Source organism: Anopheles marshallii, chromosome 2, assembly GCF_943734725.1.
Source record: "Anopheles marshallii chromosome 2, idAnoMarsDA_429_01, whole genome shotgun sequence".
Lineage (NCBI taxonomy): Eukaryota > Metazoa > Arthropoda > Insecta > Diptera > Culicidae > Anopheles > Anopheles marshallii.
In genome coordinates, this window is record NC_071326.1 from 15,330,202 (window position 1) to 15,402,290 (window position 72,089).

The window sequence follows — 72,089 nt, forward strand, 5'->3', positions numbered from 1 at the left end:
ATTTCTGCACTGTAGAGCTCCAGTGGTAAAGTTCAATCGTTGCAGAACACTAGGGTCATTCACAAATTGGTTGCGTATATACAATAATTAACGATGTTCGGAAAGTTCATGTGACCATTTTAAATTGATTTCGAAGACTGATTGCGCCAGTACCTGTTTGGGGTATTTTTCAGCAAGAAGCATTATCGCCTCACTTCCATTGCAGTGCACCGATGTGCCTCATGGATTAACACAAACAAACTTGCTTATCGGTATTTCTGCCGACACCCAGAGAGCCCCACATCGCGATGCGTGTCGAGTTTTCCCGGAACCATATGGTGCGTTATAAGCCGGGCTGGATTACGGCCAGATTGATTGATAAATGAGTGTGTGAGCAATAAAATGAAAATTGAGTTACCGGTTCCGATCGGTAAACTTTGCCTGTCTGGGAAGGTTGCGGATATACTCGTAGCATACAGCAGGTTTGACAGTTTGTCGAACCAAAAAATATCTAACCTTTGCCGTACCATGCGAATGCAGATAAGTTTTGCAGCCAGTGTGTCTGTGTTTGTTTGGGGTCGAAATTCAATCTAACGCTGGACAGTTAATTGGTTTTATCGATAACGTTGTGTTGTTATTTTTTCCCCTCTCGGTTGCTTTGTCTTCTAGGCCACAACAACAGGGAACACCCTGATTGTGGTGGATTCATTTACGGTAGGGCAATTTGTTTTACGACTTCCCGACAAGATCGGCACATAAGGAAAAATGGAACAACGTTGTGAGCCAACGGTTACGAAGTTACTAACCTATCGGATCCAAACCAGATCTGAGTCTGCAAACAAAAAGGACACCGTCCATCGAGATCATGGAGAAAAATAAATAAAGTTCCATCCCATTCAAAAACTATCCACAATTGCACGGTGAGTTGGTAGCTGCTTTTTATCCTTCTCAATTGTTTCGCTTGTTCGAAATGTGAATTTTGTGGTAAAATTTTCATTTACAATGGTGCTTTAACTCCAGAATGGGTAACAACATTGACACGGTATGGAAGGGAATTTTCGGGGCAGTGAACTGACGCTTCGTCCTGAACTTTATGCATACGCTGGCTGCATACGGTGAAGCGAAAATGGGGAAATTGTTTTGCTTCGTTGAATGTGACAGTATTCCTGTGCAAATTGGGTTTATTTTATTCCGGCAGTTGGCGGTGAGTTGGTGCATGAACGTAAAGGTTATGTTGGCCACAAATGGAATGGAATTATGGCATTTGTTGGACACAAATGTGAAATACGGATGAGTAAGTTAAGGGCAAAACGTGTTTCTATACTCACATACATTGTAAGCTGCTAATTCGGAGCTTAATGGTATTTAAAAACATCGCTACCTAAGGGTATCTGAATGAATCCTTTGAAGTTAATTTAATAAATTCCATGTCTCAACCGTTTCTCGGTTCAAACGTTTGATTGAAATTGCAATCGCTGGAGATGCCTATGATCATAACGCATTTTAGTTTAGATCATTTTCCCTGTTATTGCATTCATGGCCACAGTGGCGGATCTAACGGTGGGCGGGATAGGCGGCCACGCAGTATAAGAGGCCTCGTAGAAAAGCTGCCAGAAATCAGAAATCATTGACCTGTGGCCTTTTGGAGGCTTGAATAACCATCTTATGGCTGTGCTTTAGAAATATTAACTAAATAGAAATTTATTTCAATTTTCCTGAACTTCTTACAAGTATAAATTATGTTAATGGTTAAAAAGCAAACTTAGTCCACAGAAACGTTAAGAGCTAATTTTCATAGTTATTAATATTCATTCTATTTCATTGGTTCCGCAATAGTGGGGCCATTTAGCTTACCATGCTACGACATAATAAAATATATATGACCTAGAAGCCATGCTATTCGCTTTCATGCTGAGGAAAGAAAAAAACAAATCATCCGTCCCAAAACCGGGCAAACTTAATATATATATTTATCGCAAAGTTTATGCAAATCTGCGAACAAACGGTAAAAATCGTTACAACCAGACCCGCCATAACATTTCTTTTCTCGCCAATGAGACAAACCTGTTTTAACACTTTGCAGAATTATGTTGACATAGAGAGAAAGAAAGTAAAAAAAAACTCATATTATCATATTAAATATATTAAACCATACCATATTTGCCGGGAAAATATGGTGAAAATGAAGTATGATGGATTTTTGTTTCCTTTGATCAGAAATCATCATTTATTACATAATTAAATAAAAAAACGCCTCTCGAATAAAAATCGACAAGTTAGGAGTCATCTGCCGGAGTCCCACACGATCAGGAAGTATACATGGTAATTTTAGAAGTTCTGGTCTAAGATAACCTCTCACATAATCTTCATCTTACTTCAGATGGTTCTGATTTTTTTTTATCGTTTATTTATACTGGCTCTGAGTTTCTATTCTAAAATGAGACCTGTGGTAAACGAAAATTACATATTCCGTGTAGATGTGATAAATTGGTCATCCATCTTGTTATTTCTAACAATGTATGAACTAATTCCAACTAACGGATAGGAAAATAATTGAACCATCCTCTACACAGAGACATCAAGAGCATTGTGAACTTTTCCTTGATTTTTCCCTAACTCGGATGCGTCAATAGCTGTGGTGACCTGAGTAATCAATTATTGTACAGGCTGAAACACTCACCGTGTTCAAAGACTAAAGAAATTTATCAAATCATTATTGAGTTATTTTTACTATAGCTCCGTCTTTCTCTGTTCCATGCAGGGGTTGTCATCTTCATCATCATCCAATATTAACATACACTACCATACGAAAGCTAGGTTGGACAGATGGATCCGCTTTCGCGCCTATACAGTGTACTGTACTAACACTCCACTCAAAGCAATGATTCAGTCGATGTTCAAATCAGTACGATTTCACAATGTCTATGTCCTAAATAAAAAAAAACTAATTGCTTTTGATGTAAGTTTAAGCGACTTTGTCATTGTATGTGTTTCCATCTTCATTAAACCGTGCACGGTGGACAAATTAATTAATAAACATTAAAGTACAAGAAAGCTTTAATGATCCTGGAACTCGTCTATGATGAATATAACACATCCTGGTGGTGTCTCCGAACATTTCGACGTACCATGTCCTAGTTCTGAGTAGTGGATGAATACATAGTGTATTTTGGACACGTTCGGCAAAAATTTGATTATTACGCATCCGGCATGCTATCTGTAATTAGGAGAACCCAACTCCAGCGTTATGTATCACTTATCACTTGCCATGAGTTATGTTCACCGAATGCAAATGTATCAAATTAGGGCAGCTTTTGGCAATAGCCTTAAAAAGCGACCAACAGGATAACTTTGTTTACGTGCAGCAAACAAATGTACCTAAATGTACCAAATGTACCTGGCCAGGTATACTGGCCAACATTCACACACACACGCACTTGGGTGAACTCCATTAGCGATAACGGACTAATGTCCGCGTCACCTCAGCGTGTCCGTTGCTTGATTGTAAGTTGTTTGTCTGCTGTTCCCCGCAGCTGATTTGTGTTGCGTGTGTGTGAACAAGCGACTGCGACTGGCATAACACTATTAAATGTGCCCCAGCGGATCGGAATCGTTCATTTGCTTCCATTAGTGAGCGACACAGATATTAAGCCCAATACAAACATACAGAAACGAACGCTCGATGCCTAGCGTGGAAATTTGGCCATCCATTCCGGCTGAACATACGCTGCCCGTTGGTCCTGGAATCCCCAATACCTCGTACGCCGAGAGTGAACGTTAATTAGTGAGAAAGTAAGCAAACAGTGAGTGTGCGCGACTGTTTCGAATCAATTTGGTGACCCAGAAAGAAAAACAAAAACAACAATCATCTGTGTGCAACAGCAGCACCAACAAAAACTCCCCAAAAACCACCGACCCACTGGCAAGATGGTGACGTGCTTGGCCAGGGGGTGGATTTTTACCTGGTTGTCGTTTCGATCGGGCAATGTTTCGGTTCAGCACGTTCGCCGAGTTCCAAGCCGGATGAAGGTGGTACCGTGAGGGTGTACCGGAAAGTGTCCACGGTTTGACCACGGGCGCGGTCGCAAAGTGCTTTCTCTGCCCAGCGACAATGGCCATTTGCGATGCTGGGTGGAGTGCGGCGGGCAATTGTGCCGGGTGGTCGGCAGGTTTGAGTGGCGGCCAAGTACAATGAAACCGGCTACATCTTGGCAAACACACAGCTAGCTCCCAGGGGAGACGCAAATTCGAGGCAAATGGTGCACAAAGTGTGAATGTTAATTTCGCTTTCGTGCGGTGAGAGGGAAATCTTGACCGACGTATTCGTGCGGCCAGCGAGAGTGAAGGAACCCTAGAATCTGGAGGACAGCGGAGCGAGCGGGGGAGGTAATGTTGTCTGGGGGGAGAGGTGGCACGGCAAGTAAACGCTAAATGCAAACACAAACTGAGAGCAGAAAGGAGCAAAAAAAAAACGAAAGAAAAACGAAACGCTCCCAAGGTCTGGACAATTGAGTTTCCAATTGTTGTGGTTTTTATTGGATTGGATGGTTGGCGGCTTTCCTGGCGGGACCGCTGGGCATCAGGCTGGAAAGCTGCGCACCGGTACAAAAACCAATGCTCCAAAACTGACGGCTAATAGACGTTCGCCGATCGGCCAGACCAAATGGAGACGATAATGAAGATGACGGTGATGATCAACAGCCCTACAGGAAGCTGCATGAGATTCGGCCGAGTGATCATAACCTGATCATAAATGAAAAGAATGGAAAGAAAGTTTGCACTTGAGTTGGCAGTTTCAAGGCTACGTTTGTTGGTGGAAAGATACCAACCCCCTGTCGATCGGATGACAGCGATACAAATGAGCATCGGACGAGCACTGCCATAAACGACACAAAGTGATCGTACACACCTGTCGCGCCGGTGCCACAGTACAACGCCAAACTTTTTGGAGCGTAATTATGAACGAAACCTTCCCAAAACTGTGCGTCTCATGACAATGAGAAAGTGATTCAAATTATCTTCTTGGTTTCACGTCTTGTCGGAGTCTAGTTGCTCCCTTCTTTCACCGAAACATTGCGATGAACGGCTTGTAAGGAAATGTAACAAAGGTAAGGATTTCTCGTTGAATGATCACGTACGCGTGATAAGCGGTTTGAGGATCGTTTCGAAACACACAAGAGTTTCCCGATGGCGGCATGTCGTGCTATTAGGCGGGGTTTTGTTTTTTTGTTGCAGGGAACGGTCACCGACATGCCGTCTTAGGTTGTACCGATCTTGTACAGTAGATATAGGGGATGCTCTGTGAGAGTCTGCTTCGTCGGTATTGTGCTTCACAGTTGTCCTAATATCCGTAACGTCTCTACGCACTGCTATTGTTATTACGCTTTTACCATTCAACGCACATTTGCGCCAACACCAGAACGAGCCTGATTGATGATCGACGATCTCGTGGTAATATAATGTTGGGTGAAAAGAGAGAGTGTTGCAGTTGATGGACATTTCCTGCCAAGGTAATTTTCTCTCCGCATGAACAGAATGCATTCTTGCTGTTAAGAATGATCTGAAAACTTGTTGTTATCGCCTGTCTGATGCTTCAACGGTGAGTTGATCTAAAGGTTGATTAACTATTGCTTTACAGTTTTTGTTAATTCCATTTCTAATCAATTCCATTCACGTACTGCTTTTTTACATTTTGGTTTATCGTTTTTCATATTTCTTCAAACACTTTATAATCTTAGGAGCAAAAAAAATTTGCTGGGTAAGCGACGAACCGCATTATTAAAATGAAAACAGATGATAATAGTTAAAATCAGGTTCACACAAACAAATCGAGGATTTAAGGGAACCCTAACGATATAGCAGGTATTAAAATTATTTATTTAAAAATAATCTTGTTGGCGAGATTTTTACTAACTAAACTATAATAAATCTCGAAAAGTAGACATTAGCATCAACTATTTTTCATTCTCTGTAGAACGGCCCGATCGCACGTCTTGGAAACACTTGTTCCAGTCCACTGATTTGATCGTTTGAAACCAGTTTCATTGCACTAACGTATGAAAAGAGAAACTTTCAGAACCCATCGGCATCAGGCATTGATTGCGCTTCCGCACAGATGATGCACAGAACGCAACATGTTACAGCTACTTCTTGGATGTTTTAACACCATCGCCCACGGTAGAAGTTTCAGCCAGCGTTTTAATATGTAAATTCCATTCCGTAGAATGCGGGCAAGGTAGCTCAATCCAATTTGACAGAATTAACCGGAGGCTCATAAAAATAAACTCGTAAACCCGCACACCGGTGATGCTCTGCGTGCGTGTTTCGCTTTGGTCCGTCCCGACGAAGAGGAAGTCTTTCCAGCGCGCGATGCAATGTTTATGCTGGTGCCAGCTGACCAAAGGTCGTACGGACGGCACCTGCTGGCCATCCGGGACGATGTGAAAGCTGTACGACAACGTGTGTTTTTTTTGGGATGTTGTTGTTTCGTATTAGTCGACGCTTAGTTTGAGTAAGTTATTATCAACGTTGTTGTTGCCTGTTGTCCGGTTTGTTGTTTCTTTTACTTTCAAATGTTTTACCACTCATTATGATGATGCGGTTAATGCATTACCGAACCGGCACAGCTTTTCGTCGGCTAAGCACACAAACCGATCGTTCATTTCACTCTCCGCCAGTGCACCCGCACTTGAGGTAGAAGCTCATTAGTGAGATTAACATTCCTCAGCTTCTGAGTTTCGTTGGCCGGGATTCTCTCGGTTTTACGGTGCTGTTGACGTCAACGGCGTGACTGCAAACAGCTGCAAATGCCCGGAGGAACCGGAAACCTCCACACGGCAGTGTCATCGTCTGCAGCGTTGCAGACCCAACGCGCGACATCGTGGGTCTCTCTGGTGCTCCTGATCTGTTCGACGAAAGAATGAAGCAATGCGTGTTGTGCCGAGCGAACCGCCACACTCGTAACAATGACGCCCGATGACGACATTTGCCTACACGGGCATCACCATCGCCATGCCGTGGAGCTTTTCTTTGGCCGTTGTTTTGGTTTCGGAGGCTGCTTTCTCTCCTGTTCGACTCGCACACAACACCACCACGATTGGTGCACGCGTGATCGTGAAACTCCGGTCGCTCCGGGGGAACGGTGCCAGCGCGCGATCGGTTTGCGGCTCGCGATCGCCCCAGCGTAGCGACCGGATTTATTTGGCTGGAGAAATCGGTCGAAGTAAGACGTCTTGCACACAACATACATACAGGACGGCGTTCAGCGCACCCAGGTGGAAGCCGATCACGTGCGTGACTTCGCTAAACGGTGCTTTTTTGTTTTGTTTTCCCTCACTTTCGCGCTGTCTCGGCTGTTCTTATTCTCCCGTGTCACCCTCAGGAAAGGGCGGCACTGTGAAGGGGTGTGTGTGTGTATGTGTGTTCCTAGGGGGTTGTTTTATTGTTGAGGTGAATATTTATTCTCTTGTCGTACCAAAGAAAAAACGGAAGTGAAAGGTGCTAACCGTGCGATGTGCGAGTGTTGGTGATTTTTTGTTGTTGTGCCTTGTGTGTCACATGGAATCAGGTCGATGATTTGCACATGCACGTGGTGCGAATGTGTTTGTGAGTGTGTATGTGTGTGTGTGTATGGTTATCATCGATTGCTAAAGAATTCGAGCGAGAAAAGTGGAAAGTAAAACATGGTAGAATCGAGAAAGTGTTAAATTTTTCTGCGTTTGGTGTGAAAGTGCAACAGCGTGCGGTTAATGTAACGGCAATCGAATTGGATGTCCAACGAAAAAATAAACCCCGGATCCAATCTAGCACTTCGATCACTACATTGCGCCCAGCAGCATGATAAGCCTCGGTCGATTCTATTGCAGCTGATTTGCAGTGGTGTTCTCGCTACCGATCCCATCTTAGCCCCAGCCCCATCGCATTGAGATTGCATTACGTGCCAACTCAATTCCTTTCTAGCCATAAAAGGAGGGTGAAAATCGAACCGGAACCAATCGGAGCGTTACATTACCGAGCGACATCGGTGCAAAACGTTATCGACGACAACGACCCCTGAAGCTAAAGCGTCGCTGTTTACTACTGTCGGACGGGTAGAGTACTTTTTCTCTCACTCTCCCCATATCTCTCTCTCTCTCTCTACCACATTCCTTCCATAGCAGCAACATTTCTCACAATAATCTTGGATGTTCCATTGGCAAGACAAGTTTAAGCTATGAAACATGCCCGACTGCGCGACTATGCGAGGTATCACAATGGACTAAGGGAAGATCAAAGTGTGTACAGAATACAGGGATACGCCTGAAAATCATCCATACAGACAGTAATGTATTGTACTGAAAATTTATTTGAAATGCTCATGACATATAACCCGCAGTGCACAATGAAATATGTTGATGTTTGCAAGTGAATATGTGCAATTCTCTGCACAACTTGCCGGTAAATATCAATCCGATGTAGCGACGGTACCGTTTAAGATGCATTGTCGTACGCCAGTGGATGGCAAAGTTTCTGAAAAGGAAGTGTATTACCTCTTATGATAGATGAAACTATTCAATATTCTACTCTATAAATGATTAAGACAACTTAATGATTAAAGCCCCAGCAGTTTGAATATTTTTAACGGTATTGTCAAACTAAATTCGACTCGTTCGGACCGGTTTGAACGTTAAATTCTTTCTGTGAACCAGTTTGTTCACACCAGTTTTGTTTCTTCGACATTTTAACGCGATGGTCCTGTCTGAGCTAGACGATATGGAACATTTGGTGATGTGTTTTGTGTAGGAAGTATTTCTGTTCTGCCTTAGAAACGTTATTGGAACGATCAAAAATCAATATTCTGTACTATATTTCAATTTCACTACCAGATACATTAGTCTAGTCGTCTGTTTTTAGAATTTTCCTGCCTTATCTTGTGGAAGGATATTGCATGTACACCAGACGGATGTATTCTCTAGCCTGCAGTGCACGTTGTAATTCAATGTACACCAATCAGTCGGCAAAATAGCACATAATTGTATACACCAATAGCAGAAACATGCATAGAATACCAAAGATGCTATTGACCACGGGCTGACTTTATCCATCGTTGACTCAATTAACTGCGCAAGTTACCCCCGTAGCCTGCAGCTTACAAATCTCCCGGCACGGAAAAGATGAGCAAAAACCGAATTGTAGTGAAACCTGTTTACGAAGGAAAGTTGTTACACCCGGGTATGAGGGTATGGAAACCTTTATCGGCATTTCTTTCCTTACCTTAGATCGGCTTTCCTTTTCGATAACACGACAAGCTTACCAAGTGATGTTCCCAGTTAACGAAGTAAAAGCATCCTGATCGAATGTGGCATACATTCTTGTTGGTGCTAGCGGGAACCGTCAAGACAGCTGGGTGTATGCCAGAATATGATGAATACATTTCTTTAATGTTTCATGCAGGCGTGGGAACTGGGCTACTCCTTACGCAGATGGCAAAAACGAAAGATTGAAGTTTGGTCTAGAGAGCAATGTCTGCCGAGGGAACAGCAGTCATCGGTAGGGTTAAACGAATGACTATTCTCAGAAAAATGTGCTCCGGTTTGCCAGAGCACGGTATCAAACGGTAACAGAATTGTTACGCGACACGAAACAGGGAGTTTGATTGGTGAAGTTATTCTTGACGACTGAAATCGTGAAGGTTCTGCAGCGAGGAGATAATGAAAGATGTGTCACGCTTTCTATTAAAGGTGGCCAAGCGTACCAAACTTGGTATTATTTCATATTTTATTCCAGATTTTCTTTTTAACGCAATGTTAGCTTGCACAACTCCAAGCTAAATGCTACGAAACAAGCAATTCACCTAAACAATACGTATAATCTTTATGGAGAAATTATTAGTATCAGAACAGTTTATTAGTATCAGAAATTCAATATATTTTCCATTAAAAAAGGAACATGTTTTACTGCTAGTAAAGCAAAATCAGGCCGTAACAAAACATTCTTTTCTTTTGCTTCACTTCAGCTAAAAAAACATCTCATTTCTTCCCAATAATCAGTGCTTAAGCGCACATTCCACTGCCGCTAACTTTTCGAAACAATTTATTCAACCCCATCGATCCTATCGACTTTCTTCGCTGTTGGTAACGGTTGCTGTCCTCTCCTTTTGTTGCTCAAATTAACCACGGATCGGCCTTTCGCGTTCGTCTTTGAAGTAACCAAACCCGTGAAGCACAAGATGCTCCTGCGATAGAATCGATGAAATTCATTCCGGATGCCGTCAGATTTGATTTCGTGCGGCAGGCAAAGCTACTACCAGGGTATACTTTGAAGTAGTTCAAATTTCACATCCACAAGACCATTTTCCTGGAAGAAGTTCGAGGTTCGCGGCGAAGGTTCTTATGGCTTTGGAAGATTATTTTCGAGGTTGGGCGAACACAATACGTGTCGTGCGTGTGATTTACAGCCAACCACCGTTCGCCGGTGAGATGCAGCTTGATACTTTCTTTCGCAGACATTCCGCAAAACCGATTCCTCGGCCAAAGGCAAACAAACCACCGGACAGGAAAGGGGAAAGGATGTGAAGCAGGCACATGGAAAAATGCAGGACAAGAAACAGTTTTGCCCGTGATCGCATACCGGTCGGTGGCACAGATCGATAGGCAGGGACCTCAGGGAAACGGTGGCACCAAAAATCTCTCCAGACCCAGTGCACCGCCTGGCTCCGACCTCATAAAATAGCCCAAAATATTACACGCATCACCCAGAGGGGGATGGTCCCGAAAAAAAGGTGCCCCGATGCCAGTGACCCGCTATGTACCGGTGCAGTCAGCCCGGTCCGGCTGTTGGGTCGGAGTCGGAGAGGACGGAACCAAAAAAAAAAAACCAGCGCAGAAGGCAGCGGAGCATAAAGCGCTGATAAGTAGTAGCGAGCGGCCCGGGCAAAATCCACCACTGCGATACGAAAACAGAAGGAAATAGAAGGAAACAAACAACTGACGCGATATGCCAGCCAAAGGAACAACACAAAACTCGTCCAAACTCGTTGGTCTTCGCGTTGTGTGCGTGCTGGTCGGCCGGTGGCGTGCTGAATAAAGATCGGAAAATCGGACGCACGATCGCGATGGGGCTAAGCTAAAAATCTAATTTACGATATCGCCTGACCGGGCGAATAATAATTCGCACTTCTACCGGGCGCTGTTGTTGATGATGCCGAGGGCTCGGAAGTGCGTTCCCGCACTGTGTCTGTTTTCGGAACATAAACATCCGCTAAACGTGAATGCGAGTGAATGCTGTGTGCGCTGTCTCCGGGGGCCGATGTTCACTGCCTGGCAGTTGGGTGGTACGTCCGGCGTGATCCGGTACGGAAGCAACGGAACAGATGAGCAGGCAAACAGGCCAGGACTTGCAAAATGGATTGAAAAGAATATTTAGCTTATGTTTGGAAAGGCTAACCACCAGCCTGAGGACAGACCAGCACGTGTGCTATAGGTCATTTGTTTTACGCTTATTCACCAAGCAATTCCACCCGTTCGGCAATTAGTACTTCTTATGACCACCACCCCCCGGAAGGGATCAATGTTTGAAAACAGATGTCAATAAAGCGTGTGTTTCCGGCACCTTACCGTAGATCGTATCCACACCCACGTATAAGGTGGGTGGAACTAATGCTAAATAACTTCACCCTCGATGGTCTACTTCCTTCGTGGAACTGGAGCGTATTTTATGGCGGTATGATAGTAATTAAACTTTTACTATCTGTGTTTTCCCGTGTAATGTGGAATCGGCCATAAAATGGAGACCTGGCGAAAGGTTGTGTGTGTGTGTGTGACCGTCTAGTGTTGGTTTTAACCTATCCGGCAGCAAGGGGCAAAGCCAACCCGTACGAACCAACGAAAAGCCAACGGAAATCGGTTTGTTTGATGTTAAACGCCCTGTCCTATTAGCTTTCGGGGCAATGTTTTACAAGCATAACGATCGTTTGCCAATGTGATAAAGGCTTCCGTAATGAAAACTGTACCATTTTGTATGGGAAATGCAGAATGATAGTTTTTGCGCTGGGTGTGCAAGTAAGTTCCGTCGAAAAATGTCTGAAAATATTGTGACAAATTCTTACATAGATTTTGTTAAATAGTTTGCCCATCGGAAAAATCAAGCCAGTCAAGCTAATAAATATTACATATGAGATGGCACCAACGTAGTAAAAAAAGAAACTTTTTTGTATACCCAATATTACCTTTTTGATAAAAACTTTTATTGAATTTGAGAGACGGTGGGCTCATTCGTCTGCATCAACTTTATAGAATCAATATTTGCTTGGAAAGTATGCTTGACCGTTGGTTATTCCGAATTTTCCAAGAAACAGTTAGGGTAATTATGAATTATTCGATCAAGAGTTCTAGTGAAATGGAAACAAAACAAACCTTTACAATAAACATTTATTAAAAATTCCAACATTATTTCTAAAACGATCTGCATAATGCAAACATACTAGTGTAAATAGCAATATAAAATATGAATCAATTAATAGAAAATTAGTACAAGAAAACGAGATCGGCGAATATATTTCTCGTATTTTTCTATATAATATAGTTCAATTCAAGTTAAATCTTTATTTTTGATGTCGTATTTACATACCGCTCTGTGAATACAAACTATTACCACTGCCGATGGTGATGATGTTCGCAAGTTTCCTGATAAGTTTGCCAAAATATTATATACTATCTGGTTCTTGGTTTTTTATCCATCCCCATCTCTGGTGTATTTGATGATATAGCTGAAGAAGCACATAAAATAAACATTTGCCCTAAATGTTCGTTGAAAGCGATCCTTACAGCAGGGGCTAGAACAGTTTCAGCACGGCACAGCAGATGAGGCAATGGAAGTTACATTTTCTAGTCACGTAATGTAACCTGTCCGACCTAAGAAGAGGGCGGACATTAAACTGAAATAAAATATGTCGAGCAAAATGCAAAGAAGCGTTAGCAATAGAATGATTTATTCCGTCAAACATTGGCGCCAAACGGTGGACCAAGGGGAAGTTGCAGTAAGGTGGAAGGCAAAGAAAAAAACTGTCGGACTAAACCATCCATTTTCATACTTCCGTTTAAACATGATTCGTCCCCGAGGGAGATCGAGAAAAAAAAATGACGGAAACAGCCGTTCAGTGGAAGGTCAGGAGAGTTACTTTCCAACCGTGAGTCAGTACGAAGCGGGACGGTGAGAGAGAGTGAGACCCGGCGCGAGGGATGCTGACTTCGCATTCGAAAGTGAATACCATTCCGTGCAACTTTTGTTGGCCAAACAAATTTCTCCCATCCAGAAGTACAAGATTACGTCCCGAAAACTGAAGCCCACGAAGACCGCTCCACCCGCACACCGTCCCGTCCCGCTGCTGCACGCAAACAATCCACGAACCGGAAAACCGGTTCCTGAATGTCACACACACACCCGTTCCCCATCCCCGTTTCCACTCGCTGAGGGGGAGTTATGTTTCCTGGCCGCTGTGGCTGTGGCTGTGTGTTTCCACACCTTGCCAAGATGGCGTGGCATGTCTCGCAAGTTGGCTTTCACTTTTACGTCTTATTTTTACCCATTTTTTTTTCATTTTCGCCCACCTTGAACGGTCCACCACCAACGCATCCCCCACATCGTCGCTGGATTAAGAGTCAGCGAACTGGTGGGATGTTGAACTGCAGTAGTCATGCTAATTGAATTTCCGGGCCCGAAAAGGCGTCGAGTTTCTACCGTATGACCTAGTTTGTTATGGAGATACCCAGCAGCATCCTGGACGCGCGTCACCGTGCGTTTCCAGCGATCTCACGGTGGGCATATTTCATTACGGGAATAATACGCCGTACTGTTCCAGGATATCCGGGGAAAATTTGTTTGTTCGTTTTTTTTCGGACTGTCAACTGCAACGTTCAATTTCATCATGAAAAGAACTGCCGAACCAGTTTATCTTTGATAGTGCACTGTTCGATTCTATGGCGCAGCATGGTGTTGAATCGCTTTTGGATATCATGCGATGGTTCTGCTGCAATTCTGCCACACAAAGAACATCAAAAAATCAATCCAATCACAAGCACTGCAGTGATTGAAAAAACACGCCATGAGACATTCATCCATTCATATTTTGCACGAAATAGTAAATGGCGCACGGCTTTAATTAACTCCCAGTATTTACATCAAAAAACGAGACTATAGAAGTAACAGTATGGGGTCGTTCTCTCCTGTACCAAATAGGAAATTTTTAGTTTTTATAAACGACCAGTACGATCCAGTTTTCCAAGGGTGCATTGGGCGTTTTCATTGTAGGTTTTATATCAGTAGAAGGTAGACAAGATAGCTTTCATTTAACAATTTCAGATGTAGCAATAGCAATGCATCTAATTTCTTTAACAATTCAAGGTTCAGTGAAATTTGCAGTTCAAACAAATTCCAAAAAATATGTATACAAACACAAATATAAGTAAAAGTACACATGCAAACACATTCATCCATTCTGCTTGATCTGCCATTTGTGGTCATGCTTGACTTTTAAATACCGGTAGCTGGCTAGTGAAGTTATACGTACCGGGAAATGAGTTCCGGATGGGATTTCATATCGATTCTGTTGTCATAACTTATAACTCGGTGTATGCACAATCCCATAATTAAGTTAATACTCCAACATTCAGTATGAATTCTACCGTTCAGCGTTGTTAAGGTAATATTTTTTCTGAATAAATCAATTACTGTTACTGTTTTAAATTGTAATTTATCAATCATTGTGTTTCAGACTTTAAAAATTGGTTTAAATTCTTTAAAAAGCCTATAATTGGAAGTTACCTCTTTGGGCATCACTTGTTATTCCTCTAATTTCTAGAATAAGTGTTTCCTCCTATGTTTGTTTCGATTTAAGTTGAAACTCCCACATTCAGAGGCTTACTACCTTTATTCAGGCTTCGACTATCTGGAGTCTTATCACTGGTTGTCATTGTGTTAAAAGTGATAATTGACCATGTTATTCGTCGTCAAAAAAGGACTTCTTCAGATAGTTTATAAATAAATTATAATTGCTTAGCTGTATCCTTTTCAAAACAATCAACTGCCATGCTAAAAAAGGTTATCACTCTTTTCCTAACGTGTTATTGTTACAAAATTCAAAAGTATTGCCCTTATCAAGTTGGTAATTAAAGCCAACCTTTGCTCTTCCACCAGTACTGCTGCTTAAAACTTGGTCAAAGCGATCGATGGATGATGTGCACATCTTCAAGCAAAACCACTCCGACAGCCGGAAGTGTGGATGAATCAGATTTGCATATCTACAGCCCGCTGCCTCTGCCGCTTGTTAAGCTGGTTGGTTTTCCCTAATGCGCTGATCTGTACATTGCCTTCCCCTAGTGCACAGGGTACTCTGTCATGTTTCGCTTTCTATTAGCTCAATTAACCTAAGCTACGCGGTGTTTAATTGAAGCCACCTTTCGATTTTCTCAGCTGGTCGTACAGGGCGACATTGCTGGTGAAGCACTTCCATCGAGTACGGCGCCTTGTCTTTCGGATGCATGCGTTGATGGCTCATCCATCTCGTCACACACGCTGTCACGTGACGCAAGGGAAACCCCTCCCCCTGACAATGACGAGGGAAAAGTGTACCCGTGTACCATTCCGTCAGTTCGAAACCGAGCACCTAATCGAGATGGCCTAGTAAGGCCGTTGAGTCGGCAGGTTTGCTGGGGGAAGTAGCGCTGAGTAGCGTAACAGTTTCACCGGCTTTTTTCACCCACTTTTGCCGGCACTTTGCCTCTACCGTACGCACCACCCCTGTATAACTTTCCCAAAGTGCGGGATCCCATTAGTTCGGTTCGGTTCCTTTCGATTGCTTCCACTGTCGAAAACATTGACGATTGGACCAATTCGACACGAAATGGTAGACGAGCGTAAATTACCATAACAAAAAACAAAAACGAGTAAGTGAAAAATTGTTCGTACAAATGGCCAAGATGCGTACATGGCTGTACGATGTGTTTTATTGATGTGATTAATAAAAATGGTGAAAGATAGACTTCGGTCTGCACCCCCAGCTGCTACGTGCCGGATGCTGGAGTCAATGCTGTATGCAGCATGATCCGATTACAAGCCAAAGGCATCGCGTTCGAACACTTCACTATGTGCGCCGATAGTAAACCAATACGCACGTGCTCGTTTAAAACCGATGCAGTTGGTGCAAGTGAGCTTTAGAAAGTGGCAGAAAAAAGGAGCAACGAGCGACACACGACACCGCCAGGCAAGGTGTGGCCGAGATGCAAAAATAGAGATCCTGCAAAGAGCTGGCGCTTCGTAGGGCATGCTCTGCCTGCTTTGAAGAGCTTTTCGATGCTAGACGATGATGGCCATTGACAGACCTTGAGTTGACACAGTTTCTGCGTGGCTTTTCTCTAATTTCCTACTTTATTTTTGCACCGAACAGCATCTTATCGGTTCCGTTTTGAGTGGCAAAGCACAGCACTGTTTGGAAGTAGGTTGTAAAGAAAAGCTGATGATAATTGTGTAGATTGTGTATGGGTGTGTATAATATGAAACATTTGTTTTGATTTTTCGTTTTGGTTATATGTGTGCGTACTGTTTCGCTGATACCCACTACTATTGAGTATAGTACACGCTCACTAATTCGCTAATGGTTTACCGCGGACTAGCGAATGCCATTTCATACTGCTTTCTATATAGCTTATGTCAATTCTGAGGGACTGAAGTTACTAAGAACTCTATTCTTCAAATATGATTTAAATACATTTTAATAAAGAGCAGTAAAACACTGGAAAAAGCATCGAAATGGCGTACGAAAATCTTATGGAGCTTTTCCACATTAAAAGGCATTTAATCATTCAATTTAGAGCTAATCGTTCAATTTTCAACCCTCTTGATGATCGTTACATTATTTTTCTGCGAAATGTCCCACGAATAAATATCGTCTTCTCAGTAGTTGACAAATGGTGTTCCAATAGCGGTCGCAGCTGTGCATGATAAGTCTATTTTGTCCATTTGAATTGTTTGCCTAAGCGGTTAATCATTACGAACTGTGGGCAACGTGGGCAGTAATTTTAATAAGATATTTAACCGAACCATTTCAATCCGTTTAGGTTTACTTGCACTTGCAGTAATAGTAATAAGACATCTGCTCAGGGAAAAAATATTGGATGAAGTTGCTTTAATTTATTGTTATAGAGTGTTGGAGCAAACAATGCACTTAACAGTTTTTACAATGTACTTTAGCCTGTGAATTGACTTGATCGATAGACTAAAAACTTTTCTTCAAAGTCATATTTACTGAATACTTCGACCTAGGCAAACTTATATTTTAACTTTTATCCCACTCAGACCGAGACAAATCCCCAATCTGGATCATTCCCCCGTAGACTGACTACTACGTTGACATGGCCAAGTAGATCTTCACGCCAATAAGAGGAAGACTAAAGTTGCGAGAAAACATCATTGCAAAGATGTTCAGATTTCATCAAAAATTAAGCTGCAGATTGTCGAGAAGGCATACCATCACTGCCATCAGTAGCAAATGTGTACACTGAATTGCACTGAATTGGAAACAATGTTGATTGATTTGTCACCATAATATGTATTTAAACCGTTGGTCTGCTTTCACAGGAAACGCTACGTCTTGACATTGTTATTCATATCTTCATGTAGGTCTCTTTACGTCACACTTAACTGCACCGCTCACAGTGCCAGTGCTGAAAACATGGTTACCGATAACAGGAAGCCAAACGAGAACAGAAATTACACCCCAGCAACGCAATGCTACAAACTCGCCCGTCAACCAAAAATCAAGATGTAAATGAAGCAGTGATGGGGGCAGATGGGGCAGATTTATCAAACCGGGCCAATTGGTGCGCATAAACGGTTGCCTCGTTTATCGTTCAATTTCGGTGATTGATCGTACCGGATTGTGTGCGATTCGGAATCGGGAGCAGTCGTTGCCGATTTGTAGCCAGATTCGATTGCCGGTTTTCCTAGTATCAGAGGCACGCATCCGTCCGGAGTCGAAATTGTGCCACCGAAGTGTTGCACGGGTCATCAATCGTAACGTCCGGTTCTTTCCAGCGAGCTTACCGTCCGCCCATGCGCACCTTCCCGTTTCCCGGTCGGCGTGGGGTAAAGATTTCCGCTCTGATAATCATGCCGGGAGCAACGGGTGGCACTGGAACGAGGTAGCAAATCATACCATCCTCTCCGTACAACGGTTCTGCAACGGACAACCCGGTGCTTGAACAGATGATTTGTGTCTTCCAAATTAAGGGGTCTTTTTCCGGGGATTTAGGGGTTGAGTTTTTCATTTCGTAAAAGAACCGTTGTAGTAGGGCTATTTCGTTTTTTTATTGTGTGCGAAACACATGGCAATACAGCTATTCAAGTGTCGTGTGCGTTTTTGCTAGCGGTGAGAGAATATGAAACCAAATGGATAACGAAAAAAAAACACAGAGGCTTAAGAGGTCGGGTCAGTGAACGTGCGGTGAGCAATACAATCTCCGTCATCCCATTCCACGGTACGAATCTTCTCAGACGGACGGCGACTATTGGAGAAATGCAAACGAAAGCTATCCCAATGCTGCACTGCGCGACCAAGGGGGTGAAAATGCATTCTCCAGGTGTGTGCAATGTTGGCTGATTTCCATTTTCCATTTCGATGCAATTCGCCACCCACCATCCGTAGCACGGTCGATTATGTATGCCTGACAGTGGTGGTGTGTCTAATGTTTGCCAGCATTTCTTCCACACCCCCGTAAAGTGTTGATGCACTCGTGAAGACGCGTTGCATTTTAACATTTTTTTCTAACACAAACTGTAGACGAAAGCAATGAAAGATGTGCAATAGCACTAGTGTATGCATTGTGTTTGGCCACATGAAAGGGAATTTAAGCAAACACACGTTACAACTGTTAAGTAGGCTGGCGGCTGGTGAGTTTTGTCTGATGGATCACAACCAGAGAGAAGAGGCGTGAAATTTAACAGAGGATTTCAGATTTTTGTACAGTGCAGTGAATAACTTTGGTGCTATTCTTTCTCAGTTGAAGACAGTGGAGCAATTATTGCTTATTTGGTTGTTTTGTGCTTCGAACTAATCCGTGTTTCCGTGTGCAGGACTGTCTACCCAGACTACGGGTAAATAAAGTTAAAGAAAGCCAGAAATGGCAGCAATAGACCTCTTGAGGTTGTGGTACCAATAGAGAAGAAGTTTGTTATTCATCTATTAATAAGTAATTGTTATTGATTTCACAATGATCAACGAAATGGAAAAACCATGATTTTAATTGAATCACCATTCTATCATTGAGGTTATCCACGCACTGTTGATTATTGGTAACAGTACATTTAATTCCATAACACCCAGAACATACGGGGAATACGGCGGAGAGCCGTCATCTGGAAAAATAAAATAAATATAAAGCTACCAATGAAACAAGTCCATTTCTTCGCAGTTTCGTAGGATTAAAATTTGTTCCGCCTAAGTCTAATTTCCATTATCACATCGTTTATACGTCGTATCAAGAATCACGTCCGAATTAATATTTCTAGGTGTATTGGAACACTAAGCCTAACAGTTTACCAAAATTACTTATTATTACAACCTGTTTTAGGGGATAATATAAATTAGACAGATCAAAGATTGAAATTTGCAAACCAAATTCCATAAACTGTCGACCTTCTAACAAACACATATCTCGCATTTCGAGAATCGCGTAGTTCTGTTATAATCTTTATTAATAAAATTATGCATGAGTATTTTTTGTTGACACTGTGTTGACGCTTATTTAATGTTGGTAAAATACTAAATAACCATACAAAAATTGATATTTTTGGTAACTACAGGTATAGCATTTAGTTAGATCTTTCTCTCTTCTTGGCATACCTCTCGACGACCTTTTAGGTCAGACCTGATATATCTGAGTTACAAGACTTAATTTTAGCATATAGCAGGATGGTCAGTCCTTGCTACGGGGGATTGATACGGATCGGAATTTTGGCTGTCATCAATTTGGTTCACTATAAATTATTAAAAAATTGTACAATTACTTACACGATTTCAGCATATTTATCAAAGAAACGCTTCAAGGAAAACCTAAAATTCCCACCATTAAGTACAGTCATTAGACAATAATCAATATTTGACGACTTTCGTTTCCAAGCTAACGAATGTGCAATTTGGCTTTCTCCGTCCGGATCAAACCAATTTTGAGTTTGTTTTTGTTGCAGCTTTCTACTAAAGCTTCTTTTTCAACCCTTTTAAACACGTTGCTGATGCGTATGGCTACGTTAATTGAACGCAAGATTCCCGAAACGGTACGAGGCTAAGTAGACAGCAAAACAAAATTCATATCGCACATTGTAAGCCGATGCTTGTTAACAGCATGTGTGAAGAATACATTGCAAATTAAATTGGGTTTCAGACGTTCTTAAATGGAATTTATTTCATACGAAAAGCATCAAGCGAATTGGGGTTCGTTTTCATTAAAAACCATTTACCGGGATGAATTTCAGTATAAAACAGGCGCAATTTCCAATTACAAACTAGTGAAAAATAATCGTTCGGCTGCAAAACGGTTGATTTATGAAGATTGGAAGAAATTTAATCAATTCCCACGTTCGATACGGAACTCATTATCGTTAGTCAACACAATTTCCGTACCTATCAGCCCCGGTGTTCATTTTTTGTTGGCGAACAAGAGAACAACATACTCGACAACTGGCAGCCATGGGGTTTGTTATTACTTCCCCAACTTCGATGTAAACAAAAATAGTCGCTATGCTTGTAAGGTTTCGTGCTACAGTATATACAGGTTCAATTTAAAACCCTCAATCTATTGTTTGTTCCGTTTTCCATTCGGGTGCTGCAGCATCCACCGCAGCATTAAACATCGTGTCCTGGCGCCTACGCATTATTCCAACAAGCTTTAATTAATTGTCTATTTTTTATTTTGTTGTTGCAGATTCTCCGGTCGCAATCATACAAACCGAGCGACCGAACCGAGTTAAGAACGCGAGCACCAACCTATTTTAGTTATTAAATTCGTTGCCCATGGTGCGTCTAGCGGAAGGAAGTAATAAAACCGAAAGGAAGCAACTGTTGGTCGTCATCGTTACAGAGTATTCAAACCACGAGTGAGTCATTTGCGTACTACAAAAAAAAACTGATCTGAAATTACGTTGCCGCCGTAAAAGGATACCTCGAACGTACAAAAGAAAGCGTGTGCTAGCTTCATTATGGTAACCATTAGGCGTTTGTCCCGGCCGATGGCACTCGGTACGATATTGGTTCTAGTGGTCACTATCTGTCCAACGCATGCAGCAGAAACCAATAATAATCACACCACCAGCTCGCATCCAAATGAGCTGGAAGAATTCGAGAGCGCCTTGACCGACTATGTGGGCGATTGGTTTAGTCGAAATTCAAAGGATTTAGTGGAAACTGCGTTCACTACGGGTCGACCCTTCGGGACAAGCAACTCGTCCACGTCGCTCACCAACTTCGACCGTGCTGTTATCAAGGGAGTAGCTCGGTTTCTAGGTACAGCCGCGGACGTTGCCCAGAGCCGTGCGTCTTCGAAAGCACCCGAGTCGGGACGATTGTTTTTCTTCAAAGGTACGCAGTCGTCTAGCTTCAAGCTCCATCTCGTTCCAAGCTCATTACAGTTGCTGAACAAAAATTTGTTTCATTGCAGGCATGAAGAAACTGCTCTGGCCAGTCATGATTGGGCTGCAGATAGTAAAAACCGTGCTGATCATGATGTTCCTACCAAGCATCATCGGTTCACTGGGCAAAATAGTGGGCAAAGGTAATAGGGCTCGCTCGATGTCCTGTCGTTAAATACTAATCAGCATCATTCCGATTTCCAGGACTTTCGTCGGTTTCTGGTTTGTCCCATCCGGTGCAGACAGTGGACGACTTAGACTTTAAGGATACTACGTCCTACAATGCGGATCACGACTTCGGCATGAATGATGGCTATCTGCCTCCGGACGGTAAGTTGGGAATGATGGATCAAACGAAGGCACAATTAACGAAAAAATGTAGCATAGAACAAAGCCCATTTCGATCGTTCTAGTACAAGGCATGATTCTGTACATCATACATTTCGCTAGAAGGATACAATATTTATTGTGAAAGTAAGATAAATGTTTGTAGTGCATACATGATTCAATGCGGCTAGGTTATTTCTAAAAATAAGGATACACATAGCAACTACATTGTTTTACATTACATCAGTAATTGTAATTATTAAGAGAAAAGGTTGCATTGCTCCTACAAGTTACTGTGAAGATGTATTTATTTTTTTTTTTTCAAAAATCTTGCAAGGATTTCAGTTGATTGGAATAGTAAACATAATAATTGAATAATTAAATACGTGTGTATTACGACTTTGGATGCACAATTTTCCCGTTCCATTATGTTTTCGAACCCTGAATTCGAAAGTCACTAATGGAAAATTAATTCAACTCTTAATTCTAAGTTTTAAGAATCCTCAAAGTTTTATATTAATCTCTGACTAAATGTTTAAAATAAGTGGAGTAATAATAAGAAACTGAAAATCTTACAGTTGATAGAATGAATATGAAAATATATATTCAACATTTGAAGTGTTTTAAATCTCCCACTCGGGTGAGTTACATTCTTGTATTTTATTTATTTATTTTTGCTTTACAGATGCCCACCCATCGGGGACAAGCTACAACTCGATCGTTTACGATCCAGCCTCAATGGGCGCTCACAGTAATGCGGCCAACGCACTATCCCGGCTCGGTTACGGCGGCGGACGTGTAACGTACGTCGGACCATCCATGGCCCAGGCGGTGAACCGACGGAAGCAACAATCGGCCAAGAACGATTTCAAAATATTCCACGATATCCCGAGCAGCAGTCTGCTGTTGACGAATTATGATCCGTTCTACAGCCCGCTGTTGTCCCGGTTGGACGCCATCTTTGCCCAAATGGGACTATCCAACAAGGAGGAACAATGCCGACAACGGCTCGTCTGCCTAATGTACGCTAATCCGGCCAAATATGCACCGTACAGTAATCTCATATCGGCGCAACTGAGCAGGTAAGTGTATTGATGAATGATATGGCAAGTACTGTGCGGGTAGAACACACACTAACGGGTACTGCTGTCGTTTCCCAGGGAGTTGGATGAGCTTCGCAAACCGACCAACGATAATCCGGACATTCTGCGGTTCTTCAAGTACATGCGAGCGGCCAAGGATGGGCAGGACGGTGTGGACTGCGATGCACACTATAAGGACTGCATCGGCTACAAGGATCTATCGAACCCGGCCATGGTTACTACGTTCAACGATATCAACAAGCTCGTACATGCCCGCAAACTGTAGGAAATCAGCTTTGGAAACGGATAGAAAGATTTCAAACCTCAAACGCCATCCCCGCCCGAACGGCAATGGAGAGTTCTTTATTCTCCAATATTTGCCTCTACCACTTTCGATAGGAGAACAAAGGTGCAGGAGCACAAACATCGACTAGCAGGCCAACTATTCCATGCTGATCAAGAAAGTAGATGGTGATGGGTAAATTACGTGACTGAATCTCCCCTGATTCACTCACTACGCTATGAAGTAATTGCAGCTTTCTTCTCTCACAGACTGCAACTGCTCACTGTGCAGTTACTAGCGGAAAGTAGTTGGCTTTAACAATTTTTCTTTTCCTACTGAATTCCTTACTTTCCTTCGATCAATGCGTGAACATATTTATGAAGCTATTTATTTATTTATTTATTTATTTATTTATTTAAATTATATATTAAAGCTGCTATTTGATGCGGTTTGTTTGGAAAATTGAAGCACGGATAGAAACATGTATGTTTGCGCTAGAATTAAAGCGTTGTGTACAGGTTGTGTATGTAGTTAGTAGACGAGTGGCCACTCGCCAGTGTCCCGAGCGGATACTGACATGTGGGAAATGAAATGCGCACCGTGGCATTATAATTAGGAAGGATGAACTAAACAATGGACCTTGGGTAAACAGAAACGGGATGTTTTAGCCATCCTTGGTGACAGCAATTCCACCGAACGGACCGAAGCTGATGGCTGAAGGACCAGGTTTGGTAAAAAAAATCAACGTAGAATAACATATCGAACGACAGGGTTTGTGGCTTTTTTGGTAGCGGACCACACTCGAGGTTGGATGTAAAATATAGTAGTTGTTCAAACACCGTGACAAAGACAAACGGATGCTAGAATATAGGACGGGATCGAGTGTAGGTGTGCTGTTAGGATGTAGAGGGTTGCGCGAAAAATGTGCGCAAGCAGGTCGAGAACAATAAAGAGTCTCACGAGAGAAGATGCTGCTACATTCATTTCCCGCGTGACATAATGAGAAAAATGTGAGCTGGTCGTTTGCACGGTTGTGTCCAACTTCCGAACATAAATTATGTGTATTTGTATTCGGTTTTTTTTTCGCTTCCATTCTCAGGTCCGTGCCCATATTGTACTCGCTGAAGGAGATATGAAAGAATGAACAGATAACTGATTGAAAAGCACTGTCAAACTGAACAATACATCGTGGGTGCATTACATATTTCTTATTATTTCACAATGCACACATGGAATTGAATGGGGTTATAAAGGTTATAAAATTATTCCAGGTCACATTTTCAATAACGTAAAAATGTTTGCATCACAGAACCATGGTAGCTGCTATTGTGCATCTGTCTGAATGTAGTTAATTAAAATTGGCACAAAATCTGTTCTAATATGTTACCACTCCTGTTTTGAAGTTGTTATGACGATGTTAAATAATTACGAGGGGAACACTGCAAAAGCTCCAATTTAGAATGTTAGACAGTACCATTGAAGCTGTGGCTAAAACTTTTGCTCATGGTGAAGCGGTATCGAAATGACAAACTTGCTCTATAATGTTAGATTTCCAGTTTGGTTAACAAAAGCGTGATAAATGCATAATTTACAGCAATCTGCAGATACTTGTTTTGTCTACTAATAATAATACTAATACTTAATTTCAATATCAATTAAAATGGAACGGCTTCCATACCATCTTAATATGTTCTCACATTACATCACAATTTATTATAATTACTTACTCAATGTTACAAGTGGGTCGTTTATAGTCGACGTTATTTACTTATAACAATTTACCGTGCGTCGAACAAAATCATTCTATTCGTTGAAGTCGTTCTATATCCATTGCATTCCGTTTAATGATATGTCAGTTAAGTAGTAACCAAACAGCTAGTTTTCCAGTTTTATTACCAGGAATTCTGAAGCACGCTTCTATTTTCTAACGAACATGAACGGGTTGATTTCGATAATGAAGCTTCACAAAAGCAGTGTTGGAGGAATAAGTAATTGCTGTCAACGTGATATGGCAAAGATTACAAATGACTTCCGAGTTAAAAATACATCTCATTAATGTTAAGATATCCATGGTATTTAGTTACTACTAGTACACTGATAAAAGATAGATAGATAGACTCTTTTCTACTAATCGTCGCAATAGTTCGAAGAAAAGAAGTTGTACGCACAATTGCATACTTTCGGGCGTTTATCTTGCAATGCTTCGTAGGTGAGTACACGAACATGAATCATGTTGTAGGGGCACGTCGTGTTAAACTTTGCGCCGTTATGACACAATCAATCCTAAGAAGCCTCCTGACAGCCCGTACCCACGTGGTGGGTATGGTCGGACTTACCCACCTTTTGCAATACATACCCGGATCCAACCGGCAGCAGGGTTATCGACCGTACTGCTGCACAGTTCTCAGCCTCAATGGTTGCGATTTGCTCCGGGAAAAACCCCGAACACTTCGCCTCAATGTTCACCCACTGACCCAGTGCCCTCCTGTCTGCTTCACTTCACGGTCCAACCGTATGGAAAATGATTCACACGTTTCAGTCATCCAGTCAGAGGACGGTCTAGTCCGTGTGGTCTCGTCTCGTGTGTACTGGTTGGATTTGCCGGCATTGCATAATCGACAGATGCTTGATGTGTGTACGGTGGGAGGACGACCGTACGCGATGGTGCGTTTAAGTTTGTTTGTGTTTTATGTTGATTTTCGTACTTTCCGATTGCTTGCCATTCCGTGTCTCTATCCCGGGAAGCTAGCAGCGAACGCTGAACCAAGTCTCACCGCTGGCATTGGTTGTGGTTGTTGGTCCGGGATGCTGCAGTACGCTGGTATGGCTCGCGCGACATTATGCAATCGCGTACCATGGCTTCGGTTTAAGCAAAACGGGTTCCAACGCCAGCTGAAAGCGTATCAACACCAACGCCCCACCGTGTTCGGTGAAAGCCAATGCCAGTGTTAGGAAGTGAGCACAAAAATTCAACCTCTGGTTGATGTTGTCGTTTGGTCCACCGTTCCTACAATGAGCAGCAGATCAAAAGTGAACCTCCTAGAACGGTTCTTTCGACAGCCGATGGGTTTGCCTTTCAGTGGCAAATTTATTATTCATGAACTGACGAATGGGTGGGTAGAATTTGTTATCAACTTGTCGAATTTATTTACCCGCGACCGATCCGACCGAGATTGATTGCGTACGTGCGGATGCAGGGAGCGTTTTTACTGGACTGCTGATTGAAAAAACGTGCGCTGGAAAAACCAACCAATTGCAACATTGCTGCTTGGCGGTTTTCTTGTCCAAATATTGACAATGTATCATTTCGCTGATGTACATCAAATCAAATCGGTGCGGTATGATACGGTTGTTTTGCATTCGTTTGTTTCAATAAATATGACCAAAAATTGAATGGAACCATAATGAAACCCTTGATTACGTAGTCAGAATTACAACATACTTTCAGCACCCAACGGCCAAACCCACGAAACGATGCTTAGAATGTTAATCAGATCGAGTTCCCTGGAAGGCGCAAACTTTCACCCAACGATAAGTCCTGTCCGAGACAATGAAGGCCCCAAATCCGCACGAATACCAGCGCCAAGGTTCACCATACGGACAAAGTTGGGTGCTGCAATGAGTCAACTTTGAACGTGCCACTATTTACCCATCTCCCTTCTACCGGACCAATCAGTGACCTACATGTCGCGCCACTGTTGGCAGCATCCCGGTTGGTGCTCCAGCAAAGAACCTTGGCCACACCACCTACCAAACCATCGTATGGGACTCCCTCCAGGACCGTGCACACAACCGCCCATCCAACGCGTTCATTGACGGCAGTAAACCCCGACACAGCCAATGCTTGCCGTATAAAACCGAATGAAGTGAACTTTCGACCATTCAGTTTCACTTTCGCTCTCGTTCGCAAAGTCTGTCCACTGTTGCTCTAGTGTGGCGGTACCGGTAACCCATTCACAACGCGGGGTGAGTATTTAATTTGTAAAATCGGCTGTAAACTCAGCTACACCTGAGCCTGCCTCGGGATGATGTATTGTTCGTTGAATTGTGGGGATTACCTTTCGACCAAGAACGGTGAATAATGTGTAGCAAAAAGAGCAGTGAGGAGGCTCCACAGTGTATTTTCCACGTTTTGGGATTTCGTGCATAACAAAAAGGACATTTTCATGTGTACGCGAGTGCGTTTGCGTGTGTATTTGAGTTATCTCGTCCCGTGGAACCCTAGTGAGGATTGGAACCGGTGTCTTTTTGGTCTGTAACTGATCCTTTTCATCGTGAAACTTAATGAAATGAAAATAATATAAAAGAAACAGCTGTGAGCAAGGGGCCACGAACCGAGCGAAGCAATCCCATGAGAGGCGAACCCTGGGTGAAATGAAAAGCATGAACATTAAGGAGCAACAGCCCAGAGTACAAAAAAAAACAACAACAACGAAACTTTGTAATAACACACAACGCTGGGGTGGAAAATGTGTAGAAATGCCGAAAGCAGAGCAAAAAACCAGCAAAAAAGCACGCCAAAATATGAAAAAAGAAACACACGCATCGGTGATGAAACGAACGATGTAACAAAACAGAAGCACCGACCACCATTCCCGTGCACTAGTGAAAGATTGATAGCACAAACGTGACCTTTCCGGGTGGTGCACAACCCGTACTGTGGGTCGTTTTCAGCGCCCGTTTTCGGTTGTCATTTTTGAACGCACGGAACCATCTTTCGCCCCACACACATACACACCTAACGGGCTCGTAGAGGCAACCCGGGCGCTTCATAATGAACCGTGCGGATTTGCTCCTTTTTTGCGCCACGGGATAATTAATTTCAACCATCGGTGGCGAACGATCCCTCTTTCTTTAGCGGCCAGACAAGCGCTTTCGGGTGGCGTGTGACCCGGTTTCCAATATCGGGAAAATAGAAACACTCATGGTGTGGGTGACTCTGAACCAACGGACCCCCGTAACCGGGGGCCGCTGGTAATTTATGTACTTTAATTTTATCGGTACACGATTGAAGCGATGTTTACACTGCTGAAAGCTTTAAGAGGAAAACGATTGGAAGCTTTAGTGATTGCTGTGATAAACTAACATTCGCCAGCGCTTTGTTTAAAGAAACAAACACAGACGAAGCTGTTGCTGCAATCTGGCGAATGGTTTATATTGATTTCGGTAACTTCCCTTTCGTAGGTTGTACCGAGTAAATGTATTTGGCCTAGAAAATGGTACCCAGAAAAGCCACCCACTAAAATAATGCTGACCTTCCCGTCAACTAGGGGTGAGCGGGTACAACAACAGAACATAGGAAAACAATGATAGATTGCAGTCGATGATCATCAAAATTCCGCTCAGCTTTGGGACATGACCGACAAACAGTGGCCCATTTTTGTTGTTGATCGGAAGGGTGAGTTAAGGGGGTAGTGAAACGGGCCTAATAAATAGGACAAATCGTTTCACAGTTGTCGTGTGACCGCACGCTTCTCACGTAATCGCATCGGCCCGTCGTACGGCATCACACGTACCCGAAGGTCAGCCGGCGTTACAGGATGGTCTGAAGAAGCCAGTGTTAGGGCGTTGGTGCCAATTGTTAGTGTTTGGTTTGGCACATGAAAGCAGTTTCGAATGGTGGTGCTTCAAGTGGATGTGAAACTGTTGATTGAATTGTTTAATTTGGCGTAAATCTGTTCCAAGTCATGATAACAAACCATTCGTGTTCGTGTATCATAATTCGTTTGACGTCTAAGTTATCATAAACTTTGATTGCAGTAATTTGTTAGTTAAGGTTAGTTAATATTAACAGTACTTTACTAGTGATACTATGTATGGTTTTGCAATTCAATTGAAGTTGTACTTTGTTGTATTAAGTTAAATACATTGATAGAGCATAGATTTACGTACCAAGTTTCTTATGAATTATGCACACTCACTTCCAGGGTTTTTGAGGTCAGGTGGTAAAGTTGGACTCATGTTTGAGTTTATTATTGGTGTGGCGTACGTGGAAATAAATTTTAAATCCTTCTCCTTTTCGGCAACTCTGGAAACTTTCTCGTCTGGCACACTGAAACCTTGTGAATTGAACTGAAAAGTGAATTGAGCAATACTTTAACAGAACGGATGTCAAACAGCCAAAGTTACTGTTACAGGGAAGTATTTCTGATCTATCTCTACACGTATCGGAAGTGAGTCCACCACTACCACTTAAACTGCACACCTCTGAAATTGATTGCAAATTTACAAAGTTTTAAACATTAAGTGGCAATGTTGAAGCGACATATTTATAGCTTCTATTCAAATTGAACCTGAGCTCCAGCTTCCGCTCTATGGAACTGTGAAAGAATCTAATAGAATCTACAAAAGGCAAAGGATATCAAATCTACCTTCAGACATTTTAGCTCAACTAGCTAAAAATTCAAAACTGGGTTTAGGTTGAACACGAAAACTCTTAAAATTAGACATTTGGAGCCATTTCCCATTTTTTAACAAGTTTAACTGGAATAATTAAAGGTTGAAGTGAGATCGTTTCAATCTTAAACAGGCTGCCGATTTGAAGTTGAAATCGATTAGGTATGAAGCATTCCGACTGGACGGATGTGTTAGTCGAGAAAGCTTAAATAAATTGCGTGTAGTAGAAGATCCTGAAAGGACTAATAATTCCACGTATACTGTAACACAATACAGTTCAATTTGAAAAAAAAAAAAACATAAAAAATTTAAGCGAGCTTCATCATTTGAAACTTTAAAACCTTCATCGGCCTCATACCCATCGTTAAGGCTTGATAACTAAATTAATTAATTTCATACAATTATCGCTTCGATAATGCGATGCATTATTAATTGTAGCAAAATGTTACATTTGTTTTCAATTAAAACCCACTCCAACGCATCAAACCTCAAACCACGTAATGGGACCGAACGATATGTTTACCGCTCTATCAAAGTTTACCGCCGTACCGTACATCCCGGCACATACCGATTCTTGCAGTTGTGGAATTATATTCAAACCGGTTTGAAGCTTTCCCATCTCCCATTTCCCATGCTTGCCCGATACCATCCAAATGTCCGCCGATGGTGCGGAATGCAGCGGACCGGCGCAGGAGATGATTGCAACCGGCTCGTTTACGACCGCACACGTGTATTTTGCACCGCTGTGTTTCTGTTTGCATGTGATTGCGCACCGTCCAATGCAGCCTGTAGCCAATCGAAACTCAATGAAACTTAATGAAATTAGCCAGCTCACTGAGGCCGATTTTCCACCGATTCACTCGCGGAAATAGCGCGCCTGGCTTCGAGCGTGGGGGGGTTTGCGTTCCCACCTTCCCACTTTCCAGCCGAGCATCGAGGGGGGGCGTGGGTTGGGATCGTGCTTTGAAGGTGGCCCAGAGTTCCTTTCTCCATCGCAAGTCTGCTGCATCTTTGCGACTCTCTTTGCGACGTACCACGCTCTCGGTCTCTCCCGCGCCATCTGGGACCGAGCTCGACCGGGGTGGGGGTTTTGGCGCACCCATTCGTGGGGTCTTAGTGCGTCGGTTCAGACACGGCTCCGTCGAGGTCGTCACCAGTTTGTGCGCGTGCGTGAACGTGATGGAGCGCAGGATAAAGCAGCACGAACCGGCACACTGGATGGGCTGATGTGTGTGTGTGTTTGTGTGAGATTAGATGCTCCCGGGAAGTGCAGCGATTTGCATCCTTCGTGTTTGCGGGCGCTTTGAAGTACAGCTTGTGCAGACTTTGGTGACCTGCGCTTCCAAAACCGCAAAACCGATGACAATTCGAAAGTGAGCAAGTGAAAGTGCAGCCAACTTTCGGGCCTGTACGTGCCACGTGAGTGTGAGTGTTTGCAGTTTTTTTTTTCGGGGTAGCGGGGTGGTTTGACGTGGTGTGAACCTTGAGCAGTGCGCCACGTGCCCACCGAACAGATAGCTGTCAGTAGTTCGCAACCCCCAAACCCTTTAAGGTGGCCCACGGAAAGGATGTGCTTGTGAGTCATACGAGTTCTACCGTTCTGTTTGAAACCCACACAGACATACCTCCGTGGCGGGCGAATGTGGGCAAGTGAAAGTGAATCGTGCTAGATTGGCTGATTGGTGAGCGGTCGCCGAAGGAATGCTATCGGTACGTGGGCCCGTTTTCCATTTCATTCCGTTACTCAATCAACTTGAATGCTGAAGTGTTTGACCGGTAGAAAAATAGCGCAGAAACGTTTTGGGACAGTATTGAAACAGGGTTACTAGCATGATGTAGAGCTTTTGTCACGAGTGGTTATGCTATTCCCTAAAACACAAGTGCCCGAGTTTCGGCAAACATAATCAACTTCATGGGCTATATTACACATACTTGTAACTGACCAGATCGTTCCCAATCCCAGGTTCAACATTGCTTTACAATTTCCGAGCGGAAAAGTTTGCACGAGGCACGTCTTTTTTGATCGACTGACATAATGTTGAAGTAGTTTTCCGGTGGGAAATAAGGAATAACGAGCAAAACGTTCATTACCTCATATGGGATCAAAATTGTGTGTATCGAAGCAACAACAAAAAAAACCGGTTCGATGCAGGTTATGTCATAAACTGTTGAGAATAAGTATGTAGGTACATGTAGGGACTTTTTCGTATCACCAGCTAGGAAAATTCGATTGATTGGTAGCTAAATTGATTTCAAAGTTGACTTCACTTTTAAGCAAGTTCTACAAGAAGCAAGATGTTACCATGTCTACGCAATTTTTTTAGAATCACCAAGTTTCATTTTTACTCTTCTCGTAGATCATTCTACCATAACTGATATCTTACGGTTGAGCTCAAATGTATAAAAAATTTAAAAAAAACGAGGTTCGATTGCGAACTGAAACCCATTTCGTGTACGGGTTTTCAGTAATGTTGCCAACATGAAATGTAAGTTTGTTTGTTTGAAAGCACAAATTTTCGAAATTCTCTGTACCTCAAATATGAGATTTGGAACAGCACATCGATACCGGTGCACCGTTTTACCGCTCGGAATCTGCTCTTCTATGACCCCGAGGAGGAAAAAGCGTTTGCAACGATATTTCGTACTTGTCGACCATTTCTAGCAAGCAGTGGAAATTCCAGTGAACGGAAAACATGAGCCAATGCGAAGCAAATATCTGCGTGTTCGATTTCGGACAGCACATACACGCACTTGGTCCCAGTAAAATGAACACATCGTGGAGGGCTGTCGGTTGCAGCTGATGTTGTTGGTTTTTTTTATTTCGCTTGTCTCCATAAACACGATAACATTTCTTATTTCGGAACATAATTATGAGCCGCACATTGCACAACGCACTCAAACTTCCACCACAATCCCCAATCCGCTCCAGGTACGCTAAATGTGTCCACCGGCTTAGTTGCTGAATCCACTCGTTTTTGTTTCCCCAGTTTGCCACCCTCTCGGCTCGGGCAAAGACACGACCAGCCGGAGAGAAATTCGAATTCCACGCACTGCGCTTTCTCGGCCCGCTGCTCCATCGCAGCGCGGCAGCAAACACCTGGACGGGGGGCGGGGGGCCTTACGGAACGGAATACGCCCGATTACACCGATTCCGTTCGTTGCGCGAGGAACTCTGCACGTTTTTCCCTGCCCGTTCCGCTTTTCGCGCTTATCGATCGCGTGTGGATTTGGGTTGCGATCGAGTGCAAGTTTTCCACTGCGCTCAGTGGGTTACCTCGATCGGTCGATCGGCCGATCGATCGCAAGGGTATCGGGCGCCTCGGCTGCCAAATGGCTTGCAGGTTGCTGCGTGTTAACAAGTGGTTCATCTTTGCCAGCTCTCACGTGTGCTGTTCGCTATCGTCACGCCTGATGACGTGCGTGGTTGATGGGTTTATCGGAGCATTAAGCTAGGCTAGGGGCCCTACCATCGAACCTTGTTCGATTGTTGCACTAATCACTAACCGACAGTCTCGGAAAGCGAGTGAACAATTGGGGGAGCGAACAAACAGGCGCAAAGTGGACCACCATTCGTTGGGAAGGGACCGTGGGCTTGCCATGGGAAAGTAGGAGACAGTTGATTCGTACGACCCACGCACGACCGATCCATTCGATACTTACTCCGCTTTGCTGTTTGTATGTCCTTTCCAGAAATGCATGTCCTCGTGAAGCATTCACATCGGGGCGGAACGTGGTTGGGACCGGTCGGTGTCTTGGCGGTTCTGCTGCTGGCATTCTGTGTCTCTCCAGGTCTACCGGAGGGCATCAAACTACCGGACCAAACATCCAGAACAAACGACGGTGGTCCATCAGTGCCTGTCCTACAGCAACCAGCGGTCGGAGAGGAACGAAGGCAGGGTAAGAACCTGCTGGACTTTATCGGTCTTGGAACCGGCGGCAATGTGGATCCGTACCTCGCACGCACAAACACCCAATGTTTGAATGGCGAGCTGGCCGAATGCTTCAAATCCCAGGCGCTCAATACATTCGGCGAGTTCTTTGATAAGGATCAATACCAGTAAGTGTTTTATTATCAGATTACCCACTTATACATTATTCTAAACTTCAATCCACAACTCTGCTCTTTACCATGTCACACAGACTTACCAGCGATGCACGCATTATACGACTACCGGAAACACAGCTTCGTTCTCTGGCACAGGAAGGCTACGAGTTTGTAGGCGAATCCCGTCACAGTGACTCCGAGTGGGAGCTGCTATACAAGTACGCTCTGCGCCGGTTGGAACGTTTCGTCAAGTCAACGGCACTGGAGTTCCAAATGCCCGACCAACTCACGGAGGAGGGACGATATTCTGCCCGCTTTATCGACGAAATCTCGGACGAGATCGATGTGATCGAAGACAAGAAGGCACCACTGTTTACGCGCCATCGGCTAAAGAAGATCTTCATCCCACTGCTGCTGATACTGAAGGTGTTCAAGCTGAAGCTGCTGCTCTTCCTGCCGCTCGTGCTCGGGCTGGCCAGCTTCAAGAAGCTGCTCGGTTTTCTGGCCATTATTGTGCCGGGTGTGATCGGCTATCTGAAGCTGTTCAAGCCACACCAGAGCTGCTGCACGAACGATATCTTCTCGGGCGGGTATCAACCACAGTATTCGCCACAGGGGCTCGGTTCGATCGGTTACAGCCCGTACAAAGAGTACGCTGGGCAGCACTACTCGCGACCGGACGGAGGCTATGCTTCGCCGTACAGCAACTACTACCGCGAATCGGGACGGACAGATGTTCAGGGAAGCAGTGTGAAGTTTGGGGATGATCTCGCCTACCAAGGCTACTCGGAGTATCGCAGCAGCGGCAAGGATGTGAAGGCAGAAAAATGAGGAGAGAGCGGCAAGGCGAGCCGTGTTGTCATATTGTATATCATGCATCCAATCGTGTTCATCCCTGCATGCTAATGCCATGCTAGTGTAAATATTTATGACATGTACAATAAATTAAACAACCATTCTACGAAACCGTGTTGCTATATAATGTACCGTGAATATCAACTACAACTTCATAGCGGACAGAATGTTTGAATAGTCTATACTAATTATTTCACTCGATATCAAACTTCAGTATAATTTTCATCTATTGAAATTTGGAATCGAAAACGAATATGATTTAAAGAGCTACAAAATATGCTTTCTTGAGAGATATTAGCAGTTAACCTTCGTAAAACTTGAAAAGGTTCTATAGAAGACTCAGCTAAACACAAGCCACCCATCAATGGTCCACTGGAAATTCAACTCCAATCTCAATCAGTTCGCAGAATGAATGTAAATTCAAGCACTTCTTTCATCACCATTATCACGCAAAAGGTTTGATAATAATCGTCCCTTCCATCAACCAGACTAGCAATTAATCTCGTACCGAAACTCCATTATATTGCAAAAACACTTCCTTCCAGCGATAACGTCCCTCTAATGATCCTCTTTGCGACCAAATTTACGACCAAACAATCTACCGGAACCCATGATGAGGTATCTTAGTTTCAGCTCGTAATCGATACCGAGCGCAAATTACATTGATCAAACCGTGCCCGGGTGAAGCGAAAAATAAACGCAACCAACGTAATCCCATTTGGGGGTAAGATTTATTTCTTATTTCCATTTCGATGGTGTAACGTGGCACGGATAGGTTTGCGGTGAAATATCATGGAAATGGATCAAACACACTAACCTTCCTTTGGCCCCAAAGTCAAAGAAGCGATTCGTATTGCCTCATCCATCTCCGGCCCTCATCATATTTCTCGATGCCAGTTATCCTTGTTTTGGTGTCGACCATTCGGTTTGCTAGCTTTCGGATTCAATGCTACGCAGACGACGGATGCGCCACCATAATCGATCCATCAGCCGTTTTGCGGGTTCACCACTCGATGCGTCTGTTTCGACAGAGGCCAGAAGGATCTGCTCGTTAGTAATGGGGTTTTGCGTTTCGCGTACGCCAAATCAATCAGTTGCACCAATCGATCGATTTGAATCCATTTCATCGTACTGTTATGATTTTGATTTCAGCTTGCCCTAGCTTAGAGAAAACATGCGGCGTATCGTTGTTGTTGGCACTGTTGCACAGGAACCGATGTACACTCGGGTGTCCATCGAAAGTGGTATCACCGGAACCGGTTGAAGTGAGCGTGGGGGGGGGGGATGAGTACCTTGTGGCACTGGACGGGACAGCCCATCCTGCTTCAAGGGCAGCCTCGTTTTGTGGACATACGTACGAACCCAGCCCTGGCATTCGTAGTGCAATGGCAACAAGGCGTCTTAAACGGGCACAGAAGAAGTAGTACGAGCAACGATGGTACGCATTAAAATCGTGATTTATCAATGAAAGCTGCTCCACTAGCGAAGCATCATCCACCATACCGAGCGAAGAAGCAGGGCCCATGGTGTCCCATCCCATTGGATGGGGGAAAAAGTGAAAAACTCGATCCGTTATTACACGACTGCTCCGGTTGCGCTGTGTGTGTGTGGGTATGGTTTGTCCTCGGACGGAAACTACCGTTTCCAGCACGGGAAATGGTGATGATACTCATGATGATAACAGAAAAAAACGACCCAAGGAGTCGTTAAGCATCACCGTACCGTCAGCAAATGGTTCCGACTGAAGCACAGTGGTGGAAAACGCGTTAGGGTTGTGAAAGAAAAACCAATAACGATACAACAGCCGGCGGGCGATGGCATATCGAAGGGCACTCGACCATGCTACGGATGGGCAAGGATTGGAGCGCTTTCCCGAGTACAGATTGTGTGTGTGTTTTTTTTTTTTCTTTCCCGCACATGTTTTTATTCCAGTAGTTCATTTTCCTCGGGTCATACCAACAATTTCGTTGAGCTTTAACACCAACACACCAAGCGTGGATCATCTTAACAACGGCTATTGCACTGTTTACTGCACTTGCACGTGCACGCGACAGCAGCATAAAGCTTACGCCATCATACCATCCCTGTGAACGTTTTCCTTCTCTTCGTTCCCACTGCTAGAAAAAGATTTTCAGATTGTTAAAGCAAAGAACACCTTCCCTGAGCGATAGATGCGAGATAGTGCAAGAAATGAATTGACACATTTATTCACCAGTGGACGGTTTTTCGTCCATACGCCGTAACGGCTTTATTATGTTATCAAAAGGTCTGAATCACAATCAAAAAGCAAGCAAAGAAGTTAAGAAAACCGCTTGAAATTAGAATTTAAAAAATCACAATAGAAAGCTCCCATTTAATGAATGTTTTCAGGGGACAGAAACAAAAACTAATGCGACAAACAACACAAACGTTAGTTGATACGTCATAGAGAGAAAGTACGCTTTTTCCGTTGATCATTGCGGTTTTGGAAAAGTTACTTTAATGGAAAAAATATTTCCATAAACTAGAACATGGCAACCACCATAAGAAAAAGTTTCAAAATGAAAGTTTCATCGGCATTTTTGCAATGCTTTGTTTTCATCTTGATTACCATGGGTTCATTTTCCTGTGTTGTGCGAAGTTTGTTGACTTTTAGGTACTTTATTTTTAATTTAATTATAAGTTCATAAATTTAATTCATAAACAACTGTTTATCTTTTGCTCGTTGAAGCTTCCAAAGGATAACATTAAAACAGAGATAGCTACTTTCCTGGAAAACTAGGCTATTATTTCCGCTAGAACTAGCTTCGATGAAATGTACTCAATGTGGGAAATATGGGTGACGCTCTTGTGCACGTGGTACAAAATTTTCATTTCCATTTTTGATTCGGAATCAATAGAACAAACCGCTTAGTGGAAATTTGCATTGAACACCTACACACTAATTTTCTCTCTGGAGTCTGGAGATAAGTATTGTATTTTACAAATGAAAATACTCCGATTATCCGAGTGTCTGATTATCCATGCAGCTCGGAAATGACAGCCCCAAGTGAAATTTGACATATTTCCTGCAACGACGTACACGGAAGAACTGAAAGACTCAATTTTGTAAGATAAAATGTACTCAATTAAAAAAAATCGACAGTTGCTTTTGCAACAAATAAAACACACAGAATTAATACACAACAAACTAAAAAAAAGTGACTGTCCATTATACATTATACATTAATATTCATGTTAAAAAGGAGATGTGCTTATTAACCATGTAATCCAGTAATCAGGTAATCGTCGAGTCATGATAAGTACGGATAATAGGCGCTTTAGTTATTTTTTACGTTTAATTCGCACGGTGTAAAATAAACTCTCCATATTTGTGATGATTGTGGATAGCTAAAAAAGTTATTAGATTAGCATTGTTTGCGTTAGTTCAACAATTCTCACTTTTTTTATTACATACTTATCGCTAATTTTTACAAATCCGTGAAAACTGCAGCGTTGTCCTTTTATGACATCTATTGAGAACGCTAGTGCCGGTGACATCGTACTACGTGACCCATCGACAATCATGTAATAGAAGTTTCTTATTTTTATAATTGAAGTGTTAAAGAACAATACAAGTACTATTAAATCATTTTCCAGCGCAACAGTAGAAAGCTTCTCGATGTATTAGTACATTTGTTTCGTTTTTTCGTGTTTTTAGCAAATTACGATAGTGAAATTACACAGACAACTTCACAAAATCGCCCAAGGCACTGACTGTGTGAAATTTAATTGAACAAACCTTTTATTTTATACAAAAAACAAACCCATGTTCTGTTGCTGCAAACGAAAGTGCACCAGCTGCAGTTATAGAATCGCTGCCGGCAGTGCAATCATCACCGTTTTCACTTCCATTCTTAGCGACGAAAGGGAAAGATGCGCACCCATTACGCAGAAACGTAATTCCATTCGCTGTAAAACACGCTTTACACACGGGCGTGCAAATACCGACTGCGTCCAACTACGGAATGGCGGGCGGACAAAAACAGCCATTTCCACAGCACACACAGTGGTGTAGCGCATTTAAAAGCCCACCAAGCGAGCATTAGAATTACCGCGAACGTACCGGATCCCGCCTGGTCCGGATTCGCGCCGGATGTGATGGAAAGTGGTTCGGTCCGGTTGGGTGTGGGCTGTTGCACATTTTCCAACCCGCACCACACCGTTCTTGCGGACGATTTCCCAGAAAGGAACACGGTGGATTTCTAAACGAGTCCGAAACCCCCTCCCTCCCCCCGTCCACTCGCAACTGGTGGGGTGGCTTTCAGCCCTGGGTGCCCTTTCGTTTCTTCGCGGTGCGTAATGGTGAACGAACGGATGCGTAGTTGGAATCCGATCAGGCGAGTTCCGCAGGATGTTTGACATGCATTTTCCGACCCGCGCCCATCATGGCAGTGGCGGCAACGGGTTGCAAAGACACGAGGTAAGGGTGGAAGGGAACGGGTGTAAGCATAATAGGAAAACAATTTCGCTTCCACCAAGCCGCTCGTGCGAGTTGTCGTCTTTCGATCTTCCCATCAGCGCTAGATGCAGCCTCCATTTTGCGAGCGTTGTTCGATTTACCTCCACGGGGACCTGTTCCTCCATTCTTCGTCCGCCCGTTTTTCGCAATGGCCCCGTTTAACGTGCCTGAGTCGCGTGGATGCCGTACTGGCACGAACTGGCTACTGGACGAACCGGTATCGGTGAGAGGAAAAAAAATGCTTAAACGAAGCAAGTTCTTCTGCCCAGTGGAATACACCGTGCACGCTGTCAGCTACCCGTGTCCTCATCTGCGACGATCGTTAGGCTTATAAATGGGAGACTGTGACCATGGGACACAGTTTTGTTTCGTCTCCGTCAAGTTCAAGATGTGCACCGGTTGCCTTGGGTCGTACGAAGACGTGTAAAATTGTGCCTCAACGGAAGCAAGTGCCTACAGAAACGTGTCACTAGCGTCACCGAAGGAATTCACTTTGTTCGCATCGTTCAACTCGCCTCCAGTGCATCTCGCAAACATGACGTACGTTGTACGGGTGGTTCTAGTGTGTGTTTTGGTCGGTTTGATCGACTCTAATCCGGCCGTTGATAGTGGCAGTATTGTCAATCATTTGGTGAGTGATGTCGGACAAAGCGAACAGCGAAAAGCTGCCTCTAACCTGATTCTAACTACATCTTGCGAAAATTCTGTATTGCATCGGGGGTAAAACCAGGAATCGGAACACGGCACCCTCAGCAAGGCGGCGCTAGAGGATAGCTTCATTCGCCGGCTTGGTGGCAAATGCACGCAGAAGGACAACAGTTCCTGCGTGATGCTGAAGTTGGTTACCTACATGAACCGGATGCTGAAAAAGTCCACCATTAACCTCGGGGATAGCTTCGAGCTGATGAAAACACGGTACGTTATGATTGATGGAGTGCATTTGACATGGGCAGCGTCGTTCGTCAACAGATTTAACAGAGCAAACAGAATCAAAGCGTTGATATACTGGAATTTGGGTGGAAGACTACACCGCACAAGATTTTCTGTTTGTTTTGTGTTCGAAAGGTTTGCTTTTGTATACTTTTTTCTCGTTAAAAAGTTTTCGATAAGCTATAAGATAAGGCTTGATTCCATTCAAATCGGAAAATCCAACCATCCGTGTCTTTGCAGTCGGTTATATATCAAACGGAATTCCTGAGGGAACTAATGTGGGACTCAGTACAAATATGGATCTTTCCCTGAATGTTGCCAATCAACCTAATTTTCCCAACAGCACTCAACCATTTGAGAGATTCTTTTCACGTTTGGCAAACCATTGTCTGTTTTGTTTGCTCACAATGAAAAGCGGTCTTAATGTCAGTCATTCCAGGAAAGCATGTCCTGGACCAGCATCTAGTTTGCCATGCAAGGCCGCCTGTCCCATCATGCGTTTTCACAGAAATGGACAATTGTGTGGCGGTTACAATACACTGCACGTTCACTCTCCATTCCAGCTCGGACGAACAGCTATCGGATACGGACGCGGACGAGCTATCGGTGTTGGGCCGTGCGTCCACTTCGGACGACCACAAGCTAAGCGTGATGGTGGCAGACAAGATCTGGCGCTTCATCCACAGCCGCAGCCTCCGGTGGCGGGCAACGAGGGCGACGGATGTGGTGGTCGCTTCCGGTGAAGGTGGCAAGCTGAATCTGGGCGTATCGCTGGACACGCGCCGCCTGTTCGAGGAAGGCCGCGGTCGGCTGAAGCAGTACGCACCGATGCTGGCCGCCATCGTCATGAAGGCGGTGTTGGTCGGTGCGCTCGTGCTGAAGGGTATCGCACTGCTCGTCGGCAAAGCGCTGCTCGTTTCCAAGCTCGCCCTGGTGCTGGCCAGCATACTCGGCATCAAGAAGCTGCTGCACAAGAAGTACGTCACCTACGAGGTGGTTGCCCATGCACCGGAACCGCACCACCACGTCGATACGTACAGCTCCGGGTGGGCCCGTGCGCTCGATGGCTTCGTGGAGTCGTTCTCGAACGAGCTTAACCGGCGTCTGACGGTTGATTCCCACGATCTAGCCTATCAGCAGCAGGCGCCCACTCATTAGGGAAGGATCGCGTTGGCGTACTTTCTTCCGTGTCCTACGTACCTTGAACCTGGCGCCCGCTAACCGACGGGTGAATCGAATAAATTATTTATTGTATCTTATTGCCAACGGTTTCTTCTGCTTTCCATTTGCGGCAGGATTATCAATGGCGGTAATCTAGCGCTGAGTTGGAAAGAAAAACTTTTCCCACTGCCTGTTGTTTTTTTTTCATTTTTCTTTAGACAAACTTTCAGTCAGGCAAAGCGATTGGTAAGCATTTTCAAAAATAAAATATGCCTTCTCTTGATCACCTTCAAGGTTATTAACCATATTCCAGCATATTCCACGCAGTTCCGAGCGTTCTTTATTGACTAAACCAATCGGCAATCACACCCGATCGAACAAATTTTAATTATTTCCGAATTTTCTCCGAATGGTAACGCACTGGTAAAACTTTCATTGTTAGTCTTTTTTATCAGTTTTGCTTGAATTCCCGCAAAGGTACTCGTCAGTGGCGCTCGAATGTCAATCGAGTTACGGGAAGCCATTTCTTTATCTAAGGATTAAACTTTCCTGAGTGAATTGGAATGGATGGATTTTCCAGCGTTTCCAGAAGTTTACCTTTGGAGAAGAATTGCAGGATTATTTAATTCATCTTTAGTGCAAAGTTTGCTCTACTTTGTGGTATCGTGTCAGATTACACCTTACGCTGCGATTAATCATATTCTTTCTTGCTTCAATTCCGCTCTAGGCGGTGAATAACTTGTTCGAATTGTTAACTGGAGAACACCTCAAATCCCAAATTAAATTAATTTATGTCAGATCAGTATTCGCATGGACAGTATTTTTGGTGAAACTTTTCTCAAAACCTAAGATCTGATCGAAAATATAGCTAAAATCTGTCATACAATATAATTGATAAAAAAAAGTCCTCCCTTTATGCATAATTCATTACTTTTTCAATATACCACCATGTTATTTTCCAAACAATGTTTTTTTCTGACCGGCATCAAGAATTTCGTGTATTTTACTTAAATTGAGAAAAACTTGGAAAAGATTGTTTAATTAATACAACAGTACACTCTTTGAAATTAAGTTCATTTGGCACTAAATTATACCATCTTCCTGTATAGCATTGTTTTAAGGAGGTTATCAACAAATAGCCAAAGAGTATTATAATGTCAGTAGAAAGATCCAACAACATCCTTCCCAAAAAAAACAGCGCGGCTAACTAACAAACCACCTTAAATTGATGCTTTTCCTACGATTGCATCATTCCGAAAACAAACGTTTTTCCAAGTTACCTTCTCTACCGAACCAGACTGAGTTGCGAGAGTGCACCACCATCACGAACGTTTAAGGTATTCCAATTATTTCCATCCTCTAACGTTCACCCATTTTACCGAACGGCACGCGAATCTCTAACGAGAACCTGTCCGGCTGCTCGATGCTGGTGCAAAGCAAAGTAGTTTGCTCATATTTCTCGCACCGCTGCTACTTCGCGGAAGCAATTTTACGATTCGTTTATCACGGGTACCGTCGAAAAACCGACAGCCATCAGGGTTGACCAACGGAGAAGTAAAAAGGGTCGATTATGCGTGATAATAACTGCGAGACAAAAAAAAGCACACGCTCACGCCCGATAAGACCAACTCGTTGGGAAGAGAAACCTAATCGAAAATTTGCATCCCACCACCAACCAGGGCTAGTGGCCAACGTTCGTGCAGATGTGCAACCATACCTCATTAGGGGCCTCACACCACTGCACAAAACGGGCAATCGCAATTTCGATGCACCGATCCGATAAGTTTCACTGGCGCCGGGAAATAGGTCAGTCTGTAGGGTGGAACCATTGCGCGATTTTTTCCTTTCTTCAGTAAATGTTCTAACTGACCATTTTCTTTCAACCGTAGGCATCGGAAGGCACAGAACTTACGCCTTGTTTCCGTCACAAGTAATAAATAAATAAATATGCTTTATTTGGGAGATGCTTGGAGTGAGGTTCGCGGAATGATGGATCGGGATGGAGAAGGGTTGAGGGCAGGTTTTTTGTTTGTTTGGCAAACAGTGGGGGTCATTCGTCAGCTTCGCTGTCTTCGGCGCGATCACCACCCGGCCGGGGGTGGGGACCGGGAGACATCAAATTGTTGGGAAACAAATAATACAACAGACACCACCATGGCGGATAGGGCGATCTACCATATTGCTGCGATCTTCAAACACCGCATCAGTTTCAGTTCTCGAGTGTCGGCGTGGGTGTGAGTGAGTTTGTGTGCCGGCGCATGCAGATCACCTGTTTCGCCTATCTGAAGTATTTGGCTGCCTGGGGCTGAGAGTAGACATCTTGCCGCTTAATCTTGCTTCCGGCGCTGAAATGATGACGCTCGCTACCACCGGCGACCGCAACGGGCTGTGCCGCGGAGCTGCTAGACTTGTCCGTAGCGGTGGAGGCAGCCGCATCGACGACGGCCGCATTCACGTTGCTGGCCGCTCCGAGGCCCCCTTCGGACGCGTGCAGAGCCGACGGTCCGTCGTGGTGTCCCAAATGGCCGCCCAGTCCCATCGAGTACATGTCGTTGCTAGCACCACCGAACCCATGGTGGAAGTCCATGCCGTACGGCATCATGAACGGTTCCGGATGGTCGAAGTACGGCGCTGGCATGACACTGTCCGCAGATCGGTAGACAAAGGGAGAGAGAGAGAAAGAGCGCGCGCAAGCCCGTTGGTTCAGAATGACTGCTGTAGTCCCTCGGGAGTTCGCATACTTACGCGACCGGTTCCATGAGCTTCTTGAACGTCATCATTGCTACGACAATTAGGGCAATTTTAGCGACCAAAAAGGCCTTAATCGCAAGCAGCTTCACGCCGGCGATGGCAAGCGCATACCAGCCGATCTGGCTGAAGACCAGGAACGCGGGCACAAAGAAGCGCATGTGCTTGCGGGTGCGTCCGCGGGCTCCTGCAACGAAAGCGTACAAAACACAGGCTCAGTGATCGAGGCAGCGTTCATCCTGTTGCCCGCTCCAGATATCCGAAACCTACCGTCTTCCTTCTTGAGCAGCGACACCTCAACGTAGTTCGGGTAGTCAGCCGAACGCTCGATGTTGAGCACGGTCGGCCCAACCGGGACCTGGAGTGCGTTCGAGCTCAGGAAGTCCAGCGCACGGGACGAGCGTCCGTCCACGCTCAGCGGGATCCGCTCGACGGGCTGCACGCTGAACACGCCGAAGTCGATCGAACGGCGTGCCTGCAGCTTCTGGACCACATCCTTCGCCAGTCCCGTCACGCAGTTGATGTTGTTGATGCAGGCCCAGCTCAGCTCGCTGGCCAGGCTCGTGTCCTTCAGCGCCACACTGGCACCCTGCACGGCGACCACGCAGATCACCAGGATCGACACCACCTTCTTCAAGGACATGTTTGCTACGATCACAGTTTTCCAAACGCACTTGCACAACACACAACGGGAAGGATCACCTGCGTGTATCCTTCGGAGCTGTATCCTTTCGGCTGAATCCCTCGCACTAGCTGTTTGCACACTCCACACTCTGCTGCTGCTGCTGCTGCTGCTTTGCCACACACTCGATCACACGGCACGGACTAGACGCTCATTTGGGGATGGTGCTCTATCCGATGTTATCACTAAACACTAAGAAGCCATAAAATGATAGATTTTGCGAGAATACAACGAGTTTTATTCACTTCACACACTGGTGAGCAGCCATCCCCACCACGCCCACGCGGTTGTAAAAGGGAAGAGGCAAAAAAAAAGCGAGGCTCGTGTGGTGCGGTGAAAGAAAATCCCTCCACCACGGTAACGAGCAACAACAAAACAACACCGCGCTATCGTTGGGAAGCGAAAAGGAAAATTCTCTCTAACATTCCTCCGCTGTGCGCCATCCCACTCGCGGTACTATCAATCTCCAATGTTTGAAAGCCAAGCCAAACAGCACACATTTTCCAATTGGATTAATTAACAAGCGCATGGACACGCGAGCTTGCACCACCGTTCCAGCCTGACCGCGCGATCCTTTTCGCTGGGGTGGTGCATGATTTCGCGCAAAAAGGGAACCGCCCGACGGTGGCGGATGTACGGCAGAGGGTGCGGCAGAGATCCGCATGGGATCCATCTTCACGTATCGAACGCCACGGTGCTGGCGAAGAAAAGTGTGCCAGCGGTGCTCCAGTGCCCCGAAACGCCACGATCGTTTAGCTGCATGTTGTCTAGCAGCTGGCTGCGGGATGCATATTACCCCGAAAAACCCCGAGTGTAGCGCAGTGTGCAGGGCAGGTATTTTGTGTATATGTGTACCTTAGGCTAGATAGTTGTGTGTATGTTTAAAATTTTTCACTTTTCATTCGACTACAAGTCCGTACATCAGTAACTGTTTGCATACGGCCAAAACGGCAGCAGACTGCACCGGTGCATCGGTAACGGCTTGTTGCGTGGTCGCGCCGCATGACTGGAGGGAAAAGTTTTCAACCAGCCAGTTCCTTCGCCAGGGAGGGAGTACGGAGACGGGGAAAACACACACGCAAGAATGCAACATCCGAACGGGTGCAGAAGCTATCGTTAATTTGGATGTGCATCGCCGGTACGTGTGGGCGATTTAGCGCGTGTGGCTGATTTTTTCACTTTCCATCAACACCGTGTCGCCGGCGAAGATGGATGAGTTTACATAAGTCACGGCGGCAAGTGCCGCAGCACGGGGACGATGGAGGCGCCAGAAGCTGTTAAGCGATACACATTAGCGTTAACTGATGGTTAGGTTTTTTTTATTATAACGATGCGATTTGTCACATCCACGCTGTACGTCATGAGAAAAACGCATGCCTTTTGACAATAATCGTACGAAAGTACAAATAAGATGTATTGAATTAATAGTGCAAACGTGTAGTTTGTTGCAACACGTGTAGATATTTGCCTGGCTAAAGTTTATGCAATAACATGAGATAAAAATGCATTAAAAGAAAGGATAGGTTTCACCAAATTTCCATACGACTTCCCTGCCGAAGTTCCCACTGAGAACAGGGCACTGTTTCGGGTGTTTTAGCTACCATTTTAGACACATCCACAATTTAACCGCGTAAAACTTAGTCTCTAACGGCCACAAACTTAATCGAAGAAGTTTGACATTTTGAAGTTCTTCGTATGGTCTATCTGGTTTCTTTTATGTTTTAACCTGTCTTAAAATAGGTCACAGTGCCAAACACGTGTAACGTTTAAACGAAGACACTTTTAAGATTTTTTTAGGACATAGAATCATATCCAATAACTTGGAGGCAAACACGGAACGATACTTGATAACCCAAAAATTCTGGATAAAAAATACTTGATAAAAAAATCTAAATTCCAACTATTCTAATCAAAATAGTTACAATTTTGCTTTATAACAACAGCTTTAAACAAAAATGATAAATGTGAGATAATTTTGTCTTGCAAAAGTGTAACAGTAATTTGCAACATAACTTTGCAACTGAATTTGCAACAATACGGCCATACAATTCTTAGTCCCTTAATAAATAATTACGTCGAACGGCACGACGAGAAGAATGATTGAAGTTGAGTGTGTACCACGAAGGAAATCAAATTAATGCGAAACGATGAACCATTAAACTATTTTCCATTATTGGAAATAAATACCCTCGACCGACGTGATGTTTACCGCTCATTCGTCGAACACTCACCGTTCTGTAAAATCGTTCTGAATCGTTTAATATCGTTCTGAACGGATAACTTTTTATTAAAACAGTTATGTTACAACAAAAATCAAACCATTTGATTGTCCCGTATTTCATAACTTTTTATGTCAGTTTCAGAATAACATTTTTCTAAACACAAGGCAAATAAATAATAATAAATAAATAAATGAATCGCAAAATGAACATGGACACGGTACGAAAATGTTTGTGTTACGAACACTTGCATACCCAGCTGAAATATTCAACTTTAAATATACAAATACCACAGGCGTTGCGAAACGTAAATCGATAGAGATCGTTACACCAACACCACATTGTAATCAAATTTCTCGTTTGGGCACTAACCTGTCGAATATTCCAACGCAACTTGTGTCCAGCAAACCATGGCAAACCTCTGTGCAACTAAAAGTACCGGCCGTAAAAAGCGCTTCGAAAATCATCTGACTTGTAATGCACTGTATCGTTTGATGCACACCCTTTATTTATTCAACCGTATTCGCAGAAACTCCAAAACGTTTTTGTGCTGACTACCGGTACAACCGACTACACTGGTAATTAATGTCAGGCAGATGCAAAAGAAAAGTCGAGTTTATTACGAATGAGTTTTATTTAAATGTAACATAAAAGGGCTTTCTGTGATTACAATAAGCACACTTCAATTCGTGTCATGTGACACGTACATGCATCATAGACTTTGCGACCCTTATTGCATTATCCTGTGGAAATTAACACTAGAACTACCAAGAGCTTTGAGTAGTTAGTTAGTAGTTGGTAGCGTTTTTTAATAATGAGTACTGTTTGTACAATTTCGAAGAGCTATGTTAAGTTTTTATAATTGTTTGGAGTTCTAAAGAACAGATATGCAAAAGTCATGCATCAACCGGGATATGCTTGTTTAATATCAAAAATTCAAGTGATTAAAAGTAAGCGTTCCGAACAAAATGACTAGTCCGGTAGTTCTAGCGTAAAATAAATGAAACGAAACGCATTGTTTCCAGCTCTTTGGTTCAACTACAGCCTATTGTGAAGCGCACATTACATCGTAATGTTTCCGCCTGTAGCGTATGCTATCCACAAATCATTGAAATGTTTCAAATTGCGTGAAACAAAGCAGGCGATACATTGCATTGCAGCTGCCATTGTACAGTTTGGAGCTATTTTAAATTCGAATAACATTTTTACTGTACATCACCTAGAGTACTTACATGTGTAACTGATAAGTATAGCTGTAGACAATTGTTTTGTAGCATTTTAAACGCCATCATTCGCAGAAATACACTATGATGTACAACATGGTTCCAAGTATACGCGGTGTAGTGCACGTAGTGTGCCTGTGTAAAAAGCAATGCTGCAAAACTAAAACATTTTCCAACAATATTTTTTGCATGTTATATAAAAGCATACAATATAGATTCAGTATAATTTTGTAATTATTTTATATTCTTGTATCTGTATAAAGGGTATGTATAAATATAAAAGGGTATGTATGTATAAAGGGTTGAGCTACGTGGCAGATTTGAGTTCAGAGGTTTCAATCGACAAGAAGAAATCAAAATACACCAATACCAATTGCATGAATACTGCTTCCGATAAAGTGCCAATGTGACTTAATCATTTACCTTTTAATCAGTCCTCATAATGGTTCTGGTACAGAAATCCTCAACTTCTAAATCTGAAACATCCACACATGTGTAAATCTGAGGGACAACATCCTGGTCCCGGAGCCCTTTGTGCGGAGTCGGTGTCGGAATTGTATGTTCGGATGTTGGATTTAAATTTCGACGTTATTCCGTAGTGGACAAAGTGCATTAAGATGAACCAAATTGCAAAGAAATCTCAGTTGGAGTCTAAGCCGGAGCCAGATCAGACTGGAGACAGTCTAGAGCCGAAACCGGAACCGGAGACGGAGACGGAGACGGAGCCTGAGCTGGTGTTCGAGCTTGAGTTGGAGTACAGGATACGAGCTGAATTTGTTATATTTCTTCTTCAAATTGGATGTTCTAGGTCTATTAATTGTAGCTCATCTTTTAAAACAAAATAAAATACCAACACAGAAGCAAAATTCTGCAAAAACGCTCATTAGAGGATATGAGACTGCATTGTGTTCGACTTTATTATTGAGTTTCCTTTGGAGAATAGCCCGTAATCAGTTTGGCTCTACACATGTAGTAATAAATTATACTGGACAAATAAATATTTTAATTAACTGTCACTGCCTAACGCCATCCCAACCCATCCCATCCGCTTCACTGCACCAGCTGTGCCCAACCGTTGTAAGCCAAGTGATTAGCGATGGTTTCCGTCTCAACCGAGCGACGCTTTCGTGCCCCTCCCTCATGTCCATGCTCGTTCTCCGAGTGTACCTCAAAATGTTCGTCATTGTGCCGTCCCTTGTGGTCACCGTGTTCGGTAAGTTTCTTCAGCCCCAGGATGGCCGACAGGAGCAGTGCAACCATCGAAACACCGAGAGCCTTCAGTGCGAGCAGTCCAACCCCGCCGAATCCGAGTGCTGCCAGCAGCTTGCCCATCATCAGTCCCATCATCATGATCGCACCCAGGCCACCCTTATCCTTCTTGCGGGCCTCCGCAACGTCCGCGATCACCTCCTGATCCATCGCACCAAATGCCGTCCGGATCGCTTCCTTGATGTCGCTGCGCTGCACCAGCTGGCCGAAGTTGATTTTCAGCTCGTGGCTCTGCAGATACCGAGCAAAGCGCCCGAACATGCTACGATCATCGTCAGCCACTTCATTCAACGATCGTTCCCGTTCCTCGGCATCGTCGTTGGCGACAATTTCCACTCCCGGGAACAGTTTCAGCGCATCGTCCGCTTTGCCGGAGCGTGCCAATCGCCGTACCAGGTTACGCACAATCTTAGCACCGTGGCAGGATAGCCCTCCGTCCGTACTACCACAATCCTTAGCACCCTGTGTCGAGAGAGCCGATCCGTATGCCAGCACGCATCCGATCAACACCAAAGCACTAACAAACACTTTCATTGTGATCCTAGCAGATACGCTCTTGAGCAATCACAAACCGAACCGCACTCGAAACTATAAATCACAACGGCTTTCAATTGCGAGCACGGAACACCGATTCGGCAGTACGGCACAGCTGGAACGGGAATGCTGGAACGATGAAGTACTTCCACCGGGAACAGTTGGGCAGCGACTGATGTATGGATGGAATTGCGCAAGTCGCTTTTATACAACTAAATCTACCTGCTCTGGCGTCCGGAGTGCTAGAACGGCCATGGCCGTGATCGAATCCATTTCCCTCCGAACTTCTCCAACGGCGCACCTGCAAACCCTCCCTCTCCAGGGGGGAGAAATGGCGTTCCCCAGGTTCAGACAGTCCAATTCGGTTAGCCCAAGCGACGGGAGCTATGGGGGTATAATAAGATCAGTCATACGATCAACCGCAGAAATTGATTACTTACAGTTTCTAATGCCAACTGCACTACTTCTCTTAGGGCTTTGTTTTTTATTTCACTCGGGATCGTTGTCTTTATGTTGTTGCTGTCGTTGATGAAGGTGCGTTTAGCTGGATGTCTACTTGAAGGAAAGTAAACTGTTGAATATATGACGCCGAATATTGCTATTTAATAATGGTTCGTATTTGGTACGTTAGATGCATAATTATCCAAAGTTCCGGTCCAACATCTCAAACCTTCCTTTTTCCCACTACATAAAGTTGAACTACAGAAAGCTGACCAAATCATCTTGAAATGATTTTGAAATTATTTTTGGATGATAAATATTATATACTATTTTCTGTACAAACTATTAATCCACAGTTTCGCTCTTAATAAATAAAAAAATTGCTTTGTTTTCAATAACAAAACGAAGAAGTAGCCAATAAAATTCTTAAGAATCTCTGAACAGGTCTAAATTGGTTAGACACTTAACAAATAGTTAAGTAATGACTTATCAAAACAAGTTCACAGTAAAACCGTTTCAGAAGATTTATACAAAATATGCAATGTTTTCCGAAAAGTGCTGCAGATTCACTAAGAAACGTTGACAATTGAATAAACTTTAAACAAGTCTTACAAAATTAAATTGAACAATTTTGACATAAATAAAAATTATTCAAATTTTTTTATTACTTTCAGCAAAGCGAGTGCTCCAAGCTGCTTAATTTATGCAGCAAATTTATAAATCTGGGTTCTTCGCTAGCTGCTTTTTACGTTTAAAAAGATGAGTATTAAATAAACATTGATTATATGTTATCTTAATGTCTTACTTTTCCCGTGAAAGTACTACAAACATCTCGATGCAATCAACCTAAAGAAATCGTCTAACCCAACATCCCAAAAGGTTTATACGCTCGTTTCAGGAAACATTTTCTCGTTCTTTGTGCCACATTGGCCACGTGGAATCGCACATAGATGCCATTGTGCCCGGTGCGACAATTGCCTGCGAGAGAAAATCCGGTCAATAAATTAATGCTTCATTGGTTCCTTTTGTGGCGGAAAAACCCACCCCAAAGCCCGTCGCCAAGCAAGGCCAACCTTACACCCCGGTGTTTGTGTTTGTGTACCGTGGGGTGTGAACAAACGATCGCCACAAATCGAACCGAAATGGCGCCTCCTAAAAGGACCGTGCGTATGGTGAAAGCTGCCCAAATGGTAGTCACCAGTGGTCGGGATGTTTATGTACGCTGTGCATTTGGACACCATTCCGGCGACATAATAATGTTTGTCCTTTTTCCGATCACTTGCAGGTCCCTTGCCGGCCATCTCTCCTCGCTCGGATACATAATTTATCCGATTGCGCACTAATTGAGCTATCAAGTGTTCTGTTCGAATGTGTCTCCACCTTTCGCGGTGCTCCGCGGCACCCTCCGTTGGTTAACGTCCGTATTCCGTTAGCATTGTTGACGGTGGCCGAGAAACCAGGAACAGAAACCCGAAACTCAATGATTAACCCAATTGAGTGTGGTAAGGAACTACTTTACCGGTGTATTGCATTGAATCATTTTCATCGATTTTCTAACGTCTCTCTTCTCAATACTTGGCGGGGAAGCTGTGGGGCGGAAGGCACCGATCCGACTAGCGGGTAACAAGACAAATTTGTCGCTATTATGTGCGAGAGTGGGGAACCGGCGGATCGGTGTAATTCGCTTCGACACCTGCTTCAATGAAGCGAACCGTAATTCATTCTCCCTGCACCGGACGCCGCACTTTCGGCCCATTGCCCGTGGCCGGTTTCACTTTCAGGCAGACCGTCTACACGTAGGAAATGGTCCCGGTCCCATATGGTCCTACGCTTCAAACCCTAAGGTAGATCATTCACGCATGACGTTGTGCTGCGGCCCGCAGCCTCATGCCGAAATCTTCTACACCGGCTTTTGAGTAAAATGGGTCAATTTTATGCTTCAGCTCCGTATTGTCGGAAGGTGTTTTTTGGGGATGTGAGGCTTCGATGCAAAGAACACTGTCTAACTGTTTGGTATGGAATTATCCGACAGCAAAGAAAAAAAAAGGATCAGCTTAAAATGTCACACAGACATAGATTACTGTTCCGGCGAAACACTTGGGCGTTTCGAGAGAAAGCGAAATCATCGGCAGCCGACCCGAACCATTAACCTTTCCAGGGATGATTGATGTGGATGTTTTGCTTGCGGGTATAGAAGCTTTATTTGATTCTAAGAACTTATTTCACTGAGATGAACAGCGCGGTACCGTTTTTGCATGTTATCTTTACCTTGCAGTACAAATTTGGGTTTTTCAAGAGAAGTTAGATCGAATAGCTCATGTTTCCTAAATGTGAGTGAGTGTGAGCTTCGTGTATTATTTCCACTCTTAACGGTCATCACTGCGAAAAGTTACGTTTCGGAATAAACAAAATCATATCATCATTGCGCTTCATAGACATAACGAAAATCACTGAAACATTCTCAGAACTACCATTGCAAATTAACGCAATTCCATCCATCGTGAATCAACAAAACCTTCTGAGAATGCACGAAACGCTTCGGCGTAATATCATGACCATTAGCGTCACAAATCAGTGGACAAAACGATCTTCACACAGGAAGATATCGTACCATACATCACGGACTAACGATGCTGCTCATCTCAGATGCCCATTGCACCATCGGCCATCGGCATGTGGTGTTCCGTAATAAACGCTAATTTTGCACTGCTCCAACCGGAAGCGAGTTCGGTAGAAAGTTGAGCAACCCCCAGAACGCGCCAGGGTAATGTACGGGAAAGTGAAACGTGGTGGTCAGCAGTACGTACGCTCAAACTGTGTGGAGACGCAACCCGGCAACTAATGCGCCCGATTCCTGCCGCGATCTGCGCTCGATTATCTAGATTTGCTCTAATCGAGCTACCCATATCAGCATGAGCCTTCAGCATGCTCGCAAAACCAGTGTGCGTGCTGGTTGCTGTCTTACGGTTCCTTCCGTATGGTGAGCTGAAATTAAGCTTTTCAGCGCGAGCTCAAAACAAGCACTCGTGCAACAAAAGACGAATCGAATCCAGAACGTCTAAAATCAGAACAACGCAATGGGAGATTGATGGATGGCGAATTATGGTTGGAAATTGAAGAAAGACAGATAAAGAGAGAGAGAGAGAGAGCGAGAGAGAGAGAGAGAGAGAGAGAGAGAGAGAGTAAATCACTCACGCACAATGAAAGTAGCGGAAACTTCAGCTGGAAAAGAGGTAAATAGGCCCAACGGTCACAGCATCGGTAGTGGCATCCCTGGAGACCGTGGACCGTCTTGTCTGATCGGACGTCTGTATCTAAATTTTGGGTTAATTTCAAATCATTACTGTAATGAGACATTTTGTTCGGGTTCACAAAGATTATTTGATTTTTTGATCTTCTACTTTAAATTTGACGTTCAATGTTTCGCACTACTTAAAAATTCCGTCATTGAGGAAACTTGAGAATTATTCATCTTGAATGCCATTTTATAGCCTTATGATGAGGTGAACGGTGAACTTGTTCATTTAAATTAATCACGAGGACCCAGTTTCTCTAGGTTTTCTTCTGGAACATCAAATGGAGAATTTTATGCAGGAATTTTCAGAACAAACATATAAACACATCACAATTTAGGATTATGAAGTGTTTAGTCTCAAGTAGATGATGCTGATGGATGATGCATCGGGGGATGCCTTTCACGGTTCGGAGTAGGAAACTGAGGTGAATTGTGTCTTAGCTTATGTCAGCAGTAACTATCATATACAGTACTGTCAGCCCATTTTTGATGAGTGAAAATATTGAGTAAGTTTCTGGTTACGAGTTAACGAGTAATTTATGTGCATAAGTAAAGTAAAATGTTAAAAAATCTGTAAAAGTAAAACGGAATGTAATGTACGAACGATAAATATAATGCTTGGATTTGGCTGTAAATAATAAAACGGATAAAACGGAACAATACACGTCTAAAGTGAAAATGATTGTACGAATAAACAATAACCGCAATAAAGTCCTCAGAGATCACAAATTTTGGGCTAAAGAGTAGTATAGGCCCACAAGTTTTTCTTGCACACAAGTTGCATGCAAAACAGCAAAAAGTACGCCCAGCCATCCGCCATGTTGGCTAGCGAGCTTTGTGCAATGCGCGTTGCGTACACACAGGCGTAAAACGCTTACATATTGAAACGCTTGAAAATTCAAATTAATCGTTCTTTAGACGGTTTATACCGTTTACTAATTTCTGTTAATTTTACAAATCCTGCGAATATGCCAACGTTTTTACACTCGTTTTTTATTTCGAAAATAGTGTGGAGAGTTTTTCGAAAGATGGTGTTCAATTATAATTAAAATAATTATAAAAAAGGATTATAATGCAAAATTACGTTTTGAATGTGGTTAAATATTTAATGCAAACTTTTTGTTAACAATTACTGGCAGTTTTTTCCACAGTGAACTTAATTATTTTTTACAGTGTATTTTAAATTTGCTATTACTTTCCATCAGCTTTAGCAAATCCAAGGATAGACGGATAATAAATATAATCGTAATTCCGAATTATCGATGTCTACCAATTATTGTTTAACTAAACATATAACATTCAGTTGCAATGATGTTGATACAACTTTATATTTTTCATGCGCAAATTTTCATGGGGATATATTATATAGATGAAAATATATTTAATTCATCGCATAAAGTATCATGCAACAAACAGAGATTCTGTAGCACAGCTAAAGTTGCTAAACTCATTTCTTTATCGATTTTTACCTTCTGTGACTTTATATACCCGTAACTGCACAGTCAGTCCTGCGTACGGAGGATTGGTCCGCATGGACTGCGTCAGTGTGAAGACCGGCGCCTCTACCATCATGTCACCGGGCCGCCCCTGCTAGACTCATACTTTTTATTATTAGCACCGTAGTAAAGGACTATTTAATTAATCTTTAAACTGAATCAGCTTCATTTATGTATAGCCATATTAATGTAATTGGTAATAATATTCTAATAACAATATGTATTATTGATTGAAAAATTATGATTGATTGATGTATCGAAATTATTGGCATTAAATGTATTTTTTTATGCCATGGTTTTACATAGTATTTACGGTTTGGGAGTACAGTTTTAAAGCGGTTCTGGTTGAATATTCTACATGATATCTTATTACCAAAGCGTGCGCAAGGCTATAGTTTTTAATTGTTATTTGTTTGTTATACAATCTCATATAGCCCAAGCGCAATCATTTCTTCCAGATGTTTAAATGTATCAAGGATCCGTTCAGGAATAATTGATGTTACGTTCATATCTAGCTTTAAACCTGTACTGATGTAACTGATTCCATTGATAAAAATATAAAAGCATATTGTAACATGGAGGCTAGCACTAAAACGTGCAACATAGGTTAGAACAAGTCAAACCATCATACGAAACTGGGCCATATAGCATACCAACTGCAGCGATGCTTTTGCAAGAGTTCTGGTTCGTATTTTCACACTTTCTCTCAACCAACATACGTTTCATGCTGCGTGATAATCGTCACTGATATTTCCTGTACACAAAACAGGGAGGTGAGAGCAATGTTACAAACTTGAGGGCGCTGTATTGCTGCTGGGTACGTCCTATTTTGGACTATGTCAGCGTTATTTGGTTACGGATAGGTTGGAGAGGGCGCAACGAAAGTTTGCTAGAATCGCCCTCAAACGCTTCCTAAACGACCCCAGCGCTGCTTCCCCTCCCTATACAGTACGGTGTCAAATGCTAACTCTGGTTGGGCTAAAAGAGCTCTACGATCATGCGCGCACGCTGTTCATTGCCAACATCCTGCTATCTTATATTAAGTCCCCTTCCATTCTGGTGGCCATCCTTTATATATCCCATCCTACCGCTTGCCTGTACGCCCCCTCCCCTTTTCATTCTCCTGCGACGCACGCGGTTCTCCATGAACGATCCTTGGGTGCGCGCCCTAGCCTCTTTTAATTCTGTAGGTGATCTGTTTGACCACCCTTCTATCTCTTGCTTCCTTCCGTTCCCGTGTCATGTCTACCTCTTCCTAGTGTCTCTCGTCTTTGTTATTGTGTTTTTTTTTGTTTTGTTCGTTTTTTCTTTCTGACGCTATTGTACAGCCCTCGAGGCAAACAATATTGATTTTTAATAAAAAATAAATATTAAAATAAACTACCGGGGCCCGCAGGTGCCAAGGTCTTTAAAATCGTCATGCATAACTCAACACGAGTTTTCTCAAGACACAGTGTAACCAAAGTATGGCTGAATGTCATGTCGTATTTGCCTCTGGATCCCAAACGAAAGTCATTTACAAAAGATCACAAGTAGTGGCGGCCTCCAAGGGGATAAATCCGCCACTGCTCTGCCAATGGCCGACTGAAAGATCGTTTCCGACCATTTAAAAATTATGCTTCCACGCATACAACCATGCATGTGCACCGTATACAAGTACATCCATGCGCATCGCTCTACGTGAAGTAAAGAATGTGCGCACATTACTAATAATGGGGTAGATCACGGGATAAGCCAGTTTTTTGTATGCGTTTTGACGTTTCCAGGCTTATAAGCTTACAGCTTCCCATACAAACTGCCAAGCCAGATAAGCCTGGGAATCGATGGTTAGATTGTTTTGCTTATGAAAGTGCTCGACAGCTGCTCGACAAATATCAAAACAAAGCATTTTTCTAGCAGGTTTAAACTAGGTTAGGCCATATTTCCCATAGGCTTAGGATGTTAAAAAAGGAAAAAAAATACATAAATACGCATTATTAATAAGTTTTTTTTTTTTTTTAATTTCTGGTGTTCTGGTGTTTAACAATTATTATTTTTATAAAAAAATCAGTTAAAAAAAAATTATCAAAAAAGGTAAATTATTATTTCAATTTACTTGCAGTTTTCCAGTTCACAGTTTACAAAGTCTAAACATCACTTAAATATTGCCTTGAAAATAACACGAAACATAAATTATGCTTTAAAACTGAACCGAAGTTTGCGTCCTCCGATTATTTCTCTCGATTATAATAGCATACAGAATATGAACATACCGTTTGTTGTTGCGTTGTGATGCGCAAGCTCATTTAATTTAGCTCACCCTCGTAGCTTCTATCCTTTTAAAAAATATGGTGATGTATTACTTTCTACTTCATGGAACTGTTTCGTGCATTTATACATTTTTACTGTTTGATGTCAAACTTCAACAACACGGAACCCAAACTAAGCGATCTAGAGTAACTAACATTTTGTAGTCCTTTACTTTAATTAAACCCGTTGCGGTTTACCGTTGTACATGGAATTTTATATAAAAGACCCTGGCATTCTGTTAGATTCGAGATTCACCGACTGCTTTAAAATTAAGCATGTGCTGTTAAGAATAAACAGAGATCTTAATTACCTGCACCATTTGGATTGTCAGTTTTGGATAATGGGATGCTTGAGAGTGCTATACAATTTCTTTGGCTGAAGTATGCTTCTTTGATTGGTGTCCTTCCTTAATACAGCTATAGCACGAGGGGAATGATTCGACGAAGTTTTCACACGACAGCGCAAGGTGTATGGAAATACATGTTCAACAAAACCTCAGTACTCTAAGCGTTGCCAGTTAGTTCGTTATAGCTCTTCTCTTCAAAGCCATGAACGTCCGTTCCTTATACTTCTCGATCTCTGGCTTACTCATGGTACAGCAATCATCGCTCGTAATGAGAACGTCATAACCATACTGACGGGAAGCCAGCAAATAATTCGTCCAGCTCTCATCAATCTATCAGCATTATAGGCTGCTTCGATGGTCAATCACTGTTTAAAAAAGTTTTTTTAGTGCCGCACCATGACCGTCACGATCTGGATTATATTCTTCGAGTCCGGCCGTATCAGTGTCTTCCACTTGCCATGTTCTTCATCGTTGATACAGTAAAATGCTTCGGATATATTCGCAACGTTGTTCTAAGGATCATGCTTCAAACTCGAACGTTTGTCAGTTAACACACTGAACACTCGAAAATGCGACATGCATGTGATTTCTCCTTTTATTTATACACCAGATTTAGCTACATACGGATCGCATACCAACTACAACGCCTACTTTGAACACAACTTACACAACACAACAAAACTGTGATGTTTCTTTAATCACAGTATTCAAACGAATGAGAACGAAAGCGCGAATGAGATATAATCCTTTGATTTTTTTAACATGTGGCGTGACGGGTGACGGGTTAGTTGTCAGCATCGGATTGAATTCTTGAGTTCTTCGCTCGACTCAACAATTGATAATTTTTTAAGTTGAATGTTTTTTTTAATGTTGAAATAAAGGAATTTCATCCTTTATAAATTACATAAAATTGTTTTTGACTCACGATACTTGAGGAAATTTCTTAGCTTGTATTTACGTATTCCCATAAGTATGAGTATAAAAAACGGTTTGAACATGCTTGAACCAATCTTTTGAAAGACATGTAAATACCGAGTAGGATTAATAAGCTCATAAAGGTTTTGAACCGGCTTTTCTTGTTGAGACGGCTCAATTGACTGATATATAAATAAGGTTAATTATTATAAGTATCTATGTATATAAAAAATGTAGATACAATTTTAAACTAAAATAAAAAATAAATATCCTGAAAATCTCGGTACAGAATACCTAATGTCATTCTTTATGCCAAAAATCTATGTCCGTATGTGATTGATGCAACCCGTTACCGATTCGCCGCTCGAAATCTGCTCGATTATTTGACACATACCGGCTTAAGCTTAAGCTTTCTAACTTTTGGGATGATCTACCTCAATTTTCGATATTTTCAGCCCCATCCCAAATTTTTCAGCGCTAAATGGTGATTGGGTTTTATTGATTTTACGTTGTTATTTGGCACGGTTGGTCACCATTTGGCAACAGTGAAATAACAACCAACGATAGGAATATACAACATGAAAAACCACCATGCATCAGCATGGAAAAATGATAACTAGCAACCCATCTGCTGATTCAACTCATCGATCACAAATAGAATGTTAGGTTTCGATGATAGGATTTTGGGCACTTAGATACCAAATGTTATCTGTAGAGTGAAAAGAAAAAATCGGGTAGTACGTAGTTAGTGGAAATTAAAGGGCCAATATAACAACAACGCATTTAAAATCATCGACAGCAACGGAAAAAACCATACAAGAAATAACAACATATTTTCGAATCCATTTCGACACTCGTTACATAAAAGTGAATTTTGGTGGATGAGATGAAGAGCTCTGAATTTACGGATGGGTAAGGTAATACATTTATAGATGAGGTAGCCCATTGGTGCATTTGTTGGTGGCATTGATTGATTCTCAAGACAGAACCAACACAAAATACCATTCGGGCAAATCGCACCCCCTGCACTGCTGGATAGTGCAGGGGATGCGGTTGGCCCGAATGGTATTTTGTGTCGGTTGATAAATGTGAAGGATTTGTGTCAGTTGAGGATAAATTTAAAAAAAATAAATTTATTTTTAAAAAAATACGATAATTACCTAACTGTGATACTGTGTCAAGCAGCCCACCTTAATAAACGGCATCCAAAGCTTTTTATGTTAGCTTCTGGATCAGGTTATTCAAGGCTTCGTACACCGAGAGCCCTTATTTCTACGAAGGCTCCCTTCAATTATATTGGGCTAGTTCCACCGTTCGAAGTTTACCACAAAAGTACTATTGGAACCCTCTGGGTGCCTATGCAAGGGTTGTCAGCAATTTTTAACCAGAGGCATCAACTCATATTTCTGGGCGACTGTCTAATATAAAGATAGCGATCGCCACGAGCGACTCCTTCACATAACAAATCCATCTAGTACATTTACCTCTTCACTGTTCAACTGATTGCACAGAGAATAAATGTACTTTTGATCATATCGATTAGGTTGCACTTTACTGTAACATAAGCTGTCTCCTGTCTTTCCTAACTGGATAGGTTTTTGGACCGGCCATGTAGTGCGAAGCCTGGCGTCGCTACCAATACACCACCTGCCGTCCCAATACATACACATTTAGTTAATTTTCTGTTAATAAAAACAAAGATCAGAAGTTGGTTTAAGGGGTATCACGTTTGCACCAATAGACTAAGAGAAATGTTCGGTATTGTGCTAGTGGTTTCGTACGATGTCGACCATATGTTCAGTTTGCACAAATCCACTACCTGTGGCTAGCGCAAGTTACAACCGTTCTGTACGGGCTTGCCAATCACATCACTGCGAAGGAATAGTGCTTCGCAGTATGACGTCAGCAATCCTTGTTATTGGCTGTGGCGTGTTGTGATGGCACGAGGATAAAGCGTCAACCACGAGTGTGTGAGATGTTAGTTGTTGACTACTGGCGTTGATTGGTTAGCGTCATTGGATGACGAGGATGATCTGCGCACACATATGCGTTAATCTGATGATCGCAATGCGAGATCGTAGTCTAAAATAACATTGACGCTCCTTGTGTTAGGCGTGGCCCATAAAATATGGGCTTACCGAAAATCAGTGAGTCACTTTATAAGATCTTTTCCTTATTATTAGTTAGAATTAGTTAATAGACGCGTTTATTGGTTATGGCCATCGTTGTTTTCAATTACTTTCTCCAAACGTCCAGGGAATCGGGTGCATACCTTCTAGTTATATAAACCATGCATCGAGTTCCATATTTTTGTAATGGAGCCCAATCGCCCAATCGGAGTAATCGAAGGGATTCAAGTCTGGGCTAGGAGGCCAAACATCGATAGGTTAAAAAGCCATGATAGCCTTCAGCCACTCCTTTTCAAGGTATGATACGGTGCTCCGTCTAGTTGAAAAGACCTGCTGGTGCTTATCGACCTCCTCATAAGACCTCCTCCATCAAAATGACTAAAAAGACATCGGTATTCACGTTCAAACCAACTTTGATGAAAATCGGAGTCATCTTCAACCCATTAAAAGTAACTGCTCTGAAAACCATGATTCCGGCGTAATGTTTAGTGGTTAAACAATTCCTTTTCTGGAACATTGAAAATTTTCGCATTTTTTTACTGCCCGTATTGTATTTTATACGCATCGTGATCTTTCACGAATTTATTTGTACGCATTTAAGCTTGTCAGAAGTAAAAGAGGATGTGCTGCGGTCATGTATTCATCATCGCGATCGCGAAGTCTAGAAAGCGAGCGGAAATAAACTCGATCAAGTGATTTGTGCTCCATCAGAGCTATATTTCCATTGCTATTCCATTGCTAAGTATTTGGAAAAAGTTTTATCAATTGTTCGAAGTTACTAGCCATAATACAATAAGTGGGTAAGTGAACCGAAGATAAATCCAGACTGGAAAAAGCATCTTCGGGGACAGGACGTGGTTGTCGATGTGGTTTTTTTTTTGTGGGATGGAATGTTAAATGCTTTTCTCTTTGGTGAAAACAATAAAGTTAATATCCTGTTTACTCATGTGCTCAAATACAGTAGGGCGAGTTCGTACTACCGGAATTATATACGGGAAGATCTACTCCAAGGAATGTATATATATATATATATATATATATATATCCGTCTGTTTAGCCTGTAGAAACTACACGAAGCATCTTCTGAGATAGTCTAGTTTCGTGGGACTCTTCAAAATTCTTACTAGAGTAATAAGAAGCCAAAAATTTTCTTACCCATGGACATAAACCCCCCGAACGTACCGGAATTAACCATCAAATAATACTTAGCTATTATGAGGCAGGCACTATGAAAAAAAACTCAAGGAGGTCAAATCTTAGCAGACATGTAGAAAAAGTGCGTTTTAGTACAGACAAGGTTGTAAGGCGTGAACGTATGATTAGGATATAAAAGATGAATGAAATAAATTTGCCAAAAGCTTATTTAAGGGTTATAGTTTTTGCCTGAATGTTTGAAAAGGATCGGTCAAATATTTAACTATCTACAGCGTTTTAACCGTGGTTCAATTTGATGTGGGACAACCCTTAATTATTATCAACCATTCTCATTGTATAAACCTGACTACAATGTTGATTAAAATATAATGGCCATCTTTGGAGAGGTCTGGTGGTACTTTTGGAAGCGACGCCGCACGAAAGGACGGGACTGTAATACTATCTGGACCAATCCTCTCTATGCACTACTAACTGTGAGTAAATAATGTCAAAGAAACCCGGAAATGACAAGCCTAGACCTCGCGAGGTTGTTGTACCAGTAAAGAACACAGAAGAATACTTATCTTTTTCATCATAAATTTTGGGGACATGAAACAACGTTAGGTTAAATAATCTAACATGTCTAGAAAATTCTTCTTTGTCTAGATAATTAATTATTTTTAAATTAAATAACAGTTCATAAGACTGTTGTTGTAGTTATTTGTTTTAACAGACCTTGAGTCTCAGGGAATTCGTTCGTCTCTAAGCTTTATATAGCCATGCGTCTGGTCTGGACAGCTAGGGGCCTGTTTTAGATATTGATCATTGTAGTTGATCAGTCCTGAACCTTGGTCGATTATCGCGAATGAAATATATCGTCAAAATATACGACACATCCTGTTTGCTTTCAACTCCCGCCTGGACTGTGGTGCCCATATGCAACGTATCATTTTAACATGAGTACTTCAAATTACACTTAAGTTGTTCTTAAAAATTTTACGTCAGATTATACAACCTATTTGCACCAATTCATGAACAAATGTCCAGGTTACGGGTATAAACAGATAAAAATATTCCAGAGTTAGCAGGCTTATATCTCCTGAGGTTTTGCTTAGCTTGTGTTATGGATTACTGAAGCACAGACGACCGGCTTAAAAATAATAATTTGCACTACTAAAAATCTTTTCGTCCCGTAAAAAATCCAAACATGGATGATACTAATTCTGCATTCGCAAACCCGAAATATCCGGTGAAGTACAATGTATAAGATGATGGTGGAAGCCAATCGAGCTTGGCTGGTGTGATTTGAACTGACGATTGTTACAGGGTTTCCCGTACTTTTTTGGTGGTTGCCCTGCTGTTTATGAATCGGCCCTGAGATTTCTTGACTGCGTCCTATCAATTTTTGAATGCGTCTCACAATTTCATGACTGTGTTCTTCGCGGTCTTCGCTTGCTGCAAGAGTCCTCTAAACCGCACACGGTCGAGCACCTTCACCCTATTTCTTTGATGTTATGCTATACAGCTTAACTTTGATTAAAAAAGTTCTTTACCAAATAACACCAAAGGTTAGTGCAAATAGTGCAAAATCAGTCTTAAAAGACAGAATGTTTATCAATTAATTAATTAAAAGAAGAACAATTCATCATAACCACAATGACTCACGTTTGGGTACAGCCATAAAAAATAACATGTAGAACTTTCGCTCAACTAGTGATCAACGCGAACAAAAACTTTATGCGACCTTTTTCATGTTTCTAATGAAAATTTGACTTTGTAAAATAAACATTTTCCATAAAATTTGACAGCTTTTGCTCAATGTTAAATGACTGTTGAGCATTGATAGATAAGTCGATATGGCCAATGTATTTTTTTTAATGGCTTGGCCGTATCGACTTATTTTACCACGTAAGTCCTTGCTGCAAGGGATGGGTCCGGATGGGGTTTAGGTCCGTTCGTGTGAAGACCGATACCGAGCCTTCCCCGGTGGAAACAGTGTAAAATTATTTCACAGAAATGAACAGCTGGTATCTTTTGTTCAACGCGCACATGCTAGATGTGTTTTAGTTTAAATTTTCACTACCCTAGAAAAGTGTCGCTACTTTCAATCTAATTTGACAAATACAAATCGCATTACGGAATGTTAAGCAATTACCAATTCTGATTCTGAGCATTCACTATCAATGATGGTCTAGTTTTTTAATCATGATTTGAGTATCGTACACGATTCTCGATTCATCGAACATATTTCCCATACGATTTGACAGTTTTTGCTCAATGTTTAATGTCTGTAGACCACACGAGAACCGAACGAACATTGAGATAGTGGAAGCATTTCATTTGTTCTCCATATATCAATAACAATTAATTCATTACATAATGTTATCAATAATTGTATCGCTTGGGGCAAGTGCGAATGCCGGGGAATAAGTATAAGTCGAAATAAAAATATTTGTCATGTCATTATCTGCCATCAATGGTAGTGTTTAATCAATATTTCTAATAACACCGTACATGTTGTTGATTAATTTTAATATTTAACGGGTTCCGAATCAATCCTCCGAATTAATCGGGTCCCGAACGAAGATAAATCAAGTCTTTTGTCGTCAAAACTTGACTGTGATCGAAAGATGGATACATCCTCAAGGCTACATGTATATGAATGGGAGATTTATTCTACGATTCTTAAAACATAGTGCTAACTGTTAGAAAACCAATTGAATGCATTCTTGGGTTCCGATCCGCATGCGCATTCCGAAGTTAGCTTGAGTAGCTTTAATCCGACCGGTTAACTTGTGTAACAAATGCGTAAACACCACGATAGTAGTGGTAGAATCTAGTTTGTAATTGTAAGTGTAGAGTAAGTAGGCTTAAGATAGAGACAATAAAGTAGTCGATAAGTAACACCCAAAGAGAGCACAAGCAGACTCCCGCACTTCTTGTTTGTAGTTTACACTTGTTTTGTTTAAATACAAAACATTCCCAAGGTAAAAAGACTAAAAATAGAACAACCATACTTTCACACAAAAAGGAAACCATACGTAAAACAAGCTATTTTTGAAATAGGTATTACAATTGATCAAAAGATATATTTTCTGTAAAATCTAAACAATTGCATTGCATTTGTTACAATCGGCCATTGATCTCATTTTCAATGTTAGTTTTATATTTGTCATTTTAAAACTGATGATATTATTTACAACTCATTATCAACACTTTGCATTATTAATTTTAATGAATTACTTCATTAATTTTTATTAAAATTATTCAATTTATTGTAATAGAAATAACTCGCCGTAAAAATATCAGCAAAATTAATTTCAAGCGTTGCATATCAATGCTTTAACCATTTCTCAACGCTTCCGTAATACGCCTGTATCTATGCAACGCGCATCATAGAATATTTCAAATTCAATATGGCCGAATGATGGTCCAACCTGAAAACCACACATCAACTTGTGGGCCTATACTACTCTTTAGCCAAATTTTGTACACTTCGCACCACTTCACGAAAACCCGTTGTGCAATGTCGACACTGTTGAGGGAAATGTATGCAATGCGCAACACACAAACACATTGACTACATTCAGGGGTTGAAAGCGTTTTGTCTCGTCGAGCACTTGCATCTACAATGTAGCACGAGTGTAGGCAATGGACCAACACTGCTTTACCTTCATGCTGTAACGAAAAATTCAACTTCGTCTACAAGGTCTGTTTTATTAAGCAAGAATTTTAATCCTTTTCGGGGTCATTAAAATAAAACAAAAGCTCCAAGTTCTACATTCAATCTACGCTGCACCTTCTTGTACATCTTCATGAGTACGGTTAGCATAATCAAAGAAGCTATTGTTCAATTACCACATGTTCGCAGCTCAGCCAACTACTTTCAGATTGTTCAGAATTCACCTTGCTCGGTCTTTCCTTAGGACTAAATTACATTTATTCTGGTTCTTCCTAACTAACATATCATGTTCTAATCGAAGAGCTATCACTAGCATTACTCACAAATAGGTGTACCCCCGGTTGCCTACTCGTAGGCACAAACAACCACCAATCCCCAATTTAACAAACAAGTCTCCCGGTTTCTGCTTGTTTATTGAAGCTTGAAAGCTCTTCAGGGAATTCCATACCATGCTATGATACTACATTATGTGCACTACTATGCTTAGTTACGCAAAGCAAACTGCAGCACATGAATTGTTAACCAGTGGAAAGCAAACTGAATCAATCTAACCATGCACATCAACTGCACCATGAATTGCTGTGCAATGCGAAAGCAAGCACAGTTTGAAGAATGTTTCGGGATGAGAGCTTTCGGAGTGTGTCTGTACCGTGTTGAAAGCGCCTCCATGAGTAGGTAGTATTGCGAAATTTTTCTCCAAAAATATCCATCGAAAGGGTTCTCATTCGAGGAACAGCACTTAGGAAATTTAATTAAAACTTTACCAATTGCTCGGTTCCGCCCCCAAAACCGAACAAATACTTGCTGCTGTTTGACGTAGAATTTAGAGAATTTAAGCACGTTCCATCGGGGATTCTTCGAAGAAGGGTGCTGAACGGTAGGATAAATACTATCGTCAACAATCCCGATTCTAAGGTTGTTTTTCTGTCGGAGGTTGTCCACATCAACTTCCAAATCGGCACGACGAAGCAAAATAAGCACATCGTAAGATTAAACATTCAACTTGGTTACCAAGGAGCAAAGAAACCATCGCGTCAAGCGCTACGCTCGTGTTTGTCCGTGGTTCGATCGCAATCCAACCACGGAGGTCGTCAATTTTTCGTAGTACGATGCCCTGGCCACTTATCAATATTCTATCAATGAAAGCTTCCTCACCATGGCACCATGGATCAATATCGTTGACACGACGCCTTCGCACATCACCAGCGTGACACCCGTCCAGCTGGACGAAACTTCCAAAAATAAAGCAAAACACACAAGCTGCTCATGAGCGTGATGGTGAAAAGCAAACCATACTGCCCATAAGTACGTCGGCGGGTGCCATCGATGCGAACGCATTTAAATGTGGAACGCTTCAGTGGTACACCCGGGGCAGGGTGGTATAAAACACCACTCAAAAACAAAACTTTCTTTTTCTATGCTGCACCTTCGATGTATGCCATCATACCCATTCGTACAGTGGTCCACGTCGAGTTCGAAACATCAGCACCCCGACGCTGGACGAGTTTTGTCATTAAGCCCGTGGTGGAGCGTAAGCGGAATACTTTATCGCTGTGGTTTTGTCTCCGTGATTGTTCACGCGCTCATGCGTCGGCCGGTGTGTGGTCCTTTGGGGCCGGAGTGCATTTGCACGTACTTGCGCCGTACCTGGTAATTGTTCATGTATGCTACGGTGATAAATGGTCATGTCACGTGCTTGATGCGCTGGTCCAGCAAACCGACCAACACCTATGTGATCGGTAGCACCTACACCGGAATGCACTAATTTAGTTTATCATATTATGTACACACTCGTGATTATTGTTGCCGATCGTGGCTAGTGCGGCGGGCGTCAAACGCATGGAGCAATGAAAAATTACCATCGTTACGCATAATGGTGACTTCCAGTGACACTCCTCACACTGACAAGTTCCGGTAGTTAGGACACGTCAGTGGGGGAACGAAATGATATGTAAGCAACGTAACGCTAATGATTATTAGCTTCGAGCGCTGGGTATTTCCACCGGCGAGGAAACATTAGTGAGTCCTTTGATCTTTTTTTTCTTTTCTATTTCTGTCTCTCTCTTTTTTATGGTTTTTTATTACATAGTGGAAGCGAGTAAGTGCTTCCATCAAACGGAATAGTCAATTAAACGGATGATTTACGTATTACTGAAACGGTATTTGATTAAAGTAATGGAAGTTTCACAGTTTAGGTTGGGTTACATTACGCCATGGCTAATGCGTACCTCTTGCACGGTGTAAATGCTCAAAATCCTGTTTTGCAGCGATCAATTATTTTTAAGTAAATCAATGTTTTCAACTTTGACTCTGTTCCAAATCCACATAATCGGAACAGCAATGAATTTTTAAAACAAGAAAAAAGGCTAAATTCTTCAACATAATTATTGTAACATAACTTTGGTAACTCGGAGTTGTTCGTTGTAATCATATCAGGTGGGTTTCAAGAATTGGCCTTTAATTAGTTGCTGCCTCTAGTAGTAATGAGAGTTTTACTCGAATTCGCCAACGTTCTTATTTTAGCGTGGCTAATTGCATTGAATTGAAAAAAATTGTTTGTTTTGTTGTGTTGGTCTTTACCCAGAAGGTAATTAAACGGAAAACTTCAATTACAGAAGGTTACTGAATTTCCTGGAAAGCTTCTATAGTTAAATATAGGTATTTGAGAAAGATTGAACGTGTTCAGCAAGAATGATAGTAGAAATGAGAAATAATGATTGTTCTTTTTATCTATAAATTCCTGACTGAACCTTGGATCATATGAAATCAGAAGGATCTTATTGAATTCCAGGATTTTAATGTTCATGATCTAAATTTGTCATATTCCAAAGAAGTTAACAATTCATACAAATCACTTAAATAAACTAACCATCAATCAATAACATCAGTTCCGCCAGGAACACATCGCGGTTATGAATTTTATCACCATAGCTGAAGATTCACATTCTAAAATTCAAGAACTTTTCAACATAAATGGCACACGAACCTACTGTAAACCATGTTATTTTATACAACCAAAAGCATCCAAAAGCACACGAGTAGGTGAATTAATTCCTCTAACAACAATGCGGGTGTTATGGTAAACCAACACGATCGGGAACAGGGAGGGGTGGATATCGGTAGATTCACGAATAAATATTTAACGGAATGATGAAATTACAAATTTCTCTCCCACCAGGTCCAAAAAACAGAACACACACGCCCACCCACTGCCGTCAACCGGCCACCGACACCAATGCGAAAGTGGAATAAGAGACGAAGTTCAGCTGGGCCAGTAAAAGTTTCGTTTGTGGGTCACTGTGACGCGTCACTGGATGGGTGATGATCCCGGCGTGGCGCGGTGGTAGGATATCGAAGCCAACCATGCACAACACCTTTGTGTCATTCACATTCCAGCCGATCGCACAGTCATCATCGGGGTTGTTTTCATGTAGAAAACATACACGGGAAAGTGTTTGGAAACGGAACGGTCGCATTGTGCCACTATCGGGTGACCATGGTTGGTGCTGCTGAAGTTTCACGGGAAGGTGCTGCGATGAAGGTCAAGGCCGAAGGAGCCGCCCGGAAGGTTTCCGCATGATGCGAAAGAGCCGTTTGGCACGGAACGGATCCTTTTACGAGATTTTTCCATCGATCCCAGACTAATGGACACATCTTGCTTTCGATACTCTCTCTTTCTGCACCTCGTTCCTTCCTTCCCTCCTCCCACCCTTCTCACACACCCTATCTTATTTGGCTCGTGTTTGCAGGTGATGATTGATAATTGATAGTGCAGTCCCCAACACCACAACTCCCAGCCGTCAGCAGTACCATCGGGAACCTCACTAAAAGCTTTTGTACTCCAAGGCAAACAGTGCCGCTCCTCCTGGGCTGGTGTGGAAGTAGGTTAATTAAAAGACGCCGCATCCCCGCTGATGCTAGAGCACGAATAGAACGCCCACTGCCATCAATCAATCCAGAAGGAATGGAAATAAAAGCTCCGGAGAAAGCTTTCCTACCATAGCGACTGACCGATTCCGATTACTTTGGGCTCGTCTAATGGAACTTCCCAAGGCGGTGTTGTGGGAAGGTAACACCGGCAAGCAGTCACAGGCAAAGTGCGAAGTTGAAATTCAATTCGATCATTAACGTCCTCCCTTCGGGTTCCAATCTTATTCCCAATATCCTGGGTGTGACATTTACCCAGCTATGACACACCTTGCGAGGCAACCATTTCCACGCGGCGCGCACCGGAACCAAGGCGCCAAGTAAGCGTGAAAAATTAAATGACACACTATTACGATCACCTTTTAGGACGATGTAATTACGAGACGTTGTGCTGTTAGTCGCACAACCGAGCGAAGAAAAAACGCGGAAATCCCTTTCCTCGTAAGTCGCGCACAGCGAACGGGAGCGCGCACGGCACGTTTCGGGTGAGTCAAGGTTAATTAAACCGTAACTTGCGTGCACATTCGGCACACGAGTTCGTTCCAGTTTCACGCCCGTTTCGGGCTGGTTTAAGGTTTCGTCAATAGACAGGGGCAAACAGGGTGTGAATGGCGGGAAGAAATAATGTTTGTTTACCTGTAGTGCGTCTAGTTGACGATAAATGAAGAACTGATTTGTCAAAAATTATTGCCTCGTTGCGGTTGAGTGAATGAAAGTGAAAATTACCATTTCAAATAGCTAGCTTAAATAGACTGTGAGCTATTATTGGTGTTTCCATCTTAATTCGAAGATTTGGTAGCATTTATGTTGGATATTTTCTCGATGACTAAGTTTTATCATTATTCCCATGATTCTCATGGCATGAAGTTTAATTTCTAAAAGGAGACTATGAGACTATGACTTCTTATGAAATCAGTTCTGTTAAGATTGAAAGAACCTGTTCCACAAAACGAAATTGAAGCTATATTTCGTCCCAAAAATCACGTTGATCAAGGTACTTAGAAATGGTTTTTATTGCTCCATATTTCTTTTGATGTCAAAATAAAATAACTTGAATTTTGCATGCCAAACCAAGATGTGGTTGATCACAGTACCGGAATGGCTAACACAGATTACATACAATACCAATCACTAAAAATTGGAATCCACTTCTTTGCCGATAACTTCAAATTATTTAAGATGCTGCCTGCATGGCCTCATCTTCTACTTTATCGGCACAACTACTTCAAGAGGTCAAGATGCTCACGCCATTTTATGTTTTGCTCAAAATGCCTGCCATTTCTTAAACAATATTTACCCATAACCGGACAGTTATTTCTGCGCAATACCGGATGGGATTTTGTACCGGTCCTGTCGTGTGAAGATCGGCACCACTACCAATACACCACCGGGCCACAGTGCTAGACTACAACTAATTAAAAACTGTTGATATTGTCCAAAAACTGTACGACGTGAGGAAAAATAGTTCGAAAATAGGAAAAGTTCTTCCAATGAACGATTTTTCAACGAAGCTTTATTTTATTTCTAACCTTAATTCCCCAATTTGTACATTGTGAAACATCTTATTCATGCCGGATAATTAAAGTTCTGCCGAATAGATTTAATGTGAAAATTGTCGCAAAATCCCATAATGGCAATGATTCGTAGTCGCAGCCTAGCGTAACCTGACTATCATTCGCCTCCATTATCTCTTTATCACAGCCTGGCATTAACGTTACCAACCCTACATACACGGATTGCTAGCGCCACTTACCCACTGCCCGTACATATCGCGCATAAATTATGAGAATTGCGTCCTCAATGAGCTTCCAAGCACACGAAAGTAAGTTAAATGAGTGGCGATTAATTAACTGCGCCAAGATGGTGAACTTTTCGCTATCTGTAATGAAAGAAGGGAAAAGCCACCCTTCCCCATTGCTTCCCACCGACCGATCCGACACTTCCGGCTACACTTACCCACCCGTAACCCGCCGTCCATACGACGAGCAAGTTCCACGAACGATTTCAACCGCTAAAAGGATTTTATCGTCAACTTACCTGTGATAACATAATCAGTGCATGCAGGTGGCAAGCGTTTGCAACTGCGTCATTCAATAAAGAGTTACGAACGCACCGGCGCGTTAGACCGAGCGAGTTGGCAGTGTCTTATAATGGCAGTTAATTAGACGTCATCACGTGGCACCGGCCACCGACAGCCGTTACTGGCTGAGCTTCGTTGTGCGATGGTCGTTTGATTACGAGCGCGAGCATAAGTGTCGACCCGTAGTACCATCATCTTCCACATTAATGGCACGCGTCTGAGAAAATGAACGCCCTCTGTCAATAGAATAATGACAAGGCTCGCGTAATTGGGCCTCATGGTGGGAACCATTAATTTGCATCAGACACTGACGTCCACACTGTTCGGTAGTGTTGCGCTCAAGATTTTCCGGAATATGTGACGTGCGATACAAAAGCAATCCGAAGCTATATCGGTACGAGGCCCAAAATAGGTTCATCCACAATTTTATGATTATCGCTTCATCGCAAATACTTCCAGCCATAATTAACCACCGCAAGGTCCAGCTG

General features: G+C 42.7%; 5 protein-coding genes across 5 annotated transcripts; 3 read left to right on the forward strand and 2 right to left on the reverse strand.

Moving 5' to 3' along the window:
* The first annotated feature begins 21,204 nt into the window (after positions 1 to 21,204).
* Positions 21,205 to 23,328, forward strand: LOC128708418 (uncharacterized). Its single transcript, XM_053803397.1, has 5 exons — positions 21,205 to 21,583; positions 21,663 to 21,776; positions 21,838 to 21,963; positions 22,646 to 23,042; positions 23,121 to 23,328. The coding sequence occupies exons 1-5, from the start codon at positions 21,205 to 21,207 to the stop codon at positions 23,326 to 23,328; spliced, it is 1,224 nt and encodes a 407-aa protein (XP_053659372.1).
* A 10,085-nt stretch (positions 23,329 to 33,413) lies between these two features.
* LOC128706836 (uncharacterized) lies at positions 33,414 to 34,597 on the forward strand. The gene is made up of 2 exons (XM_053801777.1): positions 33,414 to 33,778; positions 33,862 to 34,597. Exons 1-2 carry the CDS (start codon positions 33,414 to 33,416, stop codon positions 34,595 to 34,597), a joined length of 1,101 nt encoding a protein of 366 aa, XP_053657752.1.
* A 5,039-nt stretch (positions 34,598 to 39,636) lies between these two features.
* LOC128708122 (uncharacterized) lies at positions 39,637 to 41,189 on the forward strand. The gene is made up of 3 exons (XM_053803081.1): positions 39,637 to 39,732; positions 39,832 to 40,016; positions 40,595 to 41,189. Exons 1-3 carry the CDS (start codon positions 39,637 to 39,639, stop codon positions 41,187 to 41,189), a joined length of 876 nt encoding a protein of 291 aa, XP_053659056.1.
* A 2,281-nt stretch (positions 41,190 to 43,470) lies between these two features.
* Positions 43,471 to 44,583, reverse strand: LOC128708321 (uncharacterized). Its single transcript, XM_053803294.1, has 3 exons — positions 44,211 to 44,583; positions 43,938 to 44,127; positions 43,471 to 43,834 (listed from the first exon to the last, which is right to left on the reverse strand). The coding sequence occupies exons 1-3, from the start codon at positions 44,581 to 44,583 to the stop codon at positions 43,471 to 43,473; spliced, it is 927 nt and encodes a 308-aa protein (XP_053659269.1).
* A 4,531-nt stretch (positions 44,584 to 49,114) lies between these two features.
* LOC128707948 (uncharacterized) lies at positions 49,115 to 49,867 on the reverse strand. Its single transcript, XM_053802906.1, has one exon. The coding sequence runs from the start codon at positions 49,865 to 49,867 to the stop codon at positions 49,115 to 49,117; it is 753 nt and encodes a 250-aa protein (XP_053658881.1).
* Positions 49,868 to 72,089: the final 22,222 nt, after the last annotated feature.

Excerpts from the sequence above, each read along its gene's own strand:
- LOC128708418 (XM_053803397.1), top strand. The coding sequence starts at position 21,205 with ATGGTAACCATTAGGCGTTTGTCCCGGCCGATGGCACTCGGTACGATA. Across the intron at positions 21,777-21,837 it reads GGGCAAAATAGTGGGCAAAG|GACTTTCGTCGGTTTCTGGT; the intron begins GTAATAGGGCTC and ends TCCGATTTCCAG. Across the intron at positions 23,043-23,120 it reads ATATCGGCGCAACTGAGCAG|GGAGTTGGATGAGCTTCGCA; the intron begins GTAAGTGTATTG and ends GTCGTTTCCCAG.
- LOC128706836 (XM_053801777.1), top strand. The coding sequence starts at position 33,414 with ATGCATGTCCTCGTGAAGCATTCACATCGGGGCGGAACGTGGTTGGGA. Across the intron at positions 33,779-33,861 it reads TTTGATAAGGATCAATACCA|ACTTACCAGCGATGCACGCA; the intron begins GTAAGTGTTTTA and ends CATGTCACACAG.
- LOC128708122 (XM_053803081.1), top strand. The coding sequence starts at position 39,637 with ATGACGTACGTTGTACGGGTGGTTCTAGTGTGTGTTTTGGTCGGTTTG. Across the intron at positions 39,733-39,831 it reads GCAGTATTGTCAATCATTTG|GAATCGGAACACGGCACCCT; the intron begins GTGAGTGATGTC and ends GGGTAAAACCAG. Across the intron at positions 40,017-40,594 it reads TTCGAGCTGATGAAAACACG|CTCGGACGAACAGCTATCGG; the intron begins GTACGTTATGAT and ends TCTCCATTCCAG.
- LOC128708321 (XM_053803294.1), bottom strand. The coding sequence starts at position 44,583 with ATGTCCTTGAAGAAGGTGGTGTCGATCCTGGTGATCTGCGTGGTCGCC. Across the intron at positions 44,128-44,210 it reads GCTGCTCAAGAAGGAAGACG|GAGCCCGCGGACGCACCCGC; the intron begins GTAGGTTTCGGA and ends CTTTCGTTGCAG. Across the intron at positions 43,835-43,937 it reads AAGCTCATGGAACCGGTCGC|TGTCATGCCAGCGCCGTACT; the intron begins GTAAGTATGCGA and ends ATCTGCGGACAG.
- LOC128707948 (XM_053802906.1), bottom strand. The coding sequence starts at position 49,867 with ATGAAAGTGTTTGTTAGTGCTTTGGTGTTGATCGGATGCGTGCTGGCA.